This window comes from Staurois parvus, unplaced genomic scaffold, assembly GCF_062004578.1.
Source record: "Staurois parvus isolate SC_StPar_1 unplaced genomic scaffold, SC_StPar_1.0 ptg000299l, whole genome shotgun sequence".
NCBI classification, from domain to species: Eukaryota; Metazoa; Chordata; class Amphibia; order Anura; family Ranidae; genus Staurois; species Staurois parvus.
Genome location: NW_028318095.1, coordinates 8,595,400 through 8,667,488, shown reverse-complemented (window position 1 = coordinate 8,667,488; position 72,089 = coordinate 8,595,400). Strand labels below are relative to the sequence as shown.

The following is a 72,089-nucleotide window of genomic DNA, read 5'->3' as shown; positions in this document are numbered from 1 at the left end:
AGAAGAAGAGGATGAAGAAGAAGAAGAAGAAGAGGATGAAGAAGAAGAAGAAGAGGATGAGGATGAAGAAGAAGAAGAAGAGGATGAGGATGAAGAAGAAGAAGAAGTAGGATGAAAATAAGAAGAATTCCATTCCAGCAAAAAGTGTACCTGCAGAGAGCTCCGCTATTTCTGACAGTTCTCTGACAGTTCCTTCACATTTACAGCGGTTGAAACATTGTATCTATTTGTTTCCATTTAGGATACAGATGTTTTTATTCGGAAACAAATAGATACAATGTTTCAACCGCTGTAAATGTGAAGGAACTGTCAGAGAACTGTCAGAAATAGCGGAGCTCTCTGCCGATACACTTTTTGCTGGAATGGAATTCTTCTTATTTTCATCCTACTTCTTCTTCTTCTTCTTCTTCATCCTCATCCTCTTCTTCTTCTGAGGATGAGGATGAAGAAGAAGAAGAAGAAGAAGAGGATGAGGATGAAGAAGAAGAAGAAGAAGAAGAGGATGAGGATGAGGATGAAGAAGAAGAAGAAGAAGAAGTAGGATGAAAATAAGAATAATTCCATTCTTCTTCTTCTTCTTCTTCTTCTTCTGAGGATGAGGATGAAGAAGAAGAAGAAGAAGAAGAAGAGGATGAGGATGAAGAAGAAGAAGAAGAAGAAGAAGAAGAAGAGGATGAGGATGAAGAAGAAGAAGAAGAAGAAGAAGAAGAAGTAGGATGAAAATAAGAAGAATTCCATTCCAGCAAAAAGTGTATCTGCAGAGAGCTCCGCTATTTCTGACAGTTCTCTGACAGTTCCTTCACATTTACAGCGGTTGAAACATTGTATCTATTTGTTTCCGAATAAAAACATCTGTATCCTAAATGGAAACAAATAGATACAATGTTTCAACCGCTGTAAATGTGAAGGAACTGTCAGAGAACTGTCAGAAATAGCGGAGCTCTCTGCAGGGACACTTTTTGCCGGCTGTAGAAGGGATGAAAATCGGCTGATCGGGAAAAATTTGATTCGTGCATCCGAAGTTTGCTAATTTTCGGATTCGGTGCGAATCGAATTTTTCCTAATATTCGAAACGAATTCCACTTCGCCAAGTTCGATTCGCTCATCTCTAGTGGAGGGGTGTCCCAATACGTTTGGCAATATAGTATATGTGCTCCAACTTGAAGACTCTCAAAACTATTTAGTTAGGACTACAGTATACAGAGGAGCCTTGATGTAGGCACTGTGGCTTTCACATACAGTATATTTGCAAATGTGTGCAAACTAAATCCTTTGTTTTTAAAGTTAATAGTTGGATGGGGACAATTTTTTTTTTTGAAGACTAGAAGGTAAGTGTGCCGGGAAATTTTAATTTGTTTTTGATGTGCTTGCCACTTCCATGTGCACCTTACTGCAAAGGCTAGTTATAGATTGGGGTTGTTGCAACTTCTTTGTACAAGTGTTTAGAATGGCCACTAGATGTACCTTGAAACGTGTAGAACTACAAAGAAATGTTTTTCCTGGACATATACTTTAGGAGGAAAGTCCCTCCCACCAACTTTTGCAATCTGCAGACAAAGGAAGTTCCTCTCCCTGTGATGCTGTAGGTGGGCATGCATGTGACACCGGTGGTCCTAACAATTAATCACAACAGAGGAGGAGGGAAACTTGCTCTGGGGACTCCCTGACTGGCTGGCAGTCTGGATAAAACTGTCACTCAGTGTGGGTCTGGATGGCGGCCCCCCATTTAGAAAAACCAGATTTATATTGTCCCATTGTCTTATAGAGCTTATCTACATCTTGATAAACAAGTTATGACAGTAATTGAAATATGCATTGTACATTATAAATTCAGATCCCAGCAAAGCAGGATGCTGGGACGGGTCCCATATATTGGTCCTGTTTGGTTGTAAGTTAAAAACCTCTTTAAATGAAGGCTCATGGCTATGATCAATGGATCTAGAAAAAAAATAACATCTCCTTATTAAAGTGGGTGCTCCTGTGTTCAGAACCCTCTTATCTTTTAAGTATTCACTTATGTTTTAATGATACTTTGGAATACAAATTTTCTGCCTGGTGTTCTGCTAAATGATGTCTCACCACGTTATAATTTAGGCTGTTTATTTTTCTTTAGACCATTATTTCAGACCATTAAGTATCTCCGTACAGGTTATTAGTTTCAAACACTTGGATTATTTAGAGTCTTGTAATTATATTCATGGAGAACTGTATTCTAAACAGAAAAGCAGTCACCTAATTGCATTGGGATGAGACAATTGACTAATAAGAGTTTTATTTGTGTAGGCTAGAGGCAGACAGTTTGTTATGCTCTTTATTCACCACCATCAATAAGAAAAGGATACATTTATACTCCACCAGTGTGATATGTGTTCCTCTCATAGACCTACCTTCACTACCACCAGCTCACCAGTAAAACAGTAGGGAGCAAGGACCAGTATTACATAGCAGTCTTTTGTAAGATGAAATTCTCATGTACAAGGTGGAATCTGTCTCTTATAATAATACCTAGAGCTGTGCATTCCTTCAGTTTCCTGTAGGGCTTCCTTACAGGTCAATCAAATTGGTGGTCCAATGGCCAGCTGAAGAAGCACATATAACAGGCTGATACCTGAAAGGCAGAGGCTTCGCCTTGTCAGCATGTAATAGGAAATGCTGTTAATGGCAGTATCTGTAGATGTGAAATTTTGCAACACACGCATACAAACGTATTTGTTAAGGACATCTGTATACAGTAAGGGACAATGCCAAACATGTTGAAAAATAGGTTTAGGGTATACATACACTTTGGACGTCTATTTCTAAAACATTTATTGGACAAATGTCACACACATTCATACATACTGCCTTACCATGCAATAATGACCTTAATTTCTCTAGTAGATTAATCCTTATGATCATTGGCACCATCTAGGGACCTAAATGCAGTATAGTTTTCTGAAATACCTCCGTGAGAAAAATACCACATTTTTGTCACTAGATGAAGCTACCAATCATAGGTATAACTCTATACACCCACCATTACAAGAGACAACTTCTACCTTGTAAGAGAATGGCATGTTACAAGAACCTGCTATGTACTACCAGTCCTTGTTTCCTAATGCTTTACGGCATCTTTTTAACTTACTCTAGACATAGTGACACCATTGCTTTGTATTTGCTGCGTGCTTCAGGCAGATCATGGTTGGTGGGGAGGGTGCTGCAGTACCTTAGTATTCCTCTCGATAGCCCTCAGCCCTGATGCAAGCAGTGGGCTGGCTCTTGAGAGGGTTATACAAATATTAAAATGTCTTGAGGAGTGGATGTTGGTCTGGGCAATCCTAGGTAGGCAACATTTGCATGCAGACTGCCCTAAATAATGCCTATTAGTGATTCCAAGCCTCCATGATTAAAAGGACTGAAATTCAATGATTAAAAAGGGTCTGGCCAGGGACAGTCAGGCTGTGGAGAAATTATTAGATGATGATGGGCATCCACCATCCAGGAAATGACTTGCTGCAACTTCTAATGCACACTGCAAGAAGCTCACAGTGTACAGTGAAATCCAAGTAAAAAAATTGATACATAAGGGGAGCCGGTACAACTGTGCACGACTGAATACAAAGGCCAGAGTGCCTGAGCCTTCAGTCTGTTGCTCTAATGAAATAGTGCTTCCAGGCATGGGGAATCGTGTGACCTTTTTCCATGGGGCAGTGCTTAAACCTAAGTGGCCAATTGGATCTGTGAGTGTATATGGGCTATCAGGTGGCACTGTCATGCGGCCCTGAATAAGCAGGTGACAGTGTCTCTTTAAAGTGTCACTACGCCTACCACAGTAAAATTAGTCTGTATATGCAGTAAAGTATACTTGTTATACTCACTGTGGAACCAAAGGGGTTAAACCTCTGTATTATGTAAAAAGACTGTTTGATCCTGTCTTCTCTGATCCTCCCCTTCTTCCACTGTCCCCAATCGATCTGCTGATTGTACAGAGCTCTAGGGGTCACTCTGTACATGTTCAGTTTAGTGTGTATGGCTAGATAGTTTTTTTTGCCTTTGGGAGAGTGCACAAGGCCCAGGGTTGTGGATAAGGAGGTACTACCAGTCCTCCTAAATGGAGCCCAGGCCAGCAAGGGGGCCCAGGCAGCTGAGTGAATCGGATGTTGGCAGATGGGGTGATCAGCATAGCGGGGGAGACAATTACTGGAACCGATCCTCTGTATGGCTCTCTCTGGAGCAGCTGAAAGCTATCTTCTTCTCCTTTCCCTCCCCTGGCCTTCAGCTGTCACAGAGAGAGCCATACAGTGGATCGGTTCCAGTAATTGCTCCCCCCATTGCACCCATCACCCTCCCTGTGCACCATACCAGGATCCTTAAGGATGGAAAATGGGGGAAGGGTCTGGTAAATATGTCACATTTACCAGCCCCTTCCTTTCCTGAATGATAACAATAAGTGATCAGCATGGATCACTCACTGTGTTCATTCATAATGGAAGCAGAGTAAACCGTGATTTTTTTTGGGGGGGCCCTGTCAGGATGTCTGTATGGGGTCCCGTGGTTTCTAACAGCAGCCCTGACAGGACCAATCAGCGTTGTCCAGTCAGAGGGTCAGGGATTATTCAGCTTCATAAGACAGTCAGAGGAGAAAAATTCCACCTACAAGCTTTGACCAGTGTTCTGCGGGACACTGATAGAAGTCACAAGACTGCTCTAACTGCTGATGAGAAAAGGTATTTAGCAGTTTATGTTTACTAAAATAATTGCATTTCCATGCTCTGTGTACTGTGGGAGACCGGATATAGTGAATGCAGGCTCCTGGGTTTAGTAACACTTTAAGCTCTAACATTCCTTTTTTCCTGCCAAACACAATGCCAAGTGAAACAATATAAACACAGTTTTCATGAGTCTGGGAATTTGATTTTTATAAACAATGGTACAAAAGACAACTTGAATGAGTAAATGCATTGTAAAAGGTACATGTGGTTAGATGATACAGGGAGAGAATAACATTTACAGGTTTATTAAATATGTTGTCCTCTATTTTTTCCTTACAATATATAGTTATGTATTCTGTCATTGTGAAGTTATATTAAAGTGATATTAAACCCTCAGCTGATTTAATCACTTGGTAAAAATGCAGCTTCTATATCTTTTAATCCTTGCGTATGTTTCAGTTTAGGTTGTTGCCATGAGTGCTACCCAGGTTTCCACTTTCAGGGTGGCCCCTTTCTCCTCCTGAATCCTATGGAGCCACCCTTGCTTGCAATGAATAGAGTTGTTTATCCCTACACTCTATGCTTCAATAGAAACACACACCCTGTAGCCTATGATGGCAAGGAACTCCCCTGCTACTCTCCCCTACTACCTTCTCCAAGCTAGCAGATTGGCTAAAGACTGCACTGTCCACTGCTAACGCTTTCCTGTGAGGACGGGAAGTTCAGGGAAGCAGCACTGAGGGAACAGGAGTCAGCCACATTGAAAGTCGTAAACTGCAAGTTCTGGGGTAAGAATTTTAAAAAATAGTTCACTAGGGAATGTTTTTTTCATTATGCTCAATGTGTTGAACAAAAAAACAAACAAACTGAGGTTATAATGCTACATTACTGGAAAGGTAGTATTCAAAACAAACACCTTTTTTAAAAAAAAAAACTAACCAGCATATTCGTTTATTTTTGTTGCCATTCTTATGGAAAGTGCATTTTTGTGGTTGATACTTTTCAAATATCTATCTATCTATATATATATATATATATATATATATATATATATATATAGTCTGAAAGAGAAAGAAGAAAAGAAAATGACATACCAAAAGAGTTATAAAAAAAAAAGAGAGAGAGGGAGAATAAATATTAAAGGGGGACATTGGGATACGGATTTCTGAAATCTGGTGGATATTACACATGATAATGAAATTTAGTCTTCATGTTTTCTAGTGAAGACTCTAGTGCCAGGGTCTTAAACTCTTCTGTCTCCGCATATAGGATTCAGAGAGTCCATTTGTCAACAAAAGATTTATGTGTGTCATATCTTTCAGAGATCAATTCTTCCATTCATATAATTTGACACAGTTCCTTGACCCTTACACAAGGAGGGGTAGTGATGATCCAATGTCTGGGTATTATTGCTTCAGATGCACAAGAGGAAAAAAAGAGTGTTTCTTGTCTTTCTGGATAATTTCTAGGGTAACTGACAGTGAGGGGTTGTTTTTTTAAAGAATTCACATAGCCATTTACCCAGCAATAGTGCATGTTCATTTGTTCTGTTTGAATGGGATAAAAAAAAAGAATGGAAAATATTATTATTATGATGATACAGGATTTATATAGCATCAAAAGTTTGCTAATAGGCTATATCCTGTGTTGTTCAAATGTAAATCATTGATTTTTAAATGGAAAATAAAAATACTATAGTTGGCCACTAGATGGAGCAAAGTATTATAGGAAATGTGAATGATCCTTCGCTCCATTTAGTGGCCAAATGTTGTATTTTCCATTAAAAAAAAATCAATCATTTACAATCAAACAGCACAGGATATAGCCTGTTTTAGTGCTATATAAATCCTATATCATATTAATAATATTCATTTACATGAAATTTTTGCCCCATTCACACAGAACAAATGTAGTATTTTAACTGGGTGAACGGCCACACAAATTCTTTATAAATCAACCCATACGTCTAGTGCACCCACTTCACATATCAAAATCCTTGATTCCTTTTTATTCTGCTTCTGATAAACAAGGTACTGTATTTTACTTCATATTTTTACAATTACTCAGAGCTAAAACTTTTATCTGCCTCATTTATCTATTTCTTTTTTTTTACATTGACAGCAAATACTTCCAATAATCCACTAGCACTCAAATTATAAACCCTGTAAGGATATAGGTTGTAGGATGAGACTGTAGTCCCTTCTCTGATTTTTATTTCTGATTTGTGTTTAACTTGCCTTTTTCTATTAGTGAGGCCAGCAGGCATAGCTTTCGGGTGTCTTTTGTGAGGCAGCATTGAAGTCATCTCTAGGGGTTAGCTGAACTTGTTCTACCCACGCATACCAGCCATCGTATTGTTTCTGCTCTGTAACTTCCTCAGTCTAATGGGTTGCTCTTACATGCCATGGAAGAAAGGTTTTGAATTGTTAGTGAACAGTGCACATCCAGATAGTGTACTGGAACAATCCATGCATTGAGTACCTACAGAAATGAGTGTTTGTTGCTGAGAAGCTCTCTGCCAAGCAAGCACAGGCCAGTTTTTCTATCACTTCATCCAGCATCTATGCGTCTATGAGTACTGCATTGTACCTTATCAGTTCAACGCAAGTTTAACTTTCAGTGGCGTGATAATGGACCCTCCCCCAAAAATCCATTTTGCAGAGAACAGGAGTTAAAAAAGTAGTGCTTTGCATGAAAAATAATAGTATTTTAAATAAATGACCAAGCTAAAGGAGTTCACACCGTATTAACATCCTGTCGATATTCAGCTGGCTCCCCTATGCTGTATTCCATGTTCTTCTATCATCTATTATGTCTGTCTTTTCTCATAGACAGGTGAGGTGAAGTCATCAAATAATCTTTACAGAAAAGCTTTTCAGCACAGCAGCTGCCATTTTTTTGGAGTGTTTATGTTGGTCACTTCCAATCGATACTGCATACTACAATAATCACTCATAGCCGATTTGGATCAGGAACTCATACCGGTCAGGGCCATCATCATCATTTATCAAAGTTATAGACTGTGCCCTTGTTAATTCTCACTAGTTACTACTTGCTACTACTACTATTGTAACTGTTAGTACGAAGAGTTCCCCAAACTTCCCAATGTGTAGTCAAGCGCAAGCCACTACCAAATGCCAGGCATGCAGAGGGATGGGCCAAGGGTGCAATGGCCCCGGGCATCCATCAGGAGGAGGGCATCCAAGCCACTGGGCAACCTCTTAGCCATTCTGCCAAAGCAGCTCACTGGCAATCTGTCTCTACTAACCGGCCACTAAGCGACCCACTGCCTATAGGGTTTTTCTTTATCACTAAATGGAGTGTATTCATGACATATACAGGGTGGTAGCTTTAATCCTTCATACACTACACATACATTTTAATGGTAAAAAAAACAAATTATTATTTCACAATATTGTTTTTGGTGCAGAGTCACAAGTTAACACATTGACATAAACATATGACGAATCTGAACAGAAGAGGACCATCATTTGCACAATGAGTAAGGGCAAAACTTACAGTATAGTAAAGTCTTTGCCTGGAAATCACAGTCACTTAGCATTGTGGGTTAGAAATGAAACTGCCATGAACTGTATCAGATCCGAGTCTGACCAACATCAACATATGGAGAATGGGACCATCATTCATTTCCTCATTGATTCAGGGCAAAACTCATAAATCTGGCAAAGTCCAGCATGAACACTTGGCACTGTGGGTTAGAAATGTGTATCAGTTCTGACTCAGACCTGATAGAGTTCATGGCTGTAATTTCATTTATACACAGTGCCAAGTGTCTATGATTTCCAGAGACTTTACCAGGTTTACAGGTTTTGCCCTTACTTGTGAAAATGAATGATGGCCCTGTTCTCTGTATGTTGATGTTGGCCATACTCAGACCTGATACAGTTCATGGCTGCAGTTTAATTTCTAACCTGTGCAGTGCCAATTGTCTAAGACTTACAGAGACTTACCAGGTATATAGGTTTTGCCCTTACTCTGTGTGTGGAAATGACAATCCTGTTCTCCATATTTTGATGTCAGACCATCTGACAGTCTGACTGGCATCAACATATGGAAAACAGGATTGTCATTTTCACACAATGAGTAAGGGTTCAACTTAAATATGGTACCTGGTACCAATACACCTGGTAAGGTCTCTAGAATTCATAGACACTTGGTACCATGCAGGTTAGAAATGAAATTGCATGAACTCTCAAGGCTTCCAAAAACATTTCTGTGCTGAAGACACCCAGATCTATCTTTCTACTCCTGAGCTCAACCCATAAGTCTCCTTACACATCACTAATTTACTAACAGACATATCAATATGGATGTAATACCACTTCCTCAGACTCAATTTATTCAAAACTGAGCTCATAATATTTCCTCCCCACCTTCCCCTGACTTCTCTGTTGAGGTTGATGGTACAACTACCAGTCTATCCCTGCATGCCAGGGTGCTAGGTCTAACCCTGGATAAATGGGACGTTGAAATGCAATGCAGAGAAATGACCTGAAATCACACGGGCACGTGCACCCTACATACAATCAAGGAGTTGGCCCTGGGCATCACCAAACCTCTGCACACCACTGGCTTAAGTCTTGCTCTAAACACCAAGCATAGTATTTGTCCATCAAAGCTCCTTAAAGTGACTTTGCTATGAGAGAAGTATACGTTTTGCCATTATTATTGCAAGCCTCTTTCTTAAAATGATAGATGCCTGGTTTTGTCTGATTTTGATATGTTTCAGCCACAGTGCTGGCCTAAGCACTGTGAGTGTCACAACTACTTATCTCTATACTTGTTTTAGGTCAGTGACAGACAGCATTAGGGTCAATGGTAAGCATGATAGGCAGGGAACTAGCATTTTTATTCTCTCATGACAGCATAGTACCCAACTGTCCTTCATTTAAAGGGACTGTCCCTCTTTTGAGACCAAATCTCTACAATACTGCATTTATTATTGTAAGCCAATACAAAGGAAAAATAGTGATCAAAAAAGCACTTGTGTGGTTAAAGTGGTTGTAAAGGCTCAAGGTTTTTTACCTTCATGTATTCTATGCAGCGCTCCCCCCCCCAATCCTTACCTGAGCCCCCTCCAATCCAGCAATATTCTCGACAGCCTCTGCTGTCTAGGGACTCTTCCTCCTCATTGGCTGAGACAGCAGCAGGAGCCCATTGGCTCCCATTGCTGTCAATCACAGCCAGTGAACCAATGAGGAGAGAGCGGGGGGTGGTACCAAGCCACGGCTCTATGTGTCTTACGGGTGCATAGATCAGCAACTCGGAGACGAACACACAGCAGCTTTCCCTGGGGGCACTGCTTGAGGGGGAGGAGCCAGGAGCACCGGCTGGGACCCAAAAAGAAGAGGATCGGGGCTGCTCTCTGAAAAATCACAGCACAGAGCAGGTAAGTATAGACATGCTTGTTATTTAAAAAAAAAACAAGTTTTAGTGTCACTTTAAGTCAATCATTTTTTCCATATTAGCTATTTGTGGTCTGTGTAACCAGGTCCGTGGCAGGGACGTTGCCTTTGCCTAAATACTGTGTGCTACAAGGTGCCCCTCTTTATCATTTCAGAAAGTTGGGAGGTATGACAACAGTGTCCCTTTAATGTGGCTCGGAATGAACCAAAACTATGATTGAAAATGTAAAGCAATTATCATAAGGTACTATAGTTTATCTAGAGCAAAGATCCTATGTAAATACTGACTTTCTGAAAATTGATATTTGTGTAGGCTTAAACAAATCCTTTACCTTTTCTGTGACACTGCTTGAGCTTTATGATTGGTTGCTCCGACACTAAACTCAAATGATGAGTTGTGCCTGCAATCTTCATAGCCCATAAGTGACGATTCTTTCGAGGGCTACAGTTGGGCTTGGAAGTGGAATACCAGTATGCCAAAACCCTATTTTACTAACTTGTAGTTCAGAACACTAAGATAACGACAAATGGCCTTGCCAAACTGTGAAACCAGACATTTCATCTCCTTCTCTGTGTCTTTTTGGAGAGCTTTTTTTTACCAATGGCCACATACCCACTCACTTCTTCATATCATGCCAGTAAAGTAAAACAAATTGCTATGCCATATCTCATATGCCTTAGGGGACAGAAATCATGCAAACAGTTAGCTGGTGTTGTGTGTCCATCATTGTATCACATGCTGGCTTTCTTCCTGCCTTCTCCCAGTAGACAGAGTGCTGAGGGACAGCACTGGTGACTGTGGTTTGAGAAAATGATCCTTGCACTCTGTTGGCTCCTTTATGTAATGTGCAGAGGCTTCTTAGAAAAAAAGGTGTTAGACATTGGCAGGAGAGGACATTATAGCTGAAAGTAAAAGGAGGGCAATCTATAACATTTAATTAGATTTGAGGTAACGTGAATCAGAAATAATTTGAATTCTAGTTACTATGGGTTACTGCTACAAGAAATTTAGCTTGTCTTCTCTAAGATGTGGGAGTCCAGGAAGAATTATATCACTGAGTGGCGCTTAAAGTGATAATGGGAAGAGTGATGTTCCCGGGGGCACTTTGCTTCTGAGCTGGGACTGTTGGGTATTTTAATGGATAAGTTCACCTTTATCAACATGTTAGTTGTTACATCCATATTTAGGGTGTAACATGTTGAGCATCCACCACCTCACCCCCATGATCTGACCACTCCTTGTGACAGTGGAAGAGGAACCTTCTCCCTGCACCCACTGTTACAATTTGAATACAGTGAGGCTGTACATGGCAGGCAACTGTGTCATTCACTCACAAAGTTCTATGCATGAATGCCTACAAGTACCATCAACCATTGCGGCTGACATCTTGGAGTTCTCAATGAACTGCAAGGGCGATGGTGAACACTCTCAGTCCATTGAGCTTCCTGGACTTCAGTAACTGCCTGCCCATATCAGAGGTATCAAGAGCCTGACATTAAGGAGTAACAGTGCTTGGTGTGCTGCTATAGTCCCACCCAAACCCTTAATTTGAAATAATGTAAGGAAAATATCCAAAATAAAAAAAATAATAAGTACATAAATATCAAAACAAGGATTGCTGCAACCACTTATAATGTGCACTCTAACACACCTAAAATACATAAATACCAAACATGTGACGCTCTATCCCTTTAAATCTCTCAATACAAACATAAACCCTAAGTGATTGATGTCTATTCATAGATACTATAAAGGTCCATAATAGTGTGTATAGTCCATTTACACAAATTCGGTGCTGTGCAAACAAAAAGACGTGCTGTCCCTCCTTTGTATGAAAAACTTGCTTGCCTTGAGATTAGACCTACAAATCAATATAGGTCAAGTGTGCTGTGTTAATCAGTGTTATTGTTTCAGACCAACTTTTCCATCCGGACTCTCCTTGATGGCTCCAAAGATGTGGAAAATGCGCTCAAACAAAAAACATATATTTCATAGTGCAACACTGTATGACTACTATAATGTGAATATCCTTATTAAGTGCACTCACATAAAGTGTTGTTAAAAATGTGCTCATTCAACCAAAATATCCTCTCTTATAGGTGGTGGCGATTCTCAAACAACACCTCCAAAGTGTGTTCAATACCCCATCACCACTAGGTGCAATGCACGCTCACCTTCTCGTTAGACCCATATAATTGTAGGTCACAAACGCTTGAAGTTCATCCAGCTTATTATATTAGCTTCTACCTCTTAGCAGCTACTTCACTCCTCCTGTCCCTTTAAGGGACTGGTATCTTGCTGTATCCACCCAGATGAGTATAGGCTCAAAGGGAGAAAGGATAATTCATAGTGCAACCCCAAATAAACATAAAATCATTTATTGAAGTCAAAATTTCACACTCACAGAGTTGTAAGGAGTAACAGTGCTTGGTGCGCTGCTATAGTCCCACCCAATTCCTTAATTTGAAATAATGTAAGAAAAATATAAAAAATAAAAATAAAAAAAATAAGTATATAAATATCAAAACAAGGATTGCTGCAACCACTAATAATGTGCACGCTAACACACCTAACATAAATAAATACCAACCATGTGGTGCGCTATCTCTTTGTGAGTGTGAAATTTTGACTTCGATAAATGGTTTTATGTCTATGTAGACTGGTGAGGAGGGAGTTGCAGTAATCAAGGCGGCATATATCCAAGGCGTGGATACGTTGTTTTGTGGTGTCATTGATCAGAAAGGAGCAGATTTTTAACTGATTAACACAGAGCACTTGACCAATATTGATTTGTAGGTCTAATCACAAGGTGAGCAAGTTTTTCACCCAAAGGAGGGACAGCACGTTTTTTTGTTTGCACAACGCCGAATTTGACTATGCACACTATTAGGGACTTTTATAGTATCTACAAATAGACCATTCAATCACTTAAGGGTTTATGTTTGTATTGAGAGATAGCGCACCACTTGGTTGGTATTTACAGTATAAGAGCCTGACATTGCACTCACGGTCTGCTCCCAAGAAAAAAAAATGCATTTTTTAATTATTTTTTAAAGGTGAACTTATCCTGTGAACGTCGTAGTCATATTTGAAGGAAGCAGGGGTATTTGCTGCGGCTGGGAGACAGATTGCCATCAGCATTTTGCCAAGGCAGAATTTCAGAGTCACAAGGATAATTCAAGGTATGCTGTGGCTCTGTGAATAATGTGGGAAAGAAAATATGGGGACCTTTTGTGTGAATCTGCCAGTAGAATGTAAACGTTACAGCAAGCTGACACTCTCATGAATGACAGTAACAGTATGTCTGTGTTGATACCACCCAATAATGTTTAATTTTACCCAGAAGATACGGTAGCTCAATACTTTTTACTTTCAGGCAGTTTATTACCGGTATATTCACTAAAGCCTTGAAATCTCTGCTTCTTTTCTTCCAAACAAAATAGGTTGCTGCTTTTCAGCTGTACCAAGGCAGAACTTAAGAATAATTTGCCCATTTCACATTACCAGCAAGATATTGTTTCCTTCATAAAAGCAGAAAACGTCAGAAAACCCACACAGCTACTTGAGCAGACCTATCTGTGCCATTTAGAGAAGATTTGCCCGTCATCTATCTTTTTATTGATTCTTTCATTACATTTGTTGATAGTTCCTAAAACCCATTTTACCCATCATAAGTTAATGCATCCTATTACTGCAATGTTACAAGGTATAATGGGCTAAAAGGCAGGCCAAGTGATTGAGAATGGAGATAATTTTTTTCATGGATAGCTCACCTGGTTGAACCTGGCTTTTACGAAACCTTACTTAATTATTATTATTATACAGGATGTATATAGCACTAACAGTTTGCGCAGCACTTTACAAAATGAAGGTAGACATTACAGTTACAATACAATTTGGTACAAGATTCAGTTAGGATATTTGACTGAAAATTATATTCAGTATTTTAAGTCAAAAGGGAGAAGGCAGAAGATGCAGTTGTTTGGGTACCATGAGCTGAGAGTCTTTCAAGCAGTAATTTGTGCGTGTGTCAGATGCAGCAGTGTAAAGCACACCGCCACTGGACTCTAGAGCAGTGGAGATATGTTCTCTGGAGTGATGAATCGCACTTCTCTATCTGGTAACCTGATGGACGTGTCTGGGTTTGGCGGTTGCCAGGAGAACGGTACTTGCCTGACTGTATTGTGACAAGTGTAAAGTTTGGTGGAGAGAGGATTATGTTGTGGGGTTGTTTTTCAAGGGTTGGGCTTGGCCCCTTAGTTCCAGTGAAGGTAACTCTTAAGGCATCAGCATACCAAGTCATTTTGGACAATTTCATGCTCTCAACTCTGTGGGAACAATTTGGGGATGGCCCCTTCCTGTTCCAACATGACTGCGTACCAGTGCATAAAGCAAGGTCCATAAAGACATGGATGAGCGTGTTTGGGGTCAGGAACTTGACTGGCCTGCACAGAGTCCTATCCTCAACCCAATAAAATGCTTCTGGAAGAATGGTCAAACATTCCCATAGACACATCCTAAACCTTGTGGACAGCCTTCCCAGAAGAGTTGAAGCTGTTATAACTGCGAAGGGTGGGCCAACTCAGTATTGAACCCTACGGACTAAGACTGGGATGTCATTAACCACTTCCTGTCCGGACACTTTTACCCCTTCCTGTCCAGGGCAATTTTTAGCTTTCAGCGCTATCACACTTTGAATGACAATTGCGCGGTCATGCAATACTGTACCCATATGAATTTTTTACCATTTTTTTGAGACAGATAAAGCTTTATCTTGGTGGTATTTATTCACCGCTGGGATTTTTATTTTTTTTACTATGTAAATGAAAAAGTTCAAAAATTTTGAAAAAAAGTGTTTTTTTAAATAAAATTTTGCAAATAAATAATATTTCATCATAAATCTTTGCCAAAATTTATTCCGTTATTTTTTTAGTAAAAAAAAAAATCCAAATTAGTTTATAACCAAAAATTATAATTTTTAAACATTTTTTTTTTACATTTTATTTTATTTTTTTATATTATTATTTTTTTTTTTTTTTTTTTTTTTTTTACATACTGTCACCCTAGCAGTACACTGTCACCATGGTGACACTGTACTACTTGTGGAGGGTGATGAAGATTTTTTTTTTTTTTTTTACACTGATTGCTTTTACACCCATATAGGGTGAAAAAGCAATCATTTCTCTTTCTCTCTGTCTGCATTCTTGCAGTCATTGAGAATTACTGAGTGAGCTGTGAGTGGTCACAGCTTGTCACATGGTACAAGGCTGTTGTGAATAGCCTTGTACCATGTGACCTCTGTGATCATTCACAGATTTCACACATAGTAAGCAATGATGTCACAAGTGACATCTTGCTTACTACTTTGCATGTGATCACTGATTCGCCAATCAGTGATCACATGATCGGGACCTCGTACAGACGATCGGTGTTTCACTGTGTCCGGAGGACACAGCGGGCACCAGAACGCGGTGGTGCGCGCTCCCAGGGAGCACGCACAGCTAGAAAAGGCGGGTGCCGTTTATGGACGGCAACCCGACCCTGGACTGCCACCGCCCTGCCGTTTATAAACAGCAGGCGGACGGCAAGAGATTAAAGTTCATGTGCATGTAAAGGCAGGCATCCCAATACTTTTGGCAATGTAGTATATATAAATATATCCTAGACTGTAAGCTCGAAAGAGCAGGGCCCTCAATCCCGTCATGTTTTGCATTGTATTGGTATTGTTCTGTCACATGTTCTGTCCCCCTTTGTAATGTACAGCGCTGAGCGAACTATTGGCGCTTTATAAATACTGTATTATAATAATATATATATAAACCAAACTAATTGCTTTCTCAGAAACTTCTCTCCTGAAAGCCCTATTCTGAGTTTAGAAGTGCAGTTGCTTTGCAGAGCTCTGTCTCTCTCTCTCACTCTCTGCTGTGGGATCCTGCTGCTGGGCAAAAAGGCTGACAGCTGACAGAACACTAACACATTACAAAACCTGCCTGTTTGTTTTAATGAATCCACACAGGTTTAGCTAGTGATTCAGATAAGATTATATTTCGTCAGTTTTATGCTATGTACTTGCTGTACAAAGCCCTCCTGCATTAAAACTATGCTTGTTTGCTGCCATACTAAATCAAAGTTCAAGGTAACCTACTTGGACTGTTCCTGGCTGTCCCTGTCTTAGGCATTGTTTACCACTGGTAATGCCAATACCGCCCCCTTACCCCTAGGCAGTGATAGCAGACTCTAAGGTGGCTTGATGGGCTAGCATGTCACATCAGGGTGGGTTTTTAACTCTTTGTGGGGACTCATTATTATAGGATCATAAACTCAGAGAGAAAACTTGCAGGACACAGGATATACTCAAAAGTGATCCAAAATGTCGACTCAGGACACTACTTACATTCAATACAAAAAAGAGCCTTTAAGCTGGACTCAGCAATCTGTACTCTTCAGGCTGTACAGCAGCTTCAAGGCAGCGCAAGTACCCCTTGGATGAGCCACCAGAACTTCCTGAAATGTACACCAACAGTAGCTTCTACCCAGTTCTCTAGGATACTCTTCAGCAGTAAAGTTTTCATCCCTGGTGCTCCAATTCAAATATACACCTTCCTGCTCTATGTCTCCAGCAGGACGTTAGGAAAATCTTCCAGGCTTCAGACTCAATCCTCTCTTTTGGCAATAGGCCACCCCAGGCAGCAAGCCTGGAAGGCACCATTCTCCAACACACAGCCTCCACTCCTAGCAGAACCTAGGAGCCAAGAAAGCTTCCAGATGGTCACTCTGAATATTTATATCTTTCTCCAGCATGCTCCACTGGGAACAGACCTCCTAGTGGTTGTCATGAATACTTGCTAACAGCAGGCAGAAGTAATCAATAAAACTGAGTTTAGGGAAACACAACAAAAGTAAAACTCACAATTTCAGCTCAGGCTGACTACAGCCCTACAGCAATAAATGTAGGTTAGGGACACTCCTTCTTAGGGAGAGAGAGAGAGAGAGAGAGAGAGGGAGGGAGGGGGGGGGAGAGACACTTATAGTATATACTCAATACTGTGTCAGCCTCCAGTAAAATGTACTTGATTCTCAAATACTGTATATGCAAACAAGGTGTGGAACCACTTCAGCTTTTGCACTTTTCCACAAGTAAAAAAAGGTAAAACCCACCTATTTCTGGTTACCACTGGGACAGAAAATCACCCTCTTCCAAATGCACATCAAGGGAATGAACCAGATTAGGACATTAAAAGATAATCTAGAAGGAAATGTAATATATAAATGACACATTGTAATATCTCTCCCCTACCCGCAATGATCACAAAAATAAATGCAGGTGATACAATTTAATGCTTACGAACCTTCAATTTAATATTGTATACAGTGAAGAAAGTATAGCATTTTTGGACTCTGTTGTATATTATGAATCAGTAAAACTAAAGAATCATATATACCACGAGTCTATGGATAAGAATCAATTACTTTTATATGGTAGTTTCCCTCCACCACACATTTTTGTGAGAAACCAAAACACGAGGGATTTTCAGTTATTGAGAGAAAGAAGGCTTAGGTTTAAAAGAGAGCTAATATTAATTATAATAGAATAGGGTGTACAAAAGATAAGATAATTCCTTTTTTTAAATCCTTTATTTAGGACCATGGCAAAGGTAAGATTGTATGTATTGCATGTATCAGTCTCTCAGCTCTCAGACGCAACTAGAGAAACAGCTAAAACATAATGTTAGTCATAATAGGGATAAAATAAAAGCAAATGTACATTACAGAACTTGACATAGCATTAATACACTGTCATTTTAACTAAGACATATTGATTGCACCATGGGAAAGCTGTACAACTCATATTAGGCAGAGGATTGCTAGTACCAGTGCCATCCGGTATTTTGATGATTAAATAGGGTAGGAGTGTGGAGACTAGGATAAAGAGTCATTGGCCTTAGATAATAGTGGCCCCATCAAGGCACCCTACTGAGGGGTAGATTGGGGGACTATGAAGGAGGGAAGGCATGGAGTATATAAAGGGAAATAGAGAGGGGGAATTGGGTTGATTTATCAATTCCCTCTGTTACTTAATGTCAACCAAATAGTGACATGATTTTTTTCTTGCATAAAGAAACACTGGCTTATGCTAGTCAAAGCTTCTGAGCTACAAATATTCAAGACTCCAGGAGGAACCAGACATTGAGGGTTGGTCAAAATAGATTTATCAATTCTGAAAATATTGGCATATGTTGGCCAGATCTCTGAGCTACAAATCATTCCCTTGCCATGCTTTAGGTAGAACAAGATATTGAGGGACCAGTAAGTCAAAACAGATTTACCAATTTCGAAAATAAGTGGACCAAACTTTTTTTTAAAAAAGGGGATCATTTCTATTTCTACAATGTATCCAATGTGCATTACTGATACAAGGACAGAAATGGCTTATAGGAGAGAACAAAGAAATTCTTCCGTATTTACACATGCAAGTCATCTGTTTGTCATTTATGTATTGAACTGCCCTTGTAAAAAGTTGTATATAGGAGACATGAAACAAAACATAAATGATAGGATAACCCAGCATATACACTCACCAGCCACTTTATTAGGTACACCTGATCAATTGCTTGGTAACACAAATTGCTAATCAGCCAATCATATGGCAGAAACTCAATGCATTTACGCATCTAGACGTGGAGAAGGTGACTTGCTGAAGCTCAAACCAAGCATCAGAATGGGGAAGAAAGGGGATTTAAGTAACTTTGAATGTGGCTGGTTGTCGGTGCCAGACGGGCAGGTCTGAGTATTTAAAAAACTGCTGATCTTCTGTAATTTTCATGCACAACCATCTCTAGTGTCTGATGTCAGAGGTCAGAGGAGAATGGGCAGACTGGTTCAAGATAATAGAAAGTGTCAATATAGACCAAAAGGCAAAAGGGGGTCCAACCTGGTACTAGCAAGGTGTACCTAGTAAAGTGGCTGCTGAGTGTATATACTATTAGACAAGCCTAATCTAATTTGCTGAAGTCAGACCCCTGTGGGGAATTTGGGCACACAGACAAAGATAAATGTTTCATGGTCATGGATGATGTTACTGTAGTGCAAAGAGGTGGTAATCAAATTGCCATGTTGAGGAACAGAGAAAGTTTGTGGATCAACAGATTTAGCCACCTTAGACCCTGTTAGGCCCCTTTCACATGAGTGATCCAGTCAGGTCCGCCTGTCCCTATAGACCAGCGGATGTAAACAGACTTTTATCTGTTTACACCCACCTACCTCCAATCTGATCCAGTATTCTAAACGAAAAATGAATGGGATCTATCCCCCTCCATTTAGGCGGATCAGGTTGGATGGCAGTCAGGTGTAAATGGACAGCTGGAAAGTCCGTTTACACCAGGCCACTCATAGAGCAGCGTGGGCTTTGTCCGTGTTCGCTCTGCTAAACTGAGGGGACATGGGCCTGTCATTCGCCCACTCTGCTCTGATCAGCAGGGATCTGTGAGCGGGTCCTGCTGATCCAAACAAATTCTGTCACATGTGAAAGCGGTCTAACCTTAACAAGAATTGTGACCTTTATTTATTTTTGTACTTATTGTTTCAGTTACTTTAAGGGATAGGTGTTATGATGTGGCATATATTACATTGTTGTTGTTCCACTCACATTTCTTCAAGATGATCTTTTCACATGAATCCTAATCCGGTTAATTTCCACGAGATGGATTTGGTGGAGGGTGATTTTCTATCCTAGTGGAAACCCCCAAAGAGAAGATTGTACCTTTCTCTTGGATATAACAGAGCTACTGTATGTTCCATTTGCATTTGCCAGTGAGCCAGAGAAAGAATATGGATGCCCAAAACAGTGGCTTGATATTTGATTGTACTATTATTATTATACAGGATTTATATAGCGCCAATAGTTTGCTCAGCGCTTTACAGTATAAAGGGAGACAATACAGCAACAATACAGTTCAATACAAGAGGGATTGGAGGGCCCTGCTCCTTGGAGCTTACAATCTAGAAGATTGTAAGCTCCAAGAAGTACTAGATCAGCAACAAATTTTGTAAAGAAGCTGGAGTGGTGCCACATGTCATTTAGACATATATAGTAAAGACAAATGGAAAGCACTTAAAGCAGTACTCCAGGCAAACATTTTTTCTTAAAATATTCTGTATAAAAAAGTTTACTCACATGAGGTATATGTCACTTTTGGGAAAGCTGCCCTTTCTTTACTATTTAGAATTTAATTTATGCCTGATAGTATAGCAAAAGGGAGAGCTGCAGCTTTAATACACAGAAACAGTACTGTCATTTGTTCGTTTCTTCTCTCCCCTTGCCCATTCACAGAATACCTTTTATTATGTGAACCATCCACTAGATGTAATAGTTATACTATACAGCATTATTGAAATTGTAAATAATAAAGAAAGGGCAACAATCCTAAAAGTAGCATCAGATGAAAAAAAAAATGTATGCCTGGAGTTCTGCTTTAAAGCTAAATTGCAGGTATGACAGTTTTTACATAGTTACATTGCTCCAGCTTGGGTCATTGTATCTATGTATATGCCATACCTGTGTGATCTCCATGGAAGCTAGAAACCACTGCAGTAGGCACTGCTGCTACAATGATCAGAGATACAGGGAATCTCTTGCTCAGACATTCAAAGAGTGATTTTCATCTCTCAATGAATGCAAAAAGTTCTCTGATTAGACAAGATGGAGATTGTGACATCACAGCCCCATCTCTCCATCTCTTCTATTCAGAGAATGCTTTGCATTCTTTGTGAGAGTGCACAGTGTTCCGCACTGTGCCCATGCCTAACAAGCATGCAGCGGGGCAACCACTTGGCACAGAACCAAGTAGTAAGTGGAGATCACTGTCATGGCATTGAGTACTACAGTGGTTTACAGCTTCCACAGAAATCCCACAGGTATGGAACAAACACACTTACACTGTAATGTAAAAATTTCCATACCTAAACCTCAGTTCATTCATTAAACTTTGTCCATTCCCCAAGGTGGATTTAGGGCTTGCTATTCAGCAATGGAGCAGAATAACAAAAACGTATTCCCACATAGGGGTATTTAGCATTATAACACAGCAATTATTTTCCACCCTCCTGTGCTACCTTAGCTCTCAGTCACACTATTGTTTGCCGAAACTGGCTCTCCCAGCTTCAGTTACCACTTCTACACTGACAGCCAGTGCTCTGTATATAATTGAAAGTCTCTAAAATGTCTGTTGGCCAAGCCAGCTTATGAAATATGACTCCAATTGTTTACTGATGCGTCTGGAATATATACTCAAGCAAACAATCCTGATAATAATACATAATTATATAAACTGTTAAAAATTAAATAATTTGTACAAAATAGTAAAAACTGGGTAATTTGGCAGCAGTTTTCTGGAAAACCATAGGTGCATGAAAATAATAGTTTTGTTCTATGGTTAAATTTTATGTTGTCTGTTTTTAAGCAATTATAGAGCAATCTGCAAATCCTTTGGGGTCGAATCTGTGCAATCTGGTTTGGAAATTACTAGTAGCCAATTGTATGTCCGTAATTAGGACTAACTGACCAGAAATAGCATTCTCAGTACTGCTGCCTTATCTGCATACTATCATTTGCATTACAAACAAATGAACCTAGACATGATAAAATGTGGTTGTGGACTTTTCATGTGTAAAGCTACACAAGTACGTGCTTCATAGACATTTATGAACATCAGAAGCTGGATAGAGAAAGGAGTTCCTCCCCTCTGTACTATGTCTTCTCTCACTATAAGCAACCAGTGCAGGCACGCCCAGAGTCAGCTGGTTTGCAGCAAATGATAGGATTTTAAAGAAACATACAAAGTCAGCATTTAAAATGTTACTAAACCCCGAACCCTGCATTCACTATATCTGACCTCCCACAGTACACAGCACATGGAAATGCAATTATTTTAGTAAATATAAACTGCTAAATACCTTTTTTCATCAGCAGCATATAGCAATCTTGTGACTTATATTCAGGTCTGGACTGCCCATAGGGCACATCAGGCATTTGCCCGGTGGGCCGAGGCCACCTGGATAGGGGGGTCGGCTGGGCGGCACATATAAGAACTGGACCATGCATTTCTCAGTTCCTCTATGTGCCGCCTGTCTGCCCCTCCTATCCATCTCTTGCATGCCCTGGGCTCCTGTATGCTTCCCGGCGGCCACCCCCCCCCGCCCCCATCTCCTGCAGTGCTGCCACTGGGTTCCCCCCCTCCCTACAGCTGCTGTGGAGGATCTGTCAGCATATTCTGTCCCCAGTGCTGACAGTTTCCCCCACCACCACCACTGACATGAGAGGAGAGAGATAGATGCCCCTCCTCCTCCCGCCCTCTCCTCCTGTGTCTCCCCCGCCCACGCTCCCTGCCAGCCTTGTCTCTTCTCTCTCCCCTTTTTCTTTCTTTCTTTCTTTCTTTCTTTCTTTCTTTCTTTCTTTCTCTCTCTCTTTCTGTCTCATGTTTCCTTCCTTCCTTCTTTCCCTCCTTCCTTCTTTCCTTCCTTCTTTCCCTCTTTCTTTCCCTCTTTCCTTCGTTCCCTCTTTCCTTATTTCCTTTCTTCCTACTGTCCCTCTTTCCTTCTATCCCTCTTTATTTCCCTCCCTCCTTCCTTCCCTCCTTCCTTATTTCTTTCCTTCCTTCCTTCCTTATTTCCTTCCTTCCTTCTTTCCCTCCTTTCTTCTTTCCTTCTTTCCTTTCTTCTTTCCTTCCTTCCGTCTTTCCCTCCTTCCTTTCTTCCTTCCTTCCATCTTTCCCTCCTTCATTTCTCCTTCCATCTTTCCCTCCTTCCTTTCTTCCTTCCATCTTTCCCTCCTTCCTTCCTTTCTTTCTTTCTTTCTTTCTTTCTTTCTTTCTCTCCTACAAAAAAATGTAAAACACTGGGCTCTGAAGACAGGGTCCTCGGGCTTGGGGTTGCATTTAGGGGTTGAATTTTGAACACCTTAGTCACACTACTAAAATTGTTCAATGTCAGGGAGTAGCAAACAAATGGAGCACATGATTCCCTATGGTGTAAAGTAATTAAGTAGTACGGACTCACAAGTAACCACTTGATCTACGGAAGATTTTACCCCCTTCATGACTGGGGCATTTTTTGCTATTCAGCATTGTGCTAATTTAACTGGTAGTTGCTCAGTCATGCAACACTGTATACAAATGAAATTTATTTAGTTTTTTTCACACAAATAGAGATTTCTTTTCGTGGTATTTGATCACCACTGAGTGTTTATATTTTTTATTGTATAAAAAAGACTGAAAATTTTGAAAAAAAAAACCCTGATATTTTCTACTTTCTGTTAGAAAACATATCCGATAGAGAAAACAAAATGTCTTCCAAAATTTAGGACAAAATATATTCTGCTACATGTTTTTGGTAGAAAAATACAGAAGTGGAGAGAACATCATTTCATGACCAGGTGCTCCTTGCACGATTTCTGATAAAGTGAAAAGAATTATCAGAAGAGTTGTCCAGGAGCCAAGGACCACTTGTGGAGAGCTACAGAAAGACCTGGAATTAGCAGGTACAATTGTTTCAAATAAAACAATAAGTATTGTACTCAACTGCCATGGCCTGTATGCACTCTCAACATGCAAGCTAAAGATTGTTTAACGTTTGCTGCACAACATTTAGACAAGCCTGTGAAATACTGGGAGAATATAGTCTGCTCAGACGAGACAAACAAAAGTGTATTAATTGGTTTGTGCAAAAATTATAGCATTTACAAACTGTGGTATATACTGTAATTAACCCAGCTATAGACTCTATACGGGTAATGGTGGTGATCAGCGACTTATAGTGGGACCGTGATAGTGTGGCAGACAATCTGGCACTAGCAGACACTGACTGTGAGGGACACTAACTGACACTGATGTCGCTAATGACACTAATAGAGTGATCAGATATATCACTGTACACTGTACTAATGACACTGGCTGGAAAGGGGTTAACATCAAGTGGAAATCAAAGGCTTGACTGTGTAACTAACAAGTGTAATGTGTGCTTCTTTTACTAACAGAGCTGGTTATTTTTTCTCTCTGCTTTTCAGGGAGAAGAAACAGCCAGAATGGTGTTTTGTTTACACAGAGTGGTGATGTGGGATGAACACAGCCAGTCAGCACGTTTCCACCAAAATCATTGACTGAAATCTGCTGACAAACTCATGCTGTGTCCAATCACAGCACGAGTTAGCAAGCGGCGCATGCACGTGCGCCCCAAACCTGGAAGAAAGCCAACAACATACATGTATGTTGCCGTGCCTGCACCTGCTGTGTGCTTGCAGTATACTTACTGTGAGAGGGTCATCAAGTGGTTAATCATGCTTGACTGTACTCTACTCTACTGTTCTGGTTGATAGCTACTCCTAAGCTGGCCATGATAGCTAGATGGCTCAAATTTTGGCCGATTCCTGCAAGCAACACCCAGCTTGACTAAGTTGATTTAAAATTGATTGAGCCAGCTTGAGAATTATCAGTTGATAATCAGTTGCATCCTACCAGATTCCACATCTGCTGAATACTGGAGCTGGTAGGTGGAGATTCCTCCATCTACATTGTTAGCATAGATGAAAGAATTTATTAAATGTATGTCTCATTCATCCCATGGAGCTGAACAAGAGAAATCGAGATGTGAACTGTATAGCCAGCATTAGCTATTTACTGCTGGCTTGTAATCACCATTGTAGCTTTAGCCCTAGGATTCTCGTGCATGTTAATAGGGAAGCATAGAAATTCCTGTTTTTGCTGAAGATTGCAACATCATCCCATTGGGGAAGTCAATGGAACAACCTAGAGGCAGTTAGTCACATTCAACTAGACTTGGATGATTGACAAATATCTTCAAGGTTACAGAACAAATGTGATAGAATACTACCAGCTATAAAATGACCAGATAAATGACAACCTTCACAGAAACATCCTGTGATCCTTTGATATATGTTGATCTCCAGAAGCAGATCTCTGATTATGTGATCCCAACAGTAGATTTCAATTAATCAAGAAAGCATTACAATCTGTTCCAGCTTTTTTAAACCTTTTTACCCCAGAAGAACCCTTGAAATAATGTTCGGGTCTTGGGGAACCCTTTAAAAAATAATTAATTTAAGGTCAGTTTGAAGAATTCCCCTTGCATTGTAGTCAGTAGGAAGAATACTGCAATTCCATCGCAATTCCAACCCTACAACCACTGAATAAAAGATCAATGGTCTCATGCTTCTTGCTGTTTGTAATTGGCTTTGGACCTCATCATATCATCATATGTGAGGTCAGTCAGGCACAGCTCAAGGAACCCCCAGCAGCTTCTGGAGGAACTTTGGGTTTCATGGAATGCTGATTGAGAATGGTTGATACGTTTCAATACTTTCCCATCCCTTATCTACCCAAGCTTCCTCCTCCACATCTGGGCTTTCATTTCTAATTAACATTTTTTTTATTGTACTTTCCTCTATATAATTTACTACCAAGTGTTTTACTGTATTGTTGTATTATTTACCTTTTGTAACAATGCACAGATGGCACTGTGGCTTAGTGGCAGCACTTCTGTCTGGCAGCATTGCAGACCTTGATTGGAATCCCAACCAGGAACCTATCTGCATGGAATTTGCATGTTTTTCCTGTGCTTGCATGTGTTTTTCCCAAGTACTCTGGTTTCCTGCCACACTCCAAAGACATGCTGGTGGGTTAATTGGCTTCTGTCTATATTGGCCCTGGTATGTATAAATGTAGGTTAGGGACCTTAGATTGTAAGCTCCTTGAGGGCAGAGACTGATGTGAATGTACAAAATCTAAAACTCTGTGTAAATACCTAAAATTAATGATTGTCAGAATTCAATTAGAGATCACAGGCCCACATACAGTGTAGCTGGCAGGGCCCCCTCCTACTGGCATTCCCGCATGGTTTACTGCAATGCATGCTACATGTGTTCTTGAGATACAGTGCAGCCTATTCTCAATGGTACCCCAATGGATATTTGATGCATCATTCTCTGGTACATAAATGCACTTTAATGTGCTGCACCACACATCCTTCTCAAGGTATGTTGGAGTGCCATTCATTTTGAATGGCTCTACATTGCACCAACACATGAGCATGCCCAGGCTCCTGGCCCTCCCCCATCACTCAGGGGGGGGCCACACTCAAATTTCTGGAGGCTTCTCTCTTCTAGTCCCAGCCACTTTCCACTACTTAAGTAAACATTGTTAGATGGTTGAGATATAAGAGTAGGTGCCCCCAGGGTATGTGCCTACAGGTGCCCTTCCTAGAGGGATGCATGTCTTTATGAGTTTTTTTTTCGTGACAGTTGTCCCAAGGAGTCCCAGAAAAGAAGGTCTGTCACAGACAGTTGCTTCCAGTTAACTTAATGCACATGGAACCAAAACAGATGCTGCTGGGCAGGGCGGGTAACTGACATACCTTGCACCACACAAATCCCTCCTGCTACCTCCTCCGGTTCCTGGTCTCCAACAGCTAATCAAGCTGCTCTATCAGTTAATCAAGGCTTTCAGGGACTTGGGAGGGGGTGTGGTCACCTTGCAAGTGATTGCACCGACCTGCTGTTGGGTGCAGGTGTGACAGACTCAGTCAGGCTGCAGACACTGTAAACTGAGCCATCCCTTCTCCAGTAGGTACTGGGAGCTGGAAGTAAGTGGAGGAGTCCAGGTTGGGGACAGTCAGGATCTCTCTAGGTAGAGTGGAGAGGGCACAGGCAAGTGAGTCCCTGTCACTGATCATAGTGGAATAGCCTCTGCACAGCAGTCCTGCACATAGAAGAGGAGGGAGGGAAGGGTGGATCACACTGAACAGGTCACTGTGTACACAATGCAGAGATATGAGGGGGGCTGTGGTCACCAGAGCTTCCCCCTTCCCACAGTCTAAGGGGAACTCTGATGTAAAAGGGAACATTGTGAACCCTGATGTAAAGGAGGACACTGCTGACTGTGATGTAAGGGGGGGGGGGTTAGTGAACAGAGACCAGAGACCACCTTACATCAGAGTTTCCCTTGTACTGTAAGGGGAAGCCCTGCAGATTCTGATGTAAAGAAGAATCCTGAGGACTCTGATGTAGGGAAACTCTGGGGACCAGAGACCAACCTTACATCAGAGTTCACCTTTACATCACAGTCCACAGTGTTCCCCTTTACATCACATTCTGCAGTGTTTCCCTTTACATCAAAGGCCCCAGCATTCTCCTTTACACATATAAAAATATATCAAGGGGGGGGGGGGGGGGGGCACTTCAGAATTCTCTGCCTTTTAGGCTCCTGAGATGAAAATCCAGCCCTGGGTGCTCCCAACTAATCAGAACATATGGCTATATCCCAGGTGAGACATCAGAAATCTGTTTAGACTCCCCCAACAGCTTTATGAAAAAAATGGGGAAACTGCAGCTGTAGAAATACAACCACAGGTCTTAGTTTGGCAGGTGTGCAGGTGTGAGTGAGTGGCCATGAATGTACAGTGCCGATATTCAGGGCAATACACCTTTACCCACACTCCTGTCAAATTAGGACCTGCAACTGTGTTTGTACAGCTGCTAGGTTCCTATAGCATATATAGGCTGCCTGCACACAGCTCCATCCACAAAAAAAAAACCTAATTCAATGGCAGATCCCAATGCTGCAGTTACATAGTTAGTCTGGCTGAAAAAAAGGAAAAAATCCATCCAGTTCAACCATTAAAAAAAGAAGAAAAAAGTTATAATCCTATACCCACAGTTGATCTAGAGGAAGGCAAAAACCCCAGCAAAGCATGATCCAATTTTCTCCTGCAGGGGAAAAAAATCCTTCCTAATCCCCGAGAGGCAATCGGATATTCCCTGGATCAACTTTACCTATAAATGTTAGTATCCAGATATATTCTGTGTATCTAAGAAATAATTCAGGCCTTTTTAAAGCAATCCACTGAGCTGGCCAGAACCAACTCTTGAGGGAGTCTATTCCACATTTTCACAGCTCTCACTGTGAAGAAACCTTTCTGTGTTTGGAGATCTCTTTTCCTCCAGATGTAAAGAGTGCCCCTTGTCCTCTGTGATGAGCTCAGTGTGAATAACTCTACACCGAGTTCACTATATGAACCACTGATGTATTTATACATGTTGATCATATCCCCCCTTACTCTCCTCTTTTCAAGAGAGAATAAATTCAGTTCCTCTAATCTTTCCTCATAGCTGAGCTCCTCCATGCCTCTTATCAGTTTGGTTGCCCTTCTCTGTACTTTCTCTAGTTCCCCAATGTTCTTTTTGTGAATTGGAGTGGCAGCCAGTGAGCTAGGTGAACAAGCAGCATTCTTTTGCGATCCTGTGACAATTATGGAGGAGATGCCTGAACTCTACATTCTACTTTGTGGGACTTAAGCTGACCATAGATAACTCATTTTTTTGTATCAACCAGTGGGCTGGTTGAAAGAAACTGAACAGATTCCCCCATCCACATAATTAAGGTGGATGAAGGAATCCTCCCTACTGTGCTATTGTATTCTGACAGCTGACATTTCCCTGCTGTCAAAATACACTGATCAGCACCACAGCTGATTGTAGACACTGATCAAACTAAAATGTACCAGCAGTCCTGTTCCAGAGGAGTCATTAGATTGACTCTTCTGGAATATGATCGGCCATAGATAGATCAAAATTGGGCCAGTCCCTTCTGAACTGACTGAATTTCTATTCACCTATGGCCAGCTTTATCCTGCTTTAAAGCCAAAACTTGGCTTTCTTGCTAATTCGGAGGGTTGGCTGTATCCTCCTATTGGTGGCCTTGTTGATTGAGATCACCAGAATCTTGAACTCTGAATCATCTCAGTGTAGGAAATACTCAGGAGAATTCATAAAGATTGTCTATGACACTCTTTAGACTTCTGTTGCGCCTCCACGTGCCAAATGTCACTGTAGGCAACAGATTCATGTAGCTTTTGTGAACAGGTAAATTAATTTGGGGTGTGCACCATGTGCAAAGACACTGCCTCTCACCACTACAGCTGTCACGCAAACAACCCAGCGGTCAATGAGTATTTTGGCTGGGTGGGAAGAGCCTGATGGACATCCAAATCCCATCACATCCATCCCCTTTTGACTTACAACAGGCAGTAGGCAGATCAATAGAAAAATCCTGCTTTGGCTATAGAATCCGCCAACTGCCTGCTGTCACAACGAGAGAGTATACCTGATGGGGAATCAAAGTGTGAGCTTCCCCATCAAGCTCCACTCACCATTAGTGTCACTGGTTGTTAGGAAGTTATGAAGCCAACAGCATTCTTTAAGTGGAACTAAAGGCAAAAAAAACCTGTGAACAGGCAGGCTTTTTATTGCAGAAGAGACATTTCAGAAGAAATATGCTCTGTTTATATTTCCAGTACAGTGCCAGCATGCCAAGATAAATGACTTCTGCTCTGAAGACTGCTGTCACCTGGGAGAAGAAGGGGAGATAATGTCAGTGCCAGCATGGCACCTCTCTGGTGTTGGACTATTGCAGCACAGATGAGTATTCTTACCTTTAGTTCCGCTTTAACAAACAATGAGGATGGGGAAGGAGTAGTGACCACAAATATGCCCCCTGTTACACAGTGTACAGAGAATGGTCCTCTGCCTGTCTCTGTACTCCAATTTACAGTTGGTCTTAAAGTATAACTAGATGCAAAAAATTTTAAAAATGCAAACAGGCAGGTTATTTATTGCAGAAATTACATAAAATATCTCTTCTGCAATAAAATACACTTACCCGCCTGCTTACAATCCACTGAGGAATGTACACAGAGCTGCACATGCACAGATCTGTTTACATCTACATCATGTTCCAGAATGAATGACTCCCACAAATGTGCGGCAGTAACGTCATCCTGCAGGGCCAATCAAGCCAGCTGAAGACTGGAACTCAGCAGCTGGAGAGAAGATACCAGTCCCAGCGATTGAACTTGTGATCATTGGACCATTGGAGAATAGTTGAGTATATCTGCCTTTAATTCCACTTTAATTACCTCCTGTTTCATTATCTATGAACTGGAGGATAATTAATTTTGAATTTGGTGCAGTAACGGCACCAACTCTCTGAATTTTGCGTCATCTACTATTGACCCCCTGAACTCTGCACCACCTACTACTGAACCTTTGTGTCACTTACTACTGAACCCCTGTACTTTGCGTCCTTTTAAAGCCATGGCCTATATTTTGTTTAATGAGCACTATTTTTACCACTGCATGTTGCGCATGCTGGATTGTGCAGGAAAGCTCAGCTTACGATCTTACACACAGGCCCACTGCTTTCAGAAAACGCACCTGCCATACACAGATTGAAATTCAGCTGGTTCACAGGGACTGGTTGAACTTCGATTAGCGAGTAGCTGTGTCTGCTTGGCAGAAGTTGGTCATTTGATTGACTTCTGTCGATGGGAACGTATTGGAAAGTTTATCTCAGTCAGTGACTTCAGCCAACCAACTGCAGTCAGTGATTAGTGTATTATGACAGCGGTGGGTTCTCCTGTCAGAATATTCTGACCCAGTGAAGGGGAATTGCTCCATCCACTTCATTTGTGGAAGTTTTTCATTCAGCAATCTGGCTTAACAAAAAAAAAAACTCTCTATGGACAGCTTAGTGAAGTCCCAGATGGTGGTATAAAATGGAGAGACGTTGTAATATGTTCCCATTATATCCAGAACTAGGAGAACTTTATCCTTTTCTTACAGCACATTCATACTCTATGCATTATCTCACATTGTGCCACATTTTCTAGAATAGAATGTTTTTTTTAATTAGGTTGTTTTGAATGTTTTGAAATAAAAGTTCCTTCAAAGAAATTGGATCTGTGAATGATCGATGAGTATGGTTGGCATAATACATGTATTGAAGAGTGAATATACCCTCAAAGTAGGTTTAAACCCAATCACTATAATTTCATTAAATCCTTGTACTAAATCCTTGTACACATGGGACAAAAATTGGCCAAAATTGGTCGGTTCTGCAGGAACTGGCTGGCTTCCAGCATATAGTGTGTATCCAGCTTAAAGAAGAACTCCATGTAAATTTTTTGTTTTCCCATGCAGTGGGGCTGTGCCCACGCTGCATAGGAAAACTGCTTGTTTTGTCCAGGGGATTAGTGGAAAAGTTATACTTACCCTGCCCTCCGATCCTCTGGAAAACCACGCTCCCCACATCCAGCGGTGGACTGTTTCTGCCATCCTCACTCATGCAGCTGGTCTATGGATAATTCATTATCCAATCATGTGACAATCAAATCTCATAATTTATTGTATGAAGATTCTCAACTCCTTTAGTAAATCAGCCCATAAGCCCACGTTCACACTTGTGCATATCGGGAAAACCATGTGTTTTCCAGACACGTACAAAAAGTGATGTATATTTGATTATTTGGAGAGTTGGTTAAATCACATTTGATCAAATTGCTCATTGTTCGGATAAAAAAATTAAAGCATGTATGGATACTATTAGACTCGATTTAGTCTGGATTCGATGGAGAATGGAGTTGATCGCATAGTGAGGAAAATGATCAATTATGTTGCATTGATCGGCAGCACTGAGATAATTTGTTCATGAATACGATTGTATTTTAATTGTTGAGATCATGAGATTACTTGGTGGAAACAAATATTTAATTGATACATTTTGATCATAATGGTAGCCACACATGCTTTGATTTTTGTTTTTCAGTCAATCAGATTATGAAATTACATGGTGGAAACAGAGAATGCGGACCACATCCTCCAGTGTGACATATTGATTGAATGGATTGTTGACTATAGATCCATTATTCCTATTGGAAGAGATAAACCAGAAGAAAAAAATCAATAATTTATCAAAGCATATGCAGCCACCATTAGATTATAAACTTCCTAAGGGCAGGGACTGATGTGAAAGTACAATATACACTGCTGAAAAACATTATAGGAACACTTTGAAAACACATCAGATCTCAATGGGGAAAAATATCATGCAGGATATCTATACAGATAGGGACCGGGTAATATGTTAGAAACATAAGGATGCCCTATCGTTTGATGGAAATGAAAATTATCAACCTTCAGAGGACTGAATTCAAAATCCACAAATCAGAGTGAAAAAATGATGCAGCAGGCTAGTCCATTTTGCTGAAATTTCATTTCAGCAACTCAAAATGGTACTCAGTAGTTTGTATGGCCCCACGTGGTTGTATGCATGTCTGACAATGTCGATGCATGCTCCTAATGAGACGACAGATGGTGTCCTGGGGTATTTCCTCCCAGATCTGGACCAGGGCATCACTGAGATAATAATAATATACTGTACATAATATAATATAATATAATATGTAAGATGTATAATATACTGTACATCATATAATATGTAAGATGTATAATATACTGTACATACAATATAATATGTTAGATGTATAATATACTTTACACAATATATAAAATGTAAGATATATAATATACTGTACATACAATATAATATGCTAGATGTATAATGCTATACATAATATATAATATGTATAATATGCTATACATAATATATAATATGTAAGATGTATAATATGCTGTGCATACAATATTATTATTATACAGTATTTATATAGCGCCAAAACGTTTGCTCAGCGCTGAATATAAAATTTAAGAAGTATAATATACTGTACACTATAAAATGTAAGATGTATAATATACTGTACATAATTTATAAAATGTAAGAAGTATAATATACTGTACACTATAAAATGTAAGAAATATAATATACTGTACACTATAAAATGTAAGATGTATAATATACTGTACATAATATATAAAATGTAAGAAGTATAATATACTGTACATAATATATAAAATGTAAGAAGCATAATATACTGTACATAATATATAAAATGTAAGAAGCATAATATACTGTACATAATATATAAAATGTAAGAAGTATAATATACTGTACATAATATATAAAATGTAAGAAGCATAATATACTGTACATAATATATAAAATGTAAGAAGCATAATATACTGTACATAATATATAAAATGTAAGATGTATAATATACTGAACATGCAATATAATATGTAAGCTGTATAATATTCTGTACATAATATATAAAATGTAAGATGTATAATATACTGTACATAATATAATATGTAAGATGTATAATATTCTGTACATAATATATAAAATGTAAGATGTATAATATACTGTACATAATATATAAAATGTAAGATGTATAATATACTGAACATGCGATATAATATGTAAGCTGTATAATATTCTGTACATAATACATATGAAGTAGATGGTATGTTGCAATCAGTACTGCCTCTTCTACAAATGTGATGTTCCTTCTGGATGGAGTAGAGGAGATCCGTGCACCCATCACACACACTTGTATCTGCTCATCATCCACACACACGGATCGCAGTAACTCTCAGAGATGCTACAATGAAAACTTAATTCCCTGTAAGAATCCTCCATCGGCCAACCAGAGCGCAGAGCAGTGTGAAACTTTCGACCAATTAGATGTGCGGAGGGTGGCCCCGCCTCCAGCCCCCTGTCATTCTCCAGCTGGGAGCAGAGCAGCGGATTGGCCGAGCCGTGCATGTCTATTGTGTGCATGCTAATAGAGGCGCCTGTGTGCTCCGCTCGTCCGTCTATAAGGCAGCGATGGAGGCGGCATCCGGGATCAGGGGATGTGACACCCTCCTAGGATAGCACGATTCCGGGACTGTGCGGGGAGGACAAGCCGGGGGTCCTGCAATGAGTTGTCTGGATGTTATGTATCATCACCAAGTCTATGGGATGCACCAATATCTGCCCGGCACCGCAGCCTACTATCATCATCACCCGCAGGTGAGTCCCTCTTCTCCCACACACAGCCGGCTACCATCCACCTGACCGGTGACCAGGGCACAGGGGACAATCGGGGAAATTACTATAGTAAATAAGGTGAAGCTATGTTTACTTTCAATGCCAAATTATTTGTAAAGGAAACAATATCCCAGCCATGGCACCACCTGCCTGGAGTTTGCATGTTCTCCCTGTGCCTGTGTGGGTTTCCTCCGGGTACTCCGGTTTCCTCCCACACTCCAAAGACATGCTGGTAGGTTAATTGGCTCCTGTCTAAACTGGCCCTAATATGTGTATGCATGAATGTGAGTTAGGGACCTTAGATTGTACACCCCTTGAGGGTTAGGGACTGATGTGAATGTACAATATATGTAAAGTGCTGCGTGAATTGACGGTGCTATATAAATACCTGAAATAAATTAAATAAATAACCAAATTTATGGTTGAAATTGAGTCAATGATGGAAGTAAACACAACTTCACAATATTTACTAAGCTAAGTGAATCAGTACTTTACACACTGGACCCCTTTTGTGAAGGACCCCCAGTCTTATAGTTAGGCATTTCCAGCCAGTGGGTGTCTATTTTTTGTAACTATTATTTATTAATATTATTATTATTTTAGCAATAGTAGTATTTTTGCTGTTATTAAAATGTAAAAATAATAAAAACAATAAAAATAATAAAAATACTACTACTATTACTAATAATGTATGCATTTGAAAGATAGCATTAGAAGGACGTTTGAATCCCTCCCCCTTGTGAAAGGACTGATCTGGCTCTGTGTTCTCTACATCTTTGGGGGGTTGTAGTTAATAAATGTAAATGATTATCCCGTCATAGACATACTAAATGCTATATATTAACAGTAGCCCCTGGTATATTTCAGTATAGGAGAATATATGATAGAAGTGTATTGGATAGCATAGACGATGGATCTGCTTATCAGTTATTCTGATTTATAGAAAAAGAGGAAAGTGCAACCAATCACCTCTCATCATATGTGGCCATACATGTACCAATACTTCATGTGATTCCACGTTGGTTCCTGTGGCTTTAATTCGATTATCTTTTCAAAATGATCACACACATGCCCTTAACAATCCCGATATTAAACTTTTATTGGAAATTTTAACAAAAGTCATATATACTTTCTATTTATTTCATATATATATATATATATATATATATATATATATATATATATATATATATATATATATATACAAGGAATAGATAATTGCTCCATTAACAAGATAATAATGTAGCAGTATTTAACAGAATGAGCTCATTGCAGAAATATGTAAAACTTAAATAATGACATCCTGCAATAGTTAGGCAGTATGACATGGTTTTCAAAATAAGATAGAAGCTACGACATAACTTCTTCTGTGGTCAGTCAATACATGGTTATGCATATACTGTACGTGGTCAGATGTATGCAGTTTATGGTAGTGATCTGTATCAAGTCAGCATCACTTGTATCTCTAATGGCTTTAATAAAAAAAAAACCCACAGCCATGTCCCAAAATTGTTTTCATTTCTAGCATAGTTCTGCTCACAAGTCATATGTTCTGGAATGATTTCCTTTTCAGTTAAAATAAACTCTGTCTAAAACACAAATGAGATGATGACAGCATTCTGGAGTAATATTCACCAGAGTCAATGTGAAAGTAAAAGGGAACTTTGCAGGAATGAAGCTCCGTGTAGGTGACCCTATAGTGTTTATACTGTGTACATGCACGTTACTCTGGTCTAAGAAGTAATTCATTACTGGGTATCAGGGTTTGTTTATATTATGTATTCTGTCATAAAAATAATTAAAATTCCTGAGGTTTTTTTAATTATAATTAAATTATACTTTGATGTCCCCCCCCCCCCAAAAAAAAAATATAGAGAGAGAGAGACGGCATACAATGTCTATCTATCTATCTATCTATCTATCTATCTATCTATCTATCTATCTATCTCTATCCATGTACCATATATATATTAAATTATTGGATCAAGCACTAGCTGCTGTTAAATATGAAGGATATAGCAGATGGCAGGAAACTGGTGGCAATAATACCAGTTATATAATATAATAATAATTATTTGTATGATTATTAATTTAATGGTATTGAGATGTAAAAAGCTAAATAATAACAATAAATAAATACATAATAATAATAACAACATATATATATATTTATTTCAGGTACTTATATAGCACCGTCAATTTACGCACTGCTTTACATATATATTGTACATTCACATCAGTCCCTAACCCTCAAGGGACATACAATCTAAGGTCCCTAACTCATATTCACATACACATACTAGGGACAATTTAGAGAGAAGCCAATTAACCTACCAGCATGTTGGAGTGTGGGAGGAAACCGGAGTACCCGGAGGAAACCCACGCAGGCACAGGGAGAACATGCAAACTCCAGGCAGGTGGTGCCGTGGTTGGGATTCGAACCAATGACCCTAGTACTGCCAGGCGGAAGTACTAACCATCTAGCCACTGCCCATCTAGCCCAGTGCTGCTCTCTATTCCTTTCTATTCCAGTGTTGCATTTGCTGGACAATCAGCTGTGGAAAACCATTGGTTTCTGAGCATTATACTAACTTTTCAATACCATAGTAAAAAAAAAAAAAAAAAAAAGGCTTCATGTCACTATTTTGTTCTTGATCACTGCTCATGATTAATTAGTAAAACTGTCATTATTCTTCATTAAAGGACACGACAGCGACGCAACTAACATTTACAGGAGAGGTCTGCAATGGCGGACTTCATGTTTCTCTTGTGACAGCTTTGCCTTAATATTTTTGTACAATAATCTGAATACAGACAGATGAAACTGAAGTGTTTAACTTGATATAATTAGAGAACATCCGCCTCTCTAAGTACTATGTTGTTGGGGGCGCATTCAGTTCTGACACTTTGGGGGGAGATTTACTAAAACTGGAGCACTCAGAATCTGGTGTAGCTGTGCTCGGTAGCCAATCAGCTTCTAACTTCAGCTTGTTCAATTAAGCTTTGGCAATAAAACCTGGAAGCTGATTGGTTTCTATGCAGAGCTACACCAGATTTTGCACTCTGCATTTTTAGTAAATAACCTCCTTTGTGACTATTTCCAGTGAGCCAAAGCAGAGTGTTCATTGCAACACATCATAAGCTTATGAAAAATTATACAACTAATATAATTACTCTCAAAAATAACTGTTCAACATTCAAATTTCATATGTCAAAAATAAATATTTAAATAAGTGAACACAGTGGAGTAGATTTACTAAAACTGCAGCACTTAGAATCTTGTGCAATAGTGCATGGTAGCCAATCAGCTTCTAACGTCAGCTTGTTCAATTAAGTTTTGACAATAAAACCTGGAAGCTGATTGGTTTCTATGCAGAGCTGCACCAGAATTTGCACTCTCCAGTTTTAGTGAATAACCCCCAGTGTGAGTGTGAGGCATGTACTGGAAACAGCCTGGTGTGTATTAAATCTGTAGATGGCTATGTAATAGAAGTGTGCAGTAGTATTGTGGTGTCCCTGAGTACAGAGCAGTGCTGGAGCTGCTCAGTGTGACCAAATGTTACCCCGGGAGTGATGGAATGTAGTACGGAGCAGACACAACACCACCTGCATATTACATAACATACCCTGCACTCACTGCACTGAGATCATCTGCTGTACTGTCTGCATCCAACCGTATTTATCTCTCAACTGTTATTAATGGAACAATTATTACCCTATATACGTATATACAGAATATAATACATTGCCAATAATCAACATACTTATAACACTCTGGGGTTGATTTACTAAAACTGGAGAGTGCAAAATCTGGTGCAATGGGAGCCAATCAGCTTCTAACTTCAACTTGTTCAATTAAGCTTTCGCAATAAAATCTGAAAGCTGATTGGTTTCAATATAGAGCTACACCAGATTTATGTGTGCACCAGTTTTAGTAAATCCCCCTTTTGTGCTTGATTTCTGAATGTGAGTTTTCCAGAAATGTGTCAAAATATCACACACTCACAGACGCTTACACTTCTCTCTGAAAATAAATAAATACATATAGTACATACTGTACATAAATACATTAGTAAATAAAAGGGCGCTCTACCTAATATAAAATGTGAACCTCTTAGTTTACTGAGCAGAGATCCATAGAACAGTATGTAGAGTTTTCCTTCTCATATTTATTACATAATAAATAAATAACATGATTATTATAATAAAGAATAAACCATAATAAGCCTGGGTTCACACTGATGCAGTGCACAATTTGCACCAGTTCCTGTGTGAATTCCGCACCGCATCATAATCTTGGACTATGGATTGGATGCCACTCCACTTCCTCAAACTAAATCTTTCCAAAACTGAGCTCCTAGTTTTCCCCCCAGCCCGCACCCCCCCCCTCCCCCAACTTCTCCGTCAAGACCAACAACACCACCCTCAGTCCCTCCTCTCAAGCCAGAGTACCAGGTGTCATCCTAGACTCCAATCTGTCCTTCCAGCCCCAGGTCCATTCGCTGACAAACTCATGTAGACTTCACCTCCGCAACATCTCCAAAATACGTCCGTTCCTAACCCCAGAAACCACCAAGCAACTCATTTACTCCCTCATTATATCACGCCTTGACTACTGCAACTCCCTCCTCATCGGCTTACCTCACCGCAGGCTATCCCCACTTCAGTCTATCTTGAATGGTGCGGCCAGACTCATCCATCTTACTAACCGCTCCATATGCGCCACCCCTCTCTGCCAATCCCTCCACTGGCTTCCGATTGCCCAACGGATAAAAGTCAAAATGCTAAAATTGAGGTTTAAAGCTGTTCATAACACTGCCCCAAACTACATCACTGATCTGGTATCCAAATACCACCCAAAACTTACTCTCCGCTCCTCACAAGACCTCCTACTCTCTAGTTCCCTGGTCTCCTCCTCCCATGCCTGTCTCCAGGACTTCTCCAGGGCTTTTCCCATCCTCTGGAACTCCCTACCCCAATCCATCAGACTATCACCTACTCTCCTCACCTTTAGGCGCACTCTGAAAACCTATCTCTTCAGAGAAGCCTACCCCACCCTCAGCTAATACTGAACTCCTCCACTCCTCCTACCACTCCATCCCCCACAACTATTTCATCCCGTACCACTATCCCCTCCCTCCTAGATTGTAAGCTCCAAGGAGCAGGGCCCTCGAACCCCTCGTGTATTGAATCATATTGTTACTGTACTGTCTCCCATTATAATATACAGCGCTGAGCAAACTGTTGGCACTATATAAATCCTGTATAATAATAGTAATAATAATAATCTCACCCCGTTCATGCGAACCGCTGCAGGTGTGTATGTTAGGTTAGCAACACCCTGAAATCTGTTCGTAAAATGCAGTGCCATGTGCAGAATCGGATTGCATAGGTGTGAATACCCATGTGATCCGATTCTAGTGCGGCCAAAAAAAGGGTACTGCATCTTTTTGGTGCGGATGTGGTGTGATTTGAACCATACAAAATGTATGGCTCAAATCACACCGCACAGAATTTGCATGTGATTTGCACAGGAATGTGGTGCGGTTGCTGTACGAATCACATGTGGTACGCCGCACCGCAGAAGCGTGAACACAGGCTACATCAGGTTGGTAAGTAGAAAGACTGTACATATTTAATATAGATAGACAGACAAATAGATGTTCTTCTTTAATCTGGCTGTGTAATGGTAGCACTGGGTGTTGGAGACCTAAAATTGTCTTTGCCCCCTCCGATCAAAAATGTTGAGTTAAAGTATACCATTTCAAAAAATCCTCCTGCCTTCTCTCTAACTTCCTCAATACACATAGCTACAACAAATCCCCCCTAAAAACGCACACACACACACACATAGAGACCTATATCTGTACCTACCTACCTCTTCCAATGGCTGCAGCTCCCATGCTATCTGCAGACCAGCCAGTAAGAGTCTAATGCCAGGCTACCTTCACCTCTCAATGCACGTCTATGGGATATTGGTGCCCAGCAGCCCAGCACTAGATTGTTACTGGCCAATGATGCAGACAGTGTGAAAGATTACAGGCACCAGATGAAGTAAGTATGGAGTGGTGGTGTAGGTGGAAGGATGATATTGGAAGTGGGTAATATGTAAAACTGTTTGTAATAAAGGATAAGTTCACCTTTGGGAACATGTTACATGTTCCACCTGTTTTTTGGGTAACAGGTGGTAACATGTTCCCACTGCTGCAGCGTTTCCCCCAATCCACTGCCTGTAGTGACAACAGGCTGGGGATCATCTCCCCGAACAACGCTGATCTGCTGATCGCCGGTGCAATATTTACAGGCTCCTAATAATAATAAAAAAAAATTAAATGCACATTTTTTTTACCTGCAAAAAGATGTGCATGTATTACTTTTTTTTTTTATAAAGGTGAACTCATCTTTTAAGGGAGCTAGGGATTACGGAGCTGAAGGAATTTTTTAAAAAGATAAATTAGTACTTTGGGGCTCATGTAAACTTGCAGTTGCAAATTAAATACGTGCAATTTGCAATTTAGCGCCCCCACAACTGCTCCCCCAATCTACAATGACAGTGGAATGAGATGTTCATATTCCACAGTTGCAATGCTTTGCACCACCCGTGGCAAAAACTATCCAACATGCACCCTTTAAAGCAAATGAGAACGCTGAATGCAATGCAAGTGGTTGCAGCACATTTGTGCAGCAATTATGGGGTTAAAACAGGCAACGAGATAATGTCACATCGCCTCCTCACCGTGTCTCTGTTGTGGAACCATTTTTGGGTGACCATGTCCCGCGATTTAGTGTGCGCAAACGAGGCGTATTTATTGCGTGGAAAGTCGTGCCGCGTTTGTGGCAAAAATGGCCTGCGTTTTCAGGTGCCATTGAAATGAATTGCACCTGGACACATAATTGCGCGTTTTCACATTTTCACAGTTCGTTTTCAAATCGCAGGCAGAATCGTGGTGATTCCGCACGCAATTTGAAATGCCCTAATGTGAATGGAGCCTAAAACTTGCCTAGTTCCAGACCCACTTGTACGGCACATAAAGAACACTGGTTATATTTACTAGAATCTTTATTACACACAGGCCCCATTGAGTCTGTCTTCTGTAATCATATAGTATATTTAACAACTAAAGCTTTGCTTTATAGACTACATATGTATAAGCTGCTTCTGGGAGTGTCAAGGAAGGATGTTGGCTACAATGTGCAGTCATCCATGTCTACAGATGTTACCTTTCATCAGTCTAGAGCAGCTAGAACATGGGAAGAAGACCTCTGATGGGTGCTGTGGGTTGGCATCCCTTGCACATTGCTCTTTTCCCATTGTATAATGCCAGCAGAAAGTCCCCAGTTCCATGGTGTCTGAAAACTCTACGTCAATCAGACAATTAAAAAAAAAAAAAAAAATAGTCATAGCTTTGTGGAGTAGTGATGGGATGAAGCAATGTGGGGATTCTTATCAGACTGACTGCAGACTACAAGCATGCACAGAGCGTGGGTGTGGGGCGGAGCTAACGCTGACTTGGCCAAGACACGGCAATCACTGGAGAGTAGAGAATTCTGTTGCTGCATTCCACAGAGTTTTATCATTATTAAGCCCAAAGATCATTCTTTACATGGGAAGTATCTCTGACAAAGAAAAATGCTTGCCAGTAATAGGGAAAACAGCAATCCCTTTCAAAGCTGTTAGAGGCCCTATATTCATGGAAACATTTTTTAGCCGTATATGCTTATTTTAAATGACATCTTAAACATGATTATGTAGAGGGAACCTGCCTGAGGCTGAAGTGTCCCTAGTTATAGTTCATTTTGTGGCTAGGCTGTAGCCAGCCTGAGCTTGTTTAGAATTTCTGTGTTCTGTATGTTTCTCCTAAACTCCCAACATTAATTGCTTCAGCATACTGCCATTGAGATGTCACTAGTACTCAGGGCTCGTTTACACTTGCTTCATAATATGGCATTGGACAAGCTTTTTTAAAGCACTCTGAACACCAATCAAAGCCCCTGTCACTAAATAAAAGGTTTAGCTTACGGTCCTATTTATACATTGCGTTTGCTTTGCTTCAAAAAATATACCCCATGACGCTTTAGTGGTGCTTCCAAGTGTCTTCAAAGCCTCCATAGAAGCCTATGACAAAGCTCACTTACAGCCCCTGCAGCTTTTGAGGGGATTTTATTCAGCTTTAGCTTTACTTTGTTTTGGAGGTATTGCAGGTATGAGACACACACACACACACACACACACAGAGCATCTGCCAAGCTTCATTAAATCTTCACAAAAAGTACCACCGAAGCATCACCAAAGCACCACCGAAGCATCAAAAACACAACAAAAAAGCATGTTGAAGCAGTAGGCACTTTAATGTGTGTTGAAGTCAAAGCAAGTGTAAATGAGCCCTTAAAGTGAGAACAATGGAACAAGTTATGAATATGTATCTCCAATACATATCACTGACGGTTTTTGTCCAGAGGTAGAAGGGTGATGGATAAATAGAAGGTTTTTCCCTCTTGGACTTCTGCCTTCATTTGGGAAGTGTTCTCCAGTAGTTAGAGTGGAAAGATACAATGTAAGGGCTTATGAATATTTATTCTGCCTTAGCCAATCACTGACAGGTTTATTCCAGTGATGCATGCTGGGGAAGGAAATAAATAGTTGGGTTTACCTACTAGAAGGGTCTCCTACCAGGATTTGTGGGTTTTCGTGCCTGGGCTTCTGCCTGGTGGGGATGCCATCATGAGAGGATTTTCTGTTGTAGATATTGCTCCAGCCAGGGTCCTGTGTTAAAAGCTTCATGGATTTAAGTTGCCTTGATGGAGGGTACATTCAGAGGGAGCAAAGTAGGAATATGGCTGCCTGTATGGAGCATTTAGAAAGAGTCATCTGAGTGGAAAAGTGTCCTGGAGAGCTGGGTAAAAGCTAATGGTGGTGGGCACTGCAAGAAGTTCTCACTGCTCAGTAACCAAAGTACCCAATGACTGCCCACATCGGCCTAGAGTCTACTTGGAGGAAGAGGAAGATTCAGATGGCCATTAACCAAGACATTACCTGCTCTCATAGGGTCATTGGAATTTGTCTGCTCTTAAAAGGCCAACATGAACTTTAACTGTCCCTAGTAAATCTTAGCTATTTTTCCTAATTTTGGACAACCTGTACCCCTAACCCTCTCCCTGGAAATGATTACGTAAAAATAAACTTTAATAAGACAAAGGTGACTGGTACCCAACTTTCTTCCTTACCCTAAAATAAGCCAAGAATTCTGCCGAGAGAAGAAAATGCTAGCCTGCCACACCATCTAGGGGTCATGCTCAACCACCGAGAGAAGAGAAGTGCTACATTTACATGAAGTTTCTGCCACCTCAACACAACTGAATGTTAGGGAACACAATTTGGTTAGACTGTGTGTAGACTTAACATGCTGGGGTCATTGCTATAGTCCCTAACAAGAATCTGGTCAGCTTTGAGTGGCTATGTCTTCCACCTTATATCCATGGGAGTTCTGAAACGTTGAGGTAAATATACTGACTCCCATTAACTCACCTGTGTGCTTACATCTCTGTGACAGTGGTGTGGACATTGGAATGTACTTTCCACTATGGCAAGCAGTAACGAGTCAATGTATCTGTGAAGGTTCTCTTTTATCTTTAGATACTACTAGAGTCAATGCTTCATGCAGACCTCTGTAAAATATAGTGACACTACATAAATGATAAAGTAACAATAACACTGGAGGAGATTAGAATATTAGCCTGATCGTATTGAGACAGGATGTGGTGAAGCCAACTCCAAGTTTGGGGTTAGTCAAAGTTATTTTCCCAAGCTGGAAAATATTTGCAATGATTTCCATACCACATCAACAATGATAGCAGACACTGTTTTTAGCATTCATTTTAAATCTGACCTCCAGGCACACTAATGCAACACTGTATTCATTAATAAATCCTTAAATGCATATTTGTAATTCAAACAATGTAAGCACCTGAATTTAACCTGGTATCACCTTTTTCCAATGCCCACTGCATTACCTAGACTGTTGGGTGGGAGGAGCAGGGCTGAAAGCCAATCCAGTAAGTTGAATGCAAATATACTGACAGGTAAGGCTGGCCATACATTATACAATTTTCTTGTACAATTTTCCTTTAGACTTACCAAAACCATATAAAATGAGGTCAAGCCTAAACACTTTTAATTTGTGTGCAATCAGGCAGGCACTTTCACTACATAGTTGAAGGTAAATCTAAATAAAATGGAATAAGAAAATTGTATAATGCCCAAGCTCAAGTGACAGAAGTCAGAGCGAAGAGAGCAGAGTGAACAAAAGGATAACCTCATCAGTCTGCTGCTGCTCTTTCACTGTCTAATCAACAGGCTGCAGGCAGGATGGTATCAGCAGTGTATTCCTTAAAGTCACACTAAACAATATCCTTATTCTCCAAAAAATATTCAATACACATTCACTACTTAATAGCAATTAATCTTCTAGATTGTAAGCTCGAAAGAGCAGGGCCCTCGAACCCCTCGTGTAGTGTATTGTTGCTGTCTTGTCTCATGTTCCTGTCCCCCTGCTATTGTACAGCGCTGAGCAAACCCTTTGGCGCTATATAAATACTGTATAATAATAATAATCTATTTTTTGTGAAATAGTTTCTTACTGTGGTTTATCTGCCTCATTGTAATGTTCTTTGTGATGTCCTGCACTCTCCTTTTCCCTCTTGCTTCTGTTTGGAACAAGCAGTGCATGTTAGTTGTAGTCATGTACACTACAAATTCCTTAGTCCATAGTCCATCTTGGGAGTGAGCAAGAAAGGGTGGCTACAGACCATAGAGAATGAGCAAATTTGCGTAGCCTCCCTTTAATACAAAGTCAGATCACAGGAAGAAAAAAAAAGACACAAATTTGGAGATTTGAAGGTTTGAAGGAGGCTTTAGCAATACAATGTGATTTAATATGTTAAGAATGCACACTTAAATTGAATTTTTCTTTTTAAAACCAGAGTTTAGTGTCACTGTAATTGTTGTTGACAAACGTGGTGTCATCCTTATGGCTGTATGGCAGGGCTCTGTAAATTTTTTGGAATAACAAAAGCTCACAAAAATAAAAAAAGAAATGCAGTGTTACCTTAGTATGTAGTATAATTTGAATAAAAAATACATATATATATACTGTACATATACAGTATATATATTATGAGGCTTACATAAAGTAAAGTCTGACATAACTTATAGCGTCCTATTTGATTTTAGTAAAGAAAATGTTTAAGCCCCCCTCCAGCTTAGCACATCTTCTCCAACATTTACCTGTCAGTTACGTCTTCCAAATGTTGTGTCATTCCCCTGCTGGTTAGTGTCAGTCATTGTCCTCATTATCCCTTTCAAGTCGCAGAAGGAGGAAGTTGCCCCCTGAGCAGGGACTCTTTAGTACACAAGTGGGTGGACAGACATCACTCCATCAGTCCTACTGTAGAATGCTGAGTGCTCTACTTTCTCACGTAAATGTCCACTATTGTGATGTTAAAACATGTTCCTTGGAATGAAAGTAAGATTCTACAATTAATGGGGCTTCCTTCAAAACATCAGACATGTCACGGACAGTGCAAAAGAACCCGTCTCATAATATTCATCATTTTCACAAATATTTTTCTACAGTTTTTTTCCCAATATTTCTCATCTGGACATTTTGAAAGGTTCACTTGCTTGTGTCTGACTGTCATAACCCATTTGATCTGCCCTGGTCAGTAAACTTAGAGATGGAAGAGATTAGGTAAATACAGAAAAATCTCATAGCGGTAACCTTTAAGGTGACCATATACGCTTCGATTTTACTATCGAATCAATGTGTGATTTGATCAAAGTGATCGAACCTGCAAACAATCAAATAGCCATAACGTCTCTTCCGATCGATCTAAACTTGATTTACATCAGATTTGATAAAACTGAGTGGATCAGCCAGGCTGGAAAATTATCTGTCGGTTTGCATCGATCAGAAGCACCAATATACTTTGTTCATGACTACCTTCACATTTCAATCTATAAGATTTTGAAATTAAATGTTGGAAACAGAGACAGAGTCATTAACTTGTGATCATATCTTAACTTATTATCTAAATCCACTTCCCCATGTGTGGCAACTCGACCAAATGGGTTGTCAACTATAGGCCGACCATTCCTATTGGAAGAGATTGATCAAAAAAGAAATAGATCATTTCTCGAAGTGTGTATGACAATGTCATAAGACAATGTCTCATCTTAAATTGCACTTTGTGGAGGCTATATCTGATCTGATCATGCAAACACACACATACACACACCTATTAAGTGGCAGAGAAAGGAAACCAGAGCACCCTGAGGTAGCACACAAAATCTTGCTGCTTGTAGAGTAGGGTCTGATGGCAGTCTATGTGTGCTTTCTTTGGTCTAGGAACAATTTGCTATAGGGAAGTCCGGAATTGCTCGTCCTAAAAGTATAGCTGTCAGCTTACATGAGAGCCTTGGAACAATTTTAAACACCAAGGGGTGTACCACAGAGCTATTTGTCCTGTGAAACTGCTTGTACTTCCATTAAAGGATAAAGGATAAGTTCATCTTTGTAAATACACTGAATACAGGTGTAAAATGTAACATGTTACAAATGGTGAACTCATCCTTTAATGGGGGCAAAATCAACTGTTACTAGACTATTTGTTTGCCTGTTGAAAGGTATTCATACATAAAAATTTGGTTTGGGAAAATAGCACATTAAGGCTACTGGATGGAACAGACAATCATAGTATATAAGTATGTATTTCCTATGATGAGCAGCATCATCTAGTGGTAATAATGTGGTATTTTCCTGATTGACTTTACTTTATAAGTGAATAACATTAGACCTTGAAAAGAAAATAGACTAGTAACTCTCGACTTTGCCCTCCAGTCTCAGATAATGAATGTACAGTACATGGACAGATAGCTCTGCATTTTTTTTATGAATACACTTCAATACATATACTGTATGTTTCCTGTTGGTGAAGAATACCAACATCCAAAGCTTGTTCGTCCCTCCTACCTTTTTTGGTCTTGATCAGTCACTATAAGGATCAGCACTAAAGAATAAGAATTCTTTGTTAAACATGGCTTGTTTTAGGAGTTTCAGCAGTTTATGATATAATAGATGTTATCCAGCATCTTAGGTTTGGGAGGCCTACAGTATAGTGATCCCATTACTTGGCATAAAATGGTTGGCAGGCCAGTGGTTGGCAGGTTAGCGGTTGGAGACAGTGACAGCTGGTATGAGAATGACCAAACCTCCCTGCATCCACCAAATCTTGGATACTAATCTGATATGATTGTTTTTTTCCCTATAAATTGAACAAGCCACCAGTGGGTACTTATTGTCATTTAAATAATCACACTTTTATAATGGCAGAGCCTCACTTTTCAGGAATTTCTTCTTTTTTTTATTATGTACTTGTATGTTCTCCCTGGCAGAGCAGGAATTGAAGGCTAAGGACATCCTTTCTCCTGTCTCCTTTATCAGCTCAGTGCTGATACCAAAAGCTGTCAAGCTTTTTCAAGATTACTTGAAAAAAAAATAAAAGCTTTCTTGATTTATAGTTTGCTTTCTCCAGAAGCCTGGACAGAGTGCTCATTATCAGCCCAGAGCTCAAGCATAAGTGACATCTATGCAATGTGGTGCAATAAATTGCACGTCCATTGTTGTGCTCTGGAGATGGTTATTAGAGTGGCCTTCAAAATGAATGGCAGTCAACACATTATATTGCGGTTCATGCACTACAATGCGGTAATGCACACTAAAACACATACTATGCGGAATGTTACTGCAACAAAAAGATGGAAACCAGGCATAAGGTTTGTTCAATCCAAAAACAACATATCAGCCAGCTAAACCTCTCACTAGCTTCCTAAAAGTTGAACGAAACTGTATCTGAGCACCACAAACTGAAAACGCTATTTAATTCCTTTTTGATATTCAAAGAAAACTCACCCATCCACACATGTCTCCATCAGGGCTTTTTTACAACGGGAACATGGAGGAACGCAGTTCTAGCACCTCCATCACTGACTGGATTAAATGGTTAGGGGTACTGGTGTATGTTTGTGGGTCTATTGATGCTGGGGGCTACGGGATCTGTTGCACTTGGGGTGATCTGTTGTTCCAAGGGTCTATTGTTGCTGATGGCAGATCTATTGCTGCTTGTGGTGGATCTATTATTGCTGGAAGGAGTCTTATGTTTCTGGGAGGTATCTACTGTTGAGGAAGGGGTTTACTGATGCTGGCTGCTGGAAGATCTGTTGTTACTGGCAGGAGTCTAATCTTGTTGGTGGGGTATATTGTTGCGGGGCAGAGGGAAGGGGGGTTAATTTTTTCTTGGGGGTGATCTATTGTTGCCGGCTACAGGAGATCTATGCTACTGCTTTTTTTTTTTATATTAACACATTCCAAGTTACTTAACACCACAAAATGATATTTGGTTCTGTATTCTCTAAAATGACCATATTGGGAGATGAGTATGGGGTGGAACCAAGGGACAGGAACCAAGGGACAGGTGGGTATGAGGTGGAGACAAGGGGTGATTCAGAAGGGGGGAGTACCTGCACTTATTCTCTGAGCAAAAAAGCCCTGGTCTCCATGCTTTATTTTGTTGAGAAATAACTTACTTAGAATTTCTGTCTGCAGCCATCTTGAGTAAGGGCAAATAATTCATGTAACATTTACTTCCTGGAATTCATCTGCCCTTAGGTCAAGCTTTGAGACAGGAGGGTGTGCTTAGCTGAGAAAACCCCTCATTCCCTCCTCCCCTCCTCCAGATGAAAGAAAAAATATGCCCAGGAAGAGTCATGGGTTGTATGACATCAGTTTGGCTTAGGACAGAATTCAGGAAGCAACTGAAGAAAAAAATGTTTAAAACAAGCAAATCTATTTACTAATGCTAGCAGCATCGTAAGGATTAAAAATAGTTCATGTTGATTGGGAGAGTTAGGTTCCACTTTAAGTTTACATCCCACAGATATTTCACTGACAAGATATTGCCATTGAAGTTCCAGTCTATGTTCTTCTTCACCATAGAATCTTTCTCTTCCTGCCACAGTCTCTGGAATTTTAACCCATTGGTGCCAGCGCCTCCCAGCCCTTTAAGGGGTTTCAGATGCCAGGAGGTGGGGCATGGTTTGTGATTGGCTGTCAAGAGGTCACATGATCAGAAAGCTCTGGTTCACAAGTAATGATGGGGAACTTTTCTTTAGCTGTTGGTAACTGTGTCGGGAGCGCTCTCGGCACAGTTCTGTTTTTATTTGGGTAGGCATATATGCTACCTCTTGGCATTAATGCCCACCCACCTAGAAGGCGTATACAGTGAAGGAAATAAGTATTTGATCCCCTGCTGATTTTGAATGTTTGCCCACTCACAAATAAATGATCAGTTTAAAAATCGAATGGTAGGTGTATTGTAACACTGAGAGACAGAATAGCAACAAAAAATTAAAAACAAAATGCACGTCTAACAAATTATGCACTGATTTCCATGTTCATGAGGGAAATAAGAATTTGATCCCCTATCATTCAGCAGGATTTCTGGCTACCAGGTGTCTTTCATACAGGTAACAAGCTGAGATTAGAAGCAGTCTCTTAAAGGAAGTGCTGCTAATCTCATTTTGTTACCTGTGTAAAAGACACCTGTCCACAGGAGCAATCAAACAATCAGATTCCAAACTCTCCATCATGGCAAAGACCAAAGAGCTGCCCGAGGATGTCAGTGACAAGATTGTAGACCTACACAAGACTGGACTGGGCTACCAAACTATCGCCAAGCAGCTTGGTGAGAAGGTGACAATAGTTGGTGCAATCATTCGCAAATGGAAGAAACACAAAACAACTGTCAGTCTCCCTAGGTCTGGTGCACCATGCAAGATCTCACCTCGTGGAGTGTCAATGATCATGAGAACAGTAAGGAATCATCCCAGAACTACATGTGAGGATCATATCAATGATCTCCAGGCAGCTGGGACCACAGTCACCAAGAAAACAATAGGTAACACACCACGCCGACAAAGATTGAAATCCTGCAGTGCCCGCAAGGTCCCTCTGCTCAAGAAAGCACATGTCCAGGCCCATCTGAAGTTTGCCACTGAACATCTGAATGATGCAGAGAAGGACTGGTTGAAAGTGTTGTGGTCAGAGGAGACCAAACTCGAGCTCTTTGGCATCAACTCAACTCGCCGTGTTTGGAGGAGGAGGAATGCTGCCTATGACCCCGAGAACACCATCCCATCTGTCAAACATGGTGGTGGAAACATTCTGCTTTGGGGGTGTTTTTCTGCTAAGGGGACAGGACAACTGCACCGCATCAAAGGGATTATAGATAAAGCAATGTACCATCAAGTCTTGGGTTACAACCTTCTTCCCTCAGCCAGGGCATTGAAAATGGGTCGTGGATGGGTGTTCCAGCATGACAATGACCCAAAACACATGGCCAAGGCCACAAAGGAATGGCTCAAGAAGAAGCACAATAAGGTCCTGGAGTGGCCTAGCCAGTCTCCAGACCTTTATCTGATTGAAAATCTGTGGAGGGAGCTAAAAGTTTGAGTTGCCAAATGTCAGCCACCAAACCTTAATGACTTGGAGAGCATCTGCCAATAGGAGTGGGCCAAAATCCCTCCTGAGATGTGTACAAACCTTTTTGCCAACAAGGGATTTGCCATCAAGTACTAAGTCGTGTTCTGTAAAGGGGATCAAATATTTATTTCCCTCATGAACATGCAAATTAGTGCATAATTTGTTAGACATGCATTTCTTGTGAATTTTTTGTTGCTATTCAGTCTCTCAGTGTTACAATACACCTACCATACAATTTATATTCTGATTATTTCTTTGTGAGTGGGCAAACATTCAAAATCAGCAGGAGATCAAATACATATTTACTTCACTGTATATGTGTGCAACCAGCGAGAAGAAGTTAAAAAAAATGTGAATTGCAATAGAAAGATTGAGACCACACTGGCCATGGTAGGCGTTTAAGGAAATCAGAAAAATCAGTTTTGGGACTGGCCCTTTAATTTGTAATAAGATGTTTAATATATTGAATACTGACCAGTACTATGTCTTCCTGTAAAGGTATCTTTCCATGCTTCTAAATTGCAGTTTACATACTGTACTCCGCTAGCAGTCAGCTTTGAAGCATCTAACCTCACAACTCTGAACATAGTCCTAAGAAAATGTCAGGCAGAGGACCTGACTCGCAGATCATGGAAAAACTAACATTTGTCTTTTTTTTTTGTCTGTATTTTGGCTTGCTCTGTTATGTAAGAAACCACAAGCTGCATGCCTTAGCGCGTGTGTTAGCGGAACATCAGATTGGCCTGGATATGGAATGGGCTTGGATGTAAAAATACCTTACGTAGCTTCACATGTATACACAAAACTTCTGTTTTATTTAATGGAATATCATTGCAATTACTCTAGATGTTTAATCTGTCAAAATTCAGCTCAGTGTTTGTATTGCTGTGATTTATTTTGAAGGTTTCATTATTCTCTTTTAAAATAGCTTGCCATCCTTCAGTCAGTCTAGTAAAAGACCCGTTAAAAAGACATTGATGAAAATATGTTTTCTTTTTCCGTGATTACTTCCATACAGACCCAGCATCATGGGGAGGAATTATGAGGCAAGGGTCCTCAACAATGCATTATATGGTCCCTAAAAATACTTCATATAACATTTCCTTTTATTTCTTCAATAATAAGAGTGCCCACCGGTTAAATGAAAGATACAACACACCCCATTTGTGCAGTACTTGGTGCCAACTCTGTCTTTATAGCCACCTTTTCCAGAAAATAGCCTGTGCAGTAAAGGTGACACAGTAGGTATTAAATAATTGTGCAGCTATGTAAAATGTTCCCAGTTGGTAATCCATATCCTGCTTTGTAAAAAGTTCCCAGTTGGCGATACCCATGTCCTGCTTTGTTGTTGGACATGAAAACCATTGGCTACAAGTCCAATAATGCTGGGGGGTTTCACAATCTACCTACAAGACAAGGGATTTCTAACTGGGAGTTTTTTGGCAAGGCTTCTGGGGGAAGGCCAAAAGACCTACAGGTATGACAACAAAATGTATAAACCAAAAATGTGTTGTGCTCTTCCTTTAAAACTAAATATACATATAAGTGCTTAAGTAATAAATAAATTATCAATTAGTAGTCTATAGTATTATCAAGTTTAAACATTTAAAAAATGTTTTTAAAAAAGTCTAATGTGAATTGGTCAAGCAATCATAAAGTGGATTTTGGCAAAAGTCCAGTGTAAATATATCACCAAAATTAGAAAAGTGACATCCTCTGTAAATCAATGCTTCAGTGCTTCCACCACCTTCACACACATCTGCTTACCAGAAGCTCAGACCCCATGATGGAGGTTTGAAAGTGCTTTGATTCAGTCCCACAGAACCCACATGGATGGATGGATCTCTCCCAGATCAGAACTTATACCACTAATGTCCAGCATTACACAATATCTCACATGGATGAAAGAATCTCTCCCAAAGAAAACTCTCAAAAATCCACACATACATAGAAAACACATAGAAGGGACCTTACCATTTATTAAAAGCAATTAATATACTCACAGATTAAATACATAGATCATCACACAACCACAGCCCTGCTGCACCGAGCAAGCGTGATGAAGTCACCACTAAGCTCCATCTTACGTGTTTTGTCGTTGTTCAGGGTCACAAGATTGACTATTCATTTATCATTTATTTATTATTTAACCACTTTATGTATATTTAGTTTTAAAGGAAAAATGCAACACATCTTTTGGCTTATATATATTATATATTTTTGGCTTATCTATATATCCAGACTTCTTATCACTAAGAGAAGCATCCCCTTCTCTGTACAGCAATAGTAGGAATACTCCAGTAGAATTGTGGGGGTGGGATTATTGACTGCTGAAACTTCAAAGGGTCTTCAGTTTACACCCAAAACAGTTTTGGCAATATATATATATATATATATATATATATATATATATATATCAGGGGCGGACTAACAACTCATGGGGCCCCTGGGCAATAGGGGATCATGGGGCCCCTGTGTCCTTGCCCAAACTCAAAAAAGCCTATGAAAAAGCTACCAGGGGCATCTCATGGGGCCCCCTACTGACCCCGGGCCCTCGGGCAGTGCCCGAGTTTCCAAATGGTCAGTCCGCCCCTGATATATATATATATATATATATATATATATATATATATATATATATTGAGAAAGATGGACTGAGCTTCATCGAAATGTCAACAATAAAAACACTGCTGTTTGATTTATCTCTGCTGCAAGACGCATGAGTGCCTATATACCTGTTTTGGATATATACACATTAATGGCTGTGACAATGTTTCATCTATGTTGATGAAAACTCAACCAATAAAAGGGAGAACAGACCAGAATAACATTGCTGAGTAACTTTTTGCTATTCTCATTTCAGCAAGTAATTAGCAGAATTTTTGCAATTGTGTTATAATTTATAATAATCCCTTAAAATTCAACTGTTGCTGTCATATCTTTTCATAAAATGAACAAGATATGTAAAAAACACAGTTACATGACCTCAGCTGATAACACAAAATATAATACTATTACTGACTCTAGAATTAGCTCAGCCATAATCATCTGTATTCATTTTAAAAGACTGCTTAGTGAATTTGAGGTTTAATAAGTTTTTTTTTTCCTCCAGAAAAAGATTGCAGCATATAGTAAGATGCAAGAGACATTGGAGGTGACTCTTTCAACCAAGCAAGAAGAGGAAGAGAAAGAACAGCCTGCAGAGATGGAGTATCTGAATTCTCGATGTGTCCTCTTGACCTACTTTCATGGAGACATTGGAGCAGTTGTGGATGAACATTTCTCAAGAGCCTTGAGTCAATTAAGCACCTTAAATCAAGAAAACACCAGCACTAAGATCAAACCAGGAGCTAGTCGAGGTAAAGATAAAGCTTCTTATCTGAACATTCTATATTATTATCAGATTAAACATACTGTATATTTTTCATATAAACTATATTGTGTATAACATTCAATAATGTAGAGGGTAATTCCTCCTGGAAAAACTATAGCATCATTTCTATTGACTGCAATAGGGCATTTATGGACAGCCAGATATTTTGAGCAATAAAGAATAAAATCCCTTTTATTTGAGGTATTCCTAGAACTATCAACATACCTTCTATTTAGCGTTCTTGGACCTTCTAACTTTACCATTCTTTGGTCTGCAGAAACCTTATCTTGTACGTTCAAGTGCACTTTAAAGTGTAAAATACTTACCTAATCCAGCAATGTAAGACAGCAATAGGCATCTATACGTGCCTTCATCAGATCTATTTTCAGTGCAAGCAACACAGATGTCTACGATCCAACCATCGTCCACCTCCTAAACCTTTCAACTGACCCATTGCTATGATGGGTAGTCTCACTAGTCGATAGTAAACCTTTGAGGGTAGGCCAGGTTTCCAGCACACAACCCCTGAAAATATGTGAATATCAGAGCACCTGCAGAGTGGGGGTTTTCTGACACCTGGGGTGCTCATATTGGAAATGGCCTGATGTGTAGACTTCCAGAGATATCTGCTATTTACTAACAGAAGGGGCTTTGATATAGAAAGTAAATGGTATTTATTGGTATGAAAGGCAGTTTTAGCTTGTACCGGAGGTGGGGCTTATTAATATACTATAAAATACTCAATATCATCAAAAAAGGGTGTGTTGCATATATTTTCCAAAATCCTGCAGAGGTTTATGAAGATAGTCTTAGGTGCAGAGGGAAATGTCAGAACAATGTAGTAAATTTCATGATCATCCAGTCTTTAAAAACTGCTAATTAATCCATAAATTGAATAGTTATTATTGTATGTGGAATCAGCTTCTAATTAGGCAGGTCTATGTGAAAAAAAGACACAAAACAAAACAATCAATTATATAAAGCATAGTCTTTCTTATAGTACATGCTTACATAGTATCACATTTTCCTGCTGATCCCCAAACACATCTATACTAATATTACTGAACAGAGTTTAATAGTCTATAGTTCCACTTCACACTGATGTGAATCTGATCTAAAAGGCATAGATTTGTAAGTCATCTGAAAATACATTCACATCTTTCACATCTATGCGGCGGGATTTTGATCTGGTTAAAAAAGGTCCTGTGCAAGTTTAGTGCAGGTGCAATGCAAAAACTCGCACCTGTCAAAACACAAATCGCACTGTGAAACTGCATTGTGAAATCATATCAGTTCGCGCCACATCAGTATGAACCTAGCTCTAAACAAGTTTCCCGTGTAGTCCAAAATATAGATAGTGCAGACACATAAACATTGACACAAAAATGTTGGAAGAAAGCTGAACTCCAGGATAAGAAAAATCTTTTCTAAATCTAAAGAGTCATGTGTATTCTTACTTGAGTCTTGGTGTGCTTTGTGTATTTCTTCCAGATCTGTACAGTAATAAAATGTGCAAGTTTGTCTCTGAGCAGGAGCTTCCTTTCATGAAGACCAGTCACTGCTGCTGTATCTACTTTTCCAGGGTGACTGGTCTTGTCTACGCCCTCTTTTGTAGTTTTTTGCAGGAAGTATAGTGGGTGGAGCCTTCTAGGTCCCTCCCACAGCTTTGCTCTCTGCATAAGTACTGCACAATGATGATGTCACTGTTATTTTAACAAGGTAATCACTGGGTTTTGGTGCACACAAAGTGGATTTTTATATCCTTTGTTATTTTTTTGAGGAGCATGTTTAAATAAAGATATTTGTGACCGAAGTTCAGCTTTAATACTCTTTCTTTTAGACATGGAAAGACAAATCTAATCCAGGCATCCAATACTGTTCCCATGGGATCTTCCTTCTTAAAATAGCTGACATTTTACTTATAATTAGAAAAATGAGTATGCTCAACCCCGAACAAGGAAAAAAATTCTCCAAACTATTATTCAGTAGGCAGATTTATCCATTCTTCAATACAAGGTTTCCCATCTCTGTCATGACTATAAAAGGCATTTTCACTATTTCATGAGTTCACCAAGGATGATTTCTGATGTTTTATTCACATTGTGTTGTGTCTGTTTCAGCATGATTTTTTTTTTTTGGTTTGTATCTTATAATGTTTACATTCTTCCATATTATACATTCCTTGTGAACAAAATAAGGTGTAAGAAAAGGTGGGCCTGCTAGTTTTGGAGATTGTTAAGTGAGATCTACAAATACTATTCAGTCAAATGTAATAGTGAAATACTCAGAGATGCCCACTAGTCTTAGTGGTAATGGGGACGTAGAATTAGGGGTTGTAGCACAAAGAACAGAGAATGTATGATTCTAGAACCTGAGGTTTGGGTGGGACATGGGTGTCTATACAGGGGGCTTCTGTAAGTTCTTCCTGAGTACACACTGTCACATATAGTGGACTGACAGATGTATTACCATTTACAATGAACAACTCAGAGGGATTTCACAAACAGTGAGCAATGGTGTCACTGTAATCAAATCATTGAAGTAGCCAATGTAAGAAATTACATATATGATGCAATATGTCAATAGCATTAACAAATAACAGCATCTTTTTTTGCTTCTCCCTTCCTATGACTTGCTTTTATTATCTGTTGATTTTGCCAGTAGAACTGTTGACGTTTCTCTTTCTATAACGGGCCAAGCTGTCCAACAAAAGGGACAATTACAGAGGTTGGGACAAAATATGTAAAACTGATAGGCAGTTTTTTATTCATGTAGCGTAAACCTTTTTATGCCAAAATAAAAAAAATGATGTATCTACACTAGAATTGTGCTTTAAAACTGAGGTATGAGTTAAAAAAAAAATCATACTCACCAAGGTAGATACAGCATTGATCTGATGCTGCATCTGTCCCACACCACTTCTAAGACTAAGAACTGAGCAATCAAAGACTGCTCAGTTCTTAGCCCTCAGTGAACAGAGAGCCGGTGACTGTCAGTATTCGGTTCTCTGCTCTGCCCCTCCAGTGCTCACTGGAGCTCTGGGCTGTGAAGGGGGCAGGAGTGGCTGGCTCAGGCTCTCAGTTTCTTGCTGAGAATCTGAATCAGCTGACGGCCTAGGCTTCTAGGTGGATCCTGACTTTAACGTTGGGATCTTCCCACAGCCTGGGCCGGCAGAGTGACATCAGCCGATAGCAGACTTTGGCTGGCCATACACTATACGATTTTCTGTCCAATTTTTGCCCAATTTCCTTTAGATTTACCTTAAACTGTGCAGTGCAAGGGCCTGCCAAATTGGATACAACTGAAAGTGTTGTTTGGGTTTGACCTCCTATTATATGGTTTTTAGTAAATCTAAAGCAAAAATCTTAAGAAAATTGTATAGTGTATGGCCAGCCTTAAGCTCTCTGTAAGTTAAAAATAGGTATCAGGATTGCAGAACGAACTGCACTGCTGTGTTCCCAAGGAGAAGTACAGCCAAAATAGCTTTGGCTATACTTCTCCATTAATTTGTTTGTTTCCTACTTAAAGTCCAAAACAACATGTCCATCTAAGAATACCATGTCCATGGGACTCAGAAAAAAGAAAAACTGCTGTGTTAATAACAACAAACTGCATTATGAATGTAATTTCTGATTTTGCCTATAAAGTGCATACACATTAAAGTGCATTTTTAGTATAATGTTGTTTCAACAGTTATATAGAAAATGTGTATATTCCTAGCGGTAATATTAAAATATATGTGTCCCATAGTTATTCCCAGTTTGATGGAATTCTCTTTAAATATACCAGGATAAGGAAATAACATGTTTGCTTTACAAGAAGGTTTTTTTTTTTTACTTTATTTTTTCTTAGTTTTATTGGCTAATCATAATTAAAACATCATATTTCCATGTTATAATATTAGCACATAGGTACCTACTGGAAAATACTATGGACATTTGGGTTGTCTTTGATAGGCAGTGGAGCTCAGTAGATTGGTAAAGGACATCGCACTGTATATGGAACATGACTGCAATGTACTTGAATTCCAACAGGTCCCTACAGTTTGGCTTTGGTGTGTGTATTACAGTCATACTTTTCATATGTTCAATGAACTGTATCTGCAGTGTAAGCTTAGAATAAATATGGGTTGACATATATAAACAGGCCAGTTTTCCATTAGAGCATCTATCAGATGAATCCTTCAGTACAGGCATTAGGATGCATTCCACATGCTATCCATCTGTGTGTATATTTGGACCTTCTGTAACCCCCATAGTTCCATTGCTAGTGGCACCTTGGTGGCTGCTAATCATAGGGATGTGATTAGATAGGCTTGATGCCAACAGAAGCTGGTACATTTTGCAGTACACAATTTGTGATTGTAAGGGCTCTTTAATACAAGTTCACTCCTAAAGTCTCAGTAAATGTTATAAAAAATAAAATGAAAACTATAATGCCTTTTTAAAACATAATAAATCACTGTTCCCCCTTTTCTGAATGGAATATTGACATATGATATGTTTGTTTTTGTTTTCAGAGAGCCCATCCATATCATGTCAAAGGACTAGTCTACCTCCATCCTTATGGACAAACTCCTATCAGTCGGCTCCAGCTTGCCTGGGTGGAGTTCATCCAGACTTTGGCTCCACGACAGCCAGCACCCTCTCAACTACAGAGCACAGCAGCTGGCCCGGAGATAACGTTCACCAGACTGTCCCACATCCTCCTCCGGTGGTGACGGAGTCCTGGCACTATCCACTGGCTTCACCAACGACATCACCATATGCCCACATGCATGACATTTACATGTATCGGCACCATGCTCATCCTCATATGCATCACCATCACCACCATCATCACCATCCCAGTTCCCATGTGGACCCACGGTACGGACCTCTTGTAATGCCCTCGGTGCGAGCAGCCAGGATTCCAGCAGCTCAATGTGACGGAACTAAAGCTGAAGCCACAACCCCTACCATGGCTACTCCAGCATGGGCTGGGGCATTCCATGGCACTGTAGACATTGTACCAAGTTTTGGCTTTGAGACGGGTAATGGCTTTTCTGCCTAAATAAAGTATTTTTGTATGTGGACACTACAGCTGGAACATCCTGCTTTGGATCCTGGATGCTAGCCTTCTTGTTACCTGTAAAGAATGAATTTTAGCTGAATCTGCCTTAAAGGACACCATTATTTTGTTTCCCTCTGAAAACAAAATGCTTTATATGTTTCCCCAGACCTGTTTTGCATTATGTCTGTCTTTGGTTGACTTTTTTTCTGCAAAGCCTTCTGTGAGTAACTGAAAAAATAGACTTTTTTATATTAAATATTAATGATTTCTTAATCTGTTTTCTTAAGCTTCAACTTATTTGCTTGTGTGTGGTCTGTATGTATGTATTACTGCACCTCTGGTGAACTGATTAATACCATATCACTCCAGGGAAAAATAATGAGTGATTTCATGACCTACAAAACAGGTGTGACAATTTTTGTAAAGCCCTCTGGTTTATTATGAATGGTCTATGGACGGCATGCTTGTGTATCTGAAATCAAAATGAAAGCGGTGCCAAGATATGAATGGGTCTTGTGCCTATACATATCTTATTTGTTTGTGTCTTAGGATATTTTATGACCTGTGAAAATATATGAAATATTTCTAAACTGCCTGTAACTGTAAATATACAATAGGTGGTTCATAAAGGGTTCATTTAACTTATTAATCACAGATGAGATTTCGACTACCCTAGTGCAGAAAATGTGTTTAAATGTCTATAAAATACAGTAATATGATTAAATGAAGCAAAGGGTGCATTTACGGCATACAATTACGTATTATTCCAGTGCACCATGGAGGTAGACCCATAATCTTCAAGCTACATATTGAAGGTAAAAACTAAAGTTTTGTTTCAGCAAGTACACCCCCCGTCGGTTTATGCCATAATGTACTAGTATTCACCGCACGCTAGCACATTATAACAGAGTTACAGTACCTTTCACATGAAGCCCTCCAACGCTAAGCTATCACCACTCCCAGAGCTTTCAGAGTCACTTGGTCTTTCTCCTGGGTTCATGCCTTCTGTCCATTGGAATGGCCAGATCGTGATGACATCATTCTTGCAAATGCGCATGGGCATCACTATCATGCAACAGAGTTCTGCATTCACGGCACTCTCAAGTTTAGCAGATATTCACAGTACCTACAGGTAAGACTTAGTGTAAGTTTACCTCTAAGGATAAGTTAAAAAATTGAGTTTATAACTGTAAGTTCGCCTTTCTAAAAAAAATCATAAATGCGTGTTTTTTTGCAGGTGCAATCTCAGGCTCCTGCAGAATGTCAGTGTATCTGTCTGCTCCTACCTTGTACAGGCAGGCAGTTACACAATGACAGGAAGACTCAATGAACTACCTAGAGTGCTCACTAGTGCCTTGGTAGTTCATTGAGAACTAAAAGCCATCATCTGCAAAGGCTGTTGGTACTTGTAGTTCATTTATTCACAGATCTTTGTGAATGAGTGATGTGGCTGTGTGAGTGAAGTCCCGCATGCCATGCTGTTTTAAAATTGTGACAGCAGGTGTAGGGAGGAGATTCCCCTGCCTGATGTCACAATGAGGGGGGGGGGGTATCGGCAAGGGGTTGCAGGAGTGGGAAAATGTTGCATGTTCCACCCTAAAAATGGGTGCAACATATTCCGAAAGGTGAACTTATCCTTTAAGGCTAAATTCATGACAAACAGCAAAATACACAGACTATGTATGTATTTGCATTTCTTACCATTCAGTTCTGAGATAGATTCTAGCAGCTGTGCCACACAATATCCCTGTCTGGCAGGACAGGAGACCTGAAGGGCCTGGCAAGAATTCGGGAGGGTAAACCTAGTGCTGTTTTTTTTGTGTGATAGTCCCTCGTTAGCATCTATACTATTTTGCCAAAAGTATTAGGACACCTGCCTTTACATGCACAAGAACTTTAATGGCAACCCAGTCTTAGTCTGCAGGGTTCAATGTTGAGTTGGCCCACCCTTTTTAGCTATAACAGCTTCAACTCTTCTGGGAAGGCTGTCCACAAGGTTTAGGAGTGTGTCTATGGGAATGTTTGACCATTCTTCTAGAAGCGCATTTGTGAGGTCAGGCACTGATGTCGAACAAGAAGGCATGGCTTGCAGTCTCAATTCTAATATATCCCAAAGGTGTTTGATCAGGTTGAGGTCAGGACTCTCTGCAGGCCAGTCAAGTTCCTCCACCCCAAACTCGCTCATCCATGTTTTTATGGACCTTGCTTTGTGCACTGGTGCGCAGTCATATTGGAACAGGAAGGATCCATCCCCAAGCTGTTCCCACAAAGTTGGGAGCATGAAATTGTCCAAAATGTCTTGGTATGCACAGTGCAGTCAAACAAGTACCATTCTCCTGGCAATCACCAAACCCAGACATGTCAATCAGATTGCCAGGCAGAGAAGCGTGATTCGTCACTCCAGAGAACACCCATTCCATGAAGCTCTATGCATTCTATATGAAATTTGGAGGTCTTTAGCTTTTGACTCTGCAGACAGTTGGCGAATTCTGCGCACTGTGCACTTTAGCATACGCCGACCCCGCTCTGTCTTTCTACGTGGTCTACCACTTCATGGCTGAGTTGCTGCTGTTCTCAGTCACTTCCACTTTGTTATAATACCACTAACAGTTGGCCGTGGAATATTTTGTAGCAAGGAAATTTCATGGATGGACTTGTTGCATAGGTGACAACCTATCACAGTACCACATTTGAATTCACTGAGCTCCTGAGAGCGACCCATTCTTTCACAAATGTTTGTAGTAGCAATCTGCATGCCTAGGTGCTTGATTTTATACACCCGTTGCCATAGAGGATACTTTTGGCAATTAGTGTATTCCGCTCAAGGGCCCCAAATGCGCTCAAAATGCTTTCAGGTAGCATTCAGCTCACTAGCAAGTTGCTCTTTGAGCATTATCCAGGATACCTTTTGCCTAAATGCAGAGATAGTGAGAAGAAAGGTGATATGAGGTTACCATTGTTCCACACCTTGGAGTGCAATAGTTTTGGGGCTAAGATTGGTGGTCTGTGCTTGGAGGGTTGCCATTTAATTAAGTTTAAGGGGACTGATCGTGCCACTGTTCTCTCCATATTTATCCACTCAGATTTTTCAGTGCGAGAGTATACAGCTGAAACTGTGCAAGTTGGGCAGCCTGCTAGACCGCCTTTCGTCTTGTGTGCAAAGAGAACCCGTTTAGACTGTCTGTAGCCTTTAACATCCCAAACAAATCAAATTATTTTGTCTTGAAACCTAGAAAGTTCTGACAGTATGCTCAATATGGGTAGAGAACGAAAGTAATAAAGTAGGCATGGTAACAAATCTTGAGGGATTGAATTTTGCCTACCCAGGAGAGACCATGGTTCACCCACGCCTGAAGGTCCTCCTCAAGTTTTTTATATAAGGGAGGATAATTGACTTTGTATAAGGTGGATATTGAGAACGTAAGTCAGACTCCTAAATAAGGGACAAAATCAGTCCTCCAAGAAAAAGGAAATGCAGCCTGCAATCGGGACACCAGTGCCTGGGGAAGATTGGTGTTCAATGCAACTGATTTGTGTATATTTATTTTAAGGCCCAAGATGTTACCAAACTCATCTAATCATTTATGTATATTGGGTAAAGAGATTAGTGGTGAGGATATAAATAGGAATAAATCATCAGCAAAGAGGGAGCATTTATGGGAAATTATATCCTATTTTGTACACCAAGAATATCTCTCTTTAGACCTAGTATAACAAATCTACTGGAAATTGTAAGACTGTACAATCATATGACAAATGATTTCAGAATAAGCACTGCAGTATAGTCAAGTTACCCGGCTGAGCGCTGCATTTAAGTTTTAGCACCTCGTGAAACTCACATTCTGTAATAATTACCGTCTGCAAGATGTCTCTCAACAGGAAAATGCAAAGATTATTACGCTGGAATTTATAGATGGTCGTAGCAATGTAGCAACTGGTTAACAGATGGCTTAATCATATACTAATGAGAAAAGAATCTGCGTTTCCGAGTTTACCACAGTAACAATTTGAAAGTGTCTGTATTATGCATTAAAGAGAACCTGTCTTTTGCAAAAAAACAGCTGATAAAATCTACAGTGTATAGCTGAACATATGGTACACTACAGCTTTATAGCTGGTTCTTTATTTACGTATTCACTATACTATGGTATGGGTTTCTGCACATGATCATTGCACTTTGCACTGACTTATTAAACATGCCTGAAATTCTTGTGATGTCTTTTAATCTAACTCCAAGGAATAAATTGAATTTTAACAGTATTTATGAGAGTACAATTAGCATGTGCTATCAGATTCAAAATACTGTGTAATTCAAACAACTTGCAACTTTCTCTGCATGTTAAAAGTTATGGATATGCTGCAAACCAAGATGCTTTCAAATGTAAAAATCTAGAGAATTCTATGTGTATGTAAACCCTAGCATTGAACTTCTCTTATTTGCTTTTGGTTATATATGCCATTGAAATAGTTTTGTGATATCTGTTTAATAAGTGCCAATAATACCTGTTGATCCGGCCAGAAACCAAGGGCTCCTGTGTTCTCTCCAGTGTTAGCTTAAGCAGTCTTATCAAAATTGGCCAGTTTTCACAGTGAACTACAGAACACCTCCCCTATGCTATGGAGATAAGAAGGGGGTAGGTGCTCTATAGTCTCATCACACCTTTTGCTCTAGGGTGACATTCTTGCTGCTCCATAGATGAAACCCTAATGCTACATTCACACTAGTGATTGGGGGGGGGGGGGGGCAGATTGCTGTATTCAGAGATAGGTGCTGCCTATATTTGCAGCTGCTCTGTGAGCTATGGCTTGTATACGGCTGGTTAGCTGTGGCCAGTTTGTTTGCAGCCAGGACATCATCCCTGGATCCACACTGTCTGTGTCCAGGGTTGGTCAGAGGCTTATTCCCAGATGAGCATTTACATGCAAACAGCATTGACGTCAGTCATTGATTTGTACAGAATACAAATCTGACAGTTGCTGCTGTTTAGACACAATGAGCTCCATTCACTAAAGCAGATCACATGCGGTAATTGGGTGACCTGACATATTTTTCCCAAATATTGCACACAATACTGAAAATGTCAATTCTTTATCCATTTATGTGGTATATACCTCAAAATCAAAAACAGTCAGTAAATACCACATAAAACAGCATTAAAGTCAATTCATCAAAGGAAATAAATTAATTAATGCATGTGTTAAATAAGTAGTGATCCAGGCATGCGATAGTTAAAGAATGTGTCTTATTTTAGCTGGTTGTTTAACCACTTGCCGACCGCAGATAGCTGAATGATGGCTACACTGCCGGACGTCATATGACGTCCTCCCAGAACATGCCCTCCACCGTGCCCCCATCCTACCGACACAGCTGATCATGTGATGTGGTAAAAGGCCAATCACAGCGGCCTGTTACCACGTGATCAGCCATGTCCAGTGACACAGCAGATTACCGGTAAATGCAGTTCTTCACACTGTCACAAAGCGAGGAAAGTGCTGCCAATAACCATCAATTGTCAGAGGAGGGATCAGCACCGATTATCAGGACACTGATGATCAGTGCCCTGATGATCAGTGCCCAGCAGTGCCACCCACCAGTGCTGCCCATCTGTGCCCGGCAGTGCCACCCACAAGTGCCCAGAAGTGCCACCCACATGTGCCCATCAGTGCCCAGCAGTGTCACCCACCTGTTCCCAGCAGTGCCACCCATCAGTGCCCAGCAATGCCGTCAGTCAGTGCCACCTATCAGTGCCCATCAGTGCCACCTATCAGTGCCCATTATTGTTGCATATCAGTGCTAGCTCAGCAGTGTCGCCTATCAGCACTGCCTATCAGTGCCCATCAGTGCCCACCATTGTTGCATATCAGTGCCAGCTCATCAGTGCTGTCTATCAGTACCACCTTATCAGTGGCTCCTACCAGTGCCCCATCAGTGCTGCCTATCAGTGCCCGTCAGTGCTGCCTATAAGTGCCCGTCAGTGCTGCCTATCAGTGCCCATCAGTGCTGCCTATCAGTGCAGACTCATCAACACACATCAGTGAAGGAGAAAAATTACTTCTTTGCAAAACTTTATAATAGAAACAAAGAAAAACTTTTTTTTCAAAATGTTTGCTATTTTTTTTGTTTATAGCACAAAAAGAAAACACCCAGCGGTGAGTACATACCACCACAAGAAAGCTCTATTTATGTGAAAAAAATGGTAAAAATGTCATATGGGTACAGTGTTGCACGACCGCGCAATTGTCATTCAAAGTGTGACAGCACTGAAAGCTGAAAATTGGCTTGGGAACGAAGGGGGTAAAAGTACCCTGTAGGCAAGTGGTTAAGAGCTGGTACCTGCCAGTGTCCTTGACCAGGAAATAGCTGGTTGTTAAAGCGGAGCTCCACCCAAAAGGGGAAGTTCCGCTTTAAGGACTGCTCTCACGCTCCCCATTAAGGATTGGTACCTTTGGGGGGCGGGAGCGGGTACCTGAATTTGACAGGTACCCGCTCCCACTTCCGGTCTGATCGCCTGGGCGTTTGGAAGCGGAAGGTGTCCTTTCTCCCCCCCTGTAGTCTTTTGGGACACGTGACAGGTCCCAGAAGACTACAGGACCATTCGTGAAGTGCAGCGCTACTCGCACATGTGCAGTGGGTACCCGGCTGTGAAGCCACAAGCTATCACAGCCGGGTGCCCACGCTGAAGATGCTGGCCTCCTGGAATACAGGACGGCCGGTGAAACGGGCTGCGGGGGACACACCACAGGACCGAGGGACAGGTAAGTGGCTGTTTTTTGTAGCTGCTAACTTTTATTTTTTGACAGGGTGTGTGGAACTCTGCTTTAAGGAGCCGACAGCCCCTGGTGTCCTTAACAATCAGTGAATAATACATGGACAATAAGTTAAAAAAAAAAACAGTGTGGGGTCTAATCCATACCAGGTCCTTTGGGTCCCCCCAAATCCATACCAGACCCTTTGGGTCCCCCCAAATCCATACCAGACCCTTATCTGACCATGCAGCTTGGCCGACCAAGAAAGGGGGGAATGAGCGAGTTCTCCCCTTCCTAAACATGCCCTCAACACAGGGGGATGCTTTGGAGGGACATCCTCTCCCAAAACACCTTATCCCCATGTTGATGAGGACAAGGGCCTCTTCCCCACAACCCAGGCTTGGTGCTGGTTGGGGTGTCGGTGGGTGACTTATTGGAATTTGGAAGCCCCTTTAACAAGGTGGCTCCCAGATCCAGCCCACCCCCCATATGAATGACTCTGGGGTACATAGTACTCCTACTCATTCACCAAAAAAATGGGCAAAGAAAGAATAAAATTGACCTGCACAATGCTCGTCTCCCGCCGAGTGACAGCTCTGCCACCTGATGTCATCACTGGGTGCCACTCTGTGACATCATTGACCCAACATGCCTCGGTCACTGATGTCATTAGGGGTAGGGCCAATGTTCTTTTTTTAAAAGCTGGCTCTTCTTTTGTTCACATTCTGCCGTCAGCTGGGAAACCCAATGACAGCAGATGAGTCATGGTTGTTAAGGATGCCGGAGGCCGCCGGCTCTAAAATACTGCTAGTTTTCAATATTAAAATATCACATCACTTCAATAAACAGCACTTGTGGTATTTCAATAGCTTTTTTGTAAGTGAATTGCAAAAACATTTTGCAAAAGCCGGTGGCTGCCCTTGGCTGTCTGTGTGTGACCGTGTGAATGGAGCCTTATTGTGTTACTAGCAGAATCATCCTGTACAATAAAGGGGAAAAAATCCTTGAATAAAAGACTGGTAAGCTGCAATATGTTACATTTTTTATGTTTTGGGTTTAGATGCTTTCATTTAAAGGGTTCTTATTCTTATTTTTTAATCTGTGTACATTTTAACCCCTTCCCGCATTTGCCTCCCTGCCCTTTGGGAGGATCTAAATGCTGTCACAGCAGTCACATGATCGGAAAGCTCCGAAACAAAAGAATGCATCGGGAGCTTTATGTGACACATTAGTTACTGTGCTGGGGGCATGCAGCAAGTGCACTCTCAGCACAGTAAACAGCTTACATATAGACACATATATATGGATGCTGGGCGTTAAAGACTTTTGTTGGACAGCTTGGTCTGTTAAAGGAAGTTGAGAAATAACAGCCTTACTGGCTGGATCACCAGGTGAAATAAAGGAAAAAAAGCCTTAAAAAGTAAACTAATGCAGCCATCACATCTAAGAATAAGTAAGCTGCAATATAGAACTTTTTTGGGGGGTTTACGACCCCTGTCGCACTGAGTGCAACTTGGCATGCGATTTGCATGTTGTGTCACTTGCAAATCGCGCTTCAAGTTGCACCCTATTGTCAGCAATTAAAGCAGTCGTATCAGTGCGGTTCTGACTTGGTCAGAGCCGCAACAATTTCTAAAGTAGTGCATGCCCTACTTTTGGTGCGATTTTCATAGACATCTGTGTCAGTTGTCTTGCAAATCGCACCTGAAATCAGCATGTCCCCCGACTTTGAAATCATGCAGCTTCACTGTAAGTCGCATGATTTCAAAGTTGCACTTGATGTGACCGGGGTGTAAAACTGCTTTAACCACTTGCCCTCCAGAGGGTTTACCCCCACTTCCTGACCAGGCCGTTTTTTGCGATAAGGGCGCTGCATTATTTTGACTGACAATTGCGCGCTCATGCAACGCTTCACCCAAAATAAATGTACGTCCTTTTTTCCCACAAATACAGTAGAGCTTTCTTTCAGTGGTATTTGATCATCTCTGCATTTTTTATTGTTTGCGTTATAAACAAAAAAAGACCGCCAATTTTGAAAAGAAAACTTTTTGATATTCATCATATTTTAAAAAAATCTAATTTCATCATAAATTTAGCCCAAAATGTATTCTACTCCATGTCTTTGCTAAAACAAAAATTCCAATGCCTGTAAATCAATTGGGTTACGTAAAAGTTATAATGTTTACAAATGGCAGTATATACTGTATACTGGAATTTTGTTATTTTTCTACTAGTAATGGCAGCGATCAATGACAGGCATTCTGACATGGGGGGGATGACTGACTGACTTGGTGTCACTGACATCCCCAGTGACACCAATACAGTAATCAGTGCTAATAAAAACATGCAGCTGACATGCAGCATTCTGCGCTGTGCTCTTGCAGTCATTTTTACAGGACGACCACGCCTAGGGAGAGTAGCAACAGTGCTAAACTTTCTCCATTTGTAGACAGTCTGTCTTACCGTGGACACATGAACATCAAGGCTTTTGGAGATACTTTTGTAACCCTTTCCAGCTTCATGCAAGTCATCAATTCTTGATCGTAGGTCTTCTGCGAGGCATGGTTCACAATGTTTACATGTTATGTGCAATTAAACCATGGCAACATCTAATGTTTGTGTAGTATTATGTTCAGCAGACTGTGTTCTTCTATTGTTGTGACTTAGATGACGTTCAGAGCACATTTTATGCCCAACTCATGCAAAACTCCAGGGGTTCACATACTTTTTCTTGCAACTGTAGATAGATAGATATAAAGGGAGGGAGAGATAGAGAGATAGAGAGAGAGAGAGAGAGAGAGAGAGAGAGAGAGAGAGATGGATAGATGGATAGATAGATAGATAGATAGATAGATAGATAGATAGATAGATAGAAAGGGAGGGATGGATAGATAGATAGATAGATAGATAGATAGATAGATAGATAGATAGATAGATAGATAGATAGAGAGAGAGGGAGGGAGGGAGGGATAGATAGATAGATAGATAGATAGATAGATAGATAGATAGATAGATAGAAAGGGAGGGAGAGATAGATAGATAGATAGATAGATAGATAGATAGACAGGGGGAGAGATTAAGAGAGATAGAGATAGATAGAGAGAGAGAGAGAGAGAGAGAGAGAGAGAGAGAGAGAGAGAGAGATGTAATGTATGTAGTTCCTTGCTTCATGAAGAATCACCATACATTATTGATAGAGCCTCAGCCAAAAATGTTTTTCTCAAACAAATAATTGTTATTAATACTATGCTGATGACATTATACAAACCAGCTGTGTATATTGAGAGCTTGTACAAAAATATCTCTCTTCACAATAGCCGATGCAGAATGTTCCCCTTATTCCTGAACTCTGGGTAAACTTTTACAACTGTTTTATAGCTTGCAGCTCCCTTGTTTACAGAACCTCACCCCGTCTCTTCGCCGCAAACACGTATTTATACTAATCACAAATCAACCTTTTGTGCCATTAACCTTCCCATCTAAATCTGTCCTGCCGCATTCATAAAACACGACGATTATTAGAAATGTGCGGCATTACTTTCAGAACGCACCAGAGCGTGCTTTGGCCAAAACACAACCAATAAAACCATAAAAATCTTAAAACATAGCACATGTAGCTTTTATTGTTAATAAAAGTGTAATCTAAACCTTATTATTGAGCAATATTTATTAGATATTGTTTTAATATATCATCCATAAGTTATTGTTTATAATATTTTCCAAGGAATATTTGTGTTGATTACGTTTCTATCGGATAAATATATGTATTGATGTATATGCGTACTAGGTGATTGTACACACAAGTGTTCCAGAAGGACAGGAATGAGCAAACCTTCCCAAATTTGCTTTGCCAAGGGTTAGTCAAATCCTGCTTGCGGTTCTATAAATTCTAATGTAGAGGTGAATCAAATTGATATCTATGGGGGGCAAAAACTGTTATTAAAGAATATATAAACTCAGCATTTCGTATTCCTGATATGTACCTGCTGTACCATGTACTTGTATGAAAAAGTATCCTGTTCTCTTTGTATTGCTTCCTTTGTGTGAAATCCCTGGTGTTCCTGCCAGTCCCTCTGCTTTCCTATTCAAAACTGACCACCCTAGGCATGGAAGCACAGCGTGGTCAGTTTTCTGGCTGTGCTGGGAGCTAATCCAATTATCAGACATGCTCACCCCCCCCCCCCCCCCCCTCTGCACAGCTATTCACTATGGTTGCATTCACAACTGAGCAGAGCGAATTTCAGGCATTTTTATTTGAGAGATTTTGAGCATTTTTAGAAGTGCATTACAAGCGTTTCACTGCTGCAGGAGTTTTTGTTTAGCCAATAGAAAGCACTAGGGGGAGAAAAGGTAGAGGAGATTAGAGCTGGAGAGCTGATGTTGAGCAGAAAACGCACAACAAAACACTCATAAAATGCTCAAGTCATGCTTTTTCAGGTGTTTCCATTGAAGTCCATGGAGCAAAAAACACAGAATACTCAGATGTGAACAGAGGCCGTTGACATGAATGGTATTTGGCTTGTTGAGAGTTTTGCAATAGGCTTTGAGCAGAAAATCACTCAGATGTGAACTAGCCTATGAAGACCAGTGTACTGCTGTTTCTTCTCACCTAGCTCTACAAGCTCCTTATGCTGCTGAGAGCAGAGGATCTGTAATAATTTCTAAAAAAGGGGAAAACAATGTGTTTACTGTTAATGTTTTTTATATGTATACACGCCTTTCATTTCTATTTTTACAGGAATGGGCTGTTTTACAAGGTGGTGGTTTACATGTACTTTAGGTACAGGTCATTATTAGACCAAATAGACAAGCTATTGCATATTAAAAAAAAGTAAAAATACTGTACAGTGAGGAAAGGACATTGTCTTTTTTATAGTAAGGGAAACATACACAATTCCATTAAATAACATGGTGTTCTGGAACAGTACAATTTTTAGTCACAACCACATCGTACGCTGGTACCACATATTTGTCCATGGAATTCGTTTTCTTCTTATACATTTTGTCTGACTTATGTAGCACCAACCCCATAGGAGCCGCTAGTATTTTGGCCAGAATTACATCCCCCGATTCTTCACTCGCAGCAAAGCACACAGTGTTTCCTATAACCAGGTGCTCACAACTTCCACTCATCACTTCAATGATAAGTCTAGGGGTGGTAGTTCTTGTTGTTTTTATTTTGTTTTAAAATGGAATAGGGAAGGGATATAGTGGGATACTCCGAATTGAGTTATTCACAGTTGAGGACAGCTTTCTCTAAGTGGATCTGTGGGTTTTCTTAGTAGAACTGTGTAGCAAACTGTACAAAGAATGGAGCAAAGTCCTTCTGTAGCAATGTAGAACTAGATGGACAGTTGCTCTTCTGGACACCACCAGGTGTCCCTTCTAGCTTACACCCAGCAGCTGGCTATGTAGATCCCAAGAAGGGGGGGGGGGGTTTAAACAGCACAAGTCCCAGGATCCTTTTTGAATGGTCTGTACTCACAAGATCCTTGCTGCAGGTCACTTTCGCCCATGATACCAGGCAAGATCTGTAGACATCCCCCTCAGTTAGCTCTCAAAAGCACCCTGGGTTTTAGCGTTTTTAACTATCTACTTCTAGCACCTATCTCGGAGGGTGCTACACTTACATACAGCAACAGTGACCTGAACTGATTAGTTTCAGCTTGAAATAAGGTATTTTCTTTGTGTTTTTTTTGGCGTGCTTTGACTTGACTGTTGGTTTGCTGTCCTGCCGCTGGCCAATATCTAGCAACCTCCCAGTAAGAAATAGCAGATTACATAAGATACAGCAGCAAAAAAATTGCCAGCAGAAGGATATTTTTAATAAGAGAGAGTTAGCCAAAAAGTACTAGATGAAAAGAGTACAGGCAGATGGTTAGCAGAGGAGCCCGTGTTTGACAGATGTGTTAGGAAACTGTTTCTTAATAAAGTTTATGTTTAAAAATTACAAACACCTTCAACAAGTTTTGCAACACTGAAATGGTCATTCATGATGGTAGCAGGACACTTTAAGTAGCAATGTAGATACAATTCAGCTGTCTGTGTGCCAGGACAGATGGGCAGTAATAAGTGAGTGCCATGCTTTGAGCCCCCCATAAAAAGCCCTATAAATGGAAAATAAAAATAAACAAACCCCCAAAAGTGATAAAGACCCCAAATACCATCCCTAAAACAAAAACCCCTCTTTTTTAAGGAAAGTCTTGCAGAAAAAAAAACAGTTTAACCACTTGACGACCAGGCCTTTTCTGACACTTTTTGTTTACATGTAAAAAAAGTATTTTTTTTTGTGAGAAAATTACTTAGAACTCCCAGACATTATATATTTATCTAAATCAGAGGACCTAGAGAATAAAATGATGGGTGTTGC

The 72,089-nt window shown here is 40.3% G+C and overlaps 1 protein-coding gene across 1 annotated transcript; it reads left to right on the top strand.

The window, feature by feature from the left end:
• Window positions 1-33,694: 33,694 nt before the first annotated feature.
• Window positions 33,695-59,245, top strand: VGLL3 (vestigial like family member 3). Its single transcript, XM_089682920.1, has 3 exons — window positions 33,695-33,934; window positions 53,660-53,906; window positions 58,440-59,245. Exons 1-3 carry the CDS (start codon window positions 33,842-33,844, stop codon window positions 58,970-58,972), a joined length of 873 nt encoding a protein of 290 aa, XP_089539046.1. The 5' UTR covers window positions 33,695-33,841; the 3' UTR covers window positions 58,973-59,245.
• The last annotated feature ends 12,844 nt before the right edge of the window (window positions 59,246-72,089 follow it).

Excerpts from the sequence above, each read along its gene's own strand:
- VGLL3 (XM_089682920.1), top strand. The coding sequence starts at position 33,842 with ATGAGTTGTCTGGATGTTATGTATCATCACCAAGTCTATGGGATGCAC. Across the intron at positions 33,935-53,659 it reads ACTATCATCATCACCCGCAG|AAAAAGATTGCAGCATATAG; the intron begins GTGAGTCCCTCT and ends TTTTTCCTCCAG. Across the intron at positions 53,907-58,439 it reads CAAACCAGGAGCTAGTCGAG|AGAGCCCATCCATATCATGT; the intron begins GTAAAGATAAAG and ends TTTTGTTTTCAG.